Source organism: Aegilops tauschii, chromosome 6 (assembly GCF_002575655.3).
Source record: "Aegilops tauschii subsp. strangulata cultivar AL8/78 chromosome 6, Aet v6.0, whole genome shotgun sequence".
Lineage (NCBI taxonomy): Eukaryota > Viridiplantae > Streptophyta > Magnoliopsida > Poales > Poaceae > Aegilops > Aegilops tauschii.
In genome coordinates this window covers 313,461,716-313,516,139 of record NC_053040.3, presented here as the reverse complement: position 1 = coordinate 313,516,139, position 54,424 = coordinate 313,461,716, and the positions used below count along the sequence as shown (strand labels likewise).

At 44.8% G+C, this 54,424-nt stretch overlaps 1 protein-coding gene and 1 long non-coding RNA gene across 5 annotated transcripts; one reads left to right on the top strand and one right to left on the bottom strand.

The window, feature by feature from the left end:
- The first annotated feature begins 11,720 nt into the window (after positions 1 to 11,720).
- On the top strand, positions 11,721 to 14,057 carry LOC109736195 (uncharacterized). Of its 4 annotated transcripts, none has more exons than XR_012187827.1 (5): positions 11,721 to 12,225; positions 12,409 to 12,577; positions 13,199 to 13,349; positions 13,536 to 13,577; positions 13,657 to 14,057. It is a non-coding gene; the product is annotated as an uncharacterized lncRNA (long non-coding RNA). The 4 variants fall into 4 exon arrangements; XR_012187825.1 differs by having other exon boundaries at positions 12,409 to 12,632; XR_012187826.1 differs by lacking the exon at positions 13,199 to 13,349 and having other exon boundaries at positions 12,409 to 12,632.
- A 17,826-nt stretch (positions 14,058 to 31,883) lies between these two features.
- LOC109736196 (hydroxycinnamoyl-CoA:5-hydroxyanthranilate N-hydroxycinnamoyltransferase HHT1) lies at positions 31,884 to 37,767 on the bottom strand. The gene is made up of 2 exons (XM_020295409.4): positions 37,096 to 37,767; positions 31,884 to 33,018 (listed from the first exon to the last, which is right to left on the bottom strand). The coding sequence occupies exons 1-2, from the start codon at positions 37,519 to 37,521 to the stop codon at positions 32,116 to 32,118; spliced, it is 1,329 nt and encodes a 442-aa protein (XP_020150998.1). The 5' UTR covers positions 37,522 to 37,767; the 3' UTR covers positions 31,884 to 32,115.
- Between the last annotated feature and the right edge of the window lie 16,657 nt (positions 37,768 to 54,424).

Sequence of the window (54,424 nt, the reverse complement as noted above, 5' to 3'; positions counted from 1 at the left end):
GTTTTCTCATCTTTTCTAAACCCAGCAGATGCCTCCGAGATGCGACAATGGATTTGCTTTCCCACCGGAGCTCACTCAGTTGATCCAGCAGCAGAATGCATTGATGCAGTTACTAGTCCAGAATCAGAATCAGGGGAACAACAACAACCCACCACCACCACCACCAGTTGATCACTTAGCCCATTTTCTTAGGCTGAATCTGTCGGTGTTCTCCAGTAGCACCGAGCCGATTGTTGCAGATGATTGGCTCCGCAAGATTGAAAGGGAGTTGACTACTGCAGGATGCACAGATGTGGAGAGAGTGCGTTTTGCCGCACATCAGCTTGATGGACTCGCAGCATCATGGTGGGAGAATTTTATAGTCACTTACCCTATGGACATTGTGACATGGGACCAGTTCGAGCAGGCTTTTCGCACTGCCCATGTTTCAGCAGGAGCTATGGCCATGAAGAAGCGTGAGTTTCGCAACTTACGCCAAGGAGGACGCACTCTTGGCCAGTATGTGGATGAATTTAGTAAGCTAGCACGTTATGCCCCAGATGACGTCGCTACAAATGCAGCTAAGAAGGAGAAGTTTCTGGAAGGACTGAATGATGAGCTGAGCATGAAGTTGATGGTGGAAAATTTCAATAACCACCAGGAGTTGGTGGATAGAGCTCTCATGCTTGAAGGGAAGCAGCAGCAGATTGACAGCCGCAAGAGGAAGTATGGATAAGGGAAGTATAATTCTGGAGCCCGGCAGAGACCCCGTTACACCCCGAACTCGGGAGGACTTGTTCATAACCATGGAGGCCACACTCATAATGGAGGAAGTTCGCACAATCATAGTGGCTCCAAGAACGGTAATGGTAATGGAGGAAGTAGAGGACAGAACCGTTCCAACCCGGCAACACCCGCCAAGAAAGATCTAAGCCACGTTACTTGCTACAAGTGCCAGAAGACCGGACATTACGCTAATGAATGTCCTGAAGCTAAGAATGGAAACGGCAATGGAAGCTCTGGGAAGAAGCCCAACCCTTTTACCAGGGGACAAGTGAACCACGTTAACGTGGAGGAGGTTTAAGCCCAGCCAGATGCAGTAATAGGTAAGTTTTTGGTTAAGTCATTTACTGCAGTTGTTCTTTTCGATACTGGTGCATCGCATTCATGCATATCAAGGGGATTCGTGGATAAGTTTAAACTGCCAACCCAAGCCCTTAGGTCACCCATGTTAGTAACCTCGCCAGGAGCAGAGTATATGGCTAGCCTATGGTGTGATCGGTTACCATTAAGGATTGGTAACTACCTGTTTCCCTCGGACCTAATAGTATTGGAGTCACAAGGACTGGATGTGATATTAGGCATGGATTGGTTATCAAAGTATGGAGGGAACATTGACTGTGCCAGTAAGTCGATTTTGCTTACCACCCCAGAAGGAAGAAGGATCAAGTATGTATCCCGGCATGTGCCGAATAGGACTCAAGTAAATTCCTTATCAGGAGTTGTACAGGAGGAAGTACCAGTGGTGAAGGATTTTCTGGATGTATTTCGATAAGAGTTGCCAGGCATGCCACCGGATAGAGACATTGAGTTTTTTATTGAGCTTTGTCAGGCACAGGGCCAATATCTAAGAGACCGTACAGAATGCCCGCAAAGGATTTGGAGGAAATTAAGAAGCAGATTAAGGAGTTACTGGATAAAGGTTATATACGCCCAAGTTCTTCACCTTGGGGATCCCCAGTACTTCTAGTGGAGAAGTAGGATGGATCATTGAGGATGGTTGTTGATTATCGTGGATTGAATGAGGTGACGATCAAGAACAAGTACCCACTGCCGATGATCAATGATTTGTTTGACCAGCTGCAAGGAGCTAAGGTGTTTTCCAAGATTGATCTGCGATCAGGGTACCACCAGCTGAAGATTCGAGAGCAGGATATACCTAAGACAGCTTTTACCACGAGGTATGGGCTATATGAGTACACCGTTGTGTCATTTGGCCTGACTAACGCACCTGCCTATTTTATGAACATGATGAACAAGGTGTTTAAGGAGTTTTTGGATAAGTTCGTCGTGGTGTTCATTGATGATATTCTGGTCTACTCAAAGAATGAAGAAGAACATAAGGAGCACTTACGTTTGGTACTTGGGAAGCTCATAGAACATCAGTTATACGCCAAGTTCAGCAAGTGTGAGTTTTGGCTGAAGGAAGTTGGATTCCTTGGACATGTTATATCTGGAGAAGGAATAGCAGTAGATCCCACCAAGGTTGTCACTGTGACAAATTGGGAGTCACCCACGACAGTTGGAGAGATCCGGAGTTTTCTTGGACTCGCAGGATACTACCGGAGTTTCATTGAAAATTTCTCAAAGATTGCGAAGCCTATGACAGAGTCGTTGAAGAAGGACACCAAATTCAAATGGACTGAGGAATGTGAGGCCAGTTTTCAGGAGTTGAAGAGACGCTTGGTTACATCACCAGTGTTGATTCTGCCAGATCAACGCAAGGATTACGAAGTATATTGTGACGCTTCTCGTCGAGGACTTGGAGCCGTACTTATGCAGGAGGGAAGAGTTGTTTCATATGCTTCACGACAGTTAAACCCCATGAGTTAAACTATGCTACGCATGATTTGGAGTTAGCAGCTGTAGTACATGCGTTGAAGACTTGGAGACATTTTCTCATCGGAAACCATTATGAGGTATACACGGATCACAAGAGTTTGAAGTATATCTTCACGCAGAAGGAGTTGAATCTCAGGCAGAGGAGATGGTTGGAACTCATTAAGGACTATGATATGAGACTGCATTATCATCCTGGAAAGGCTAACGTAGTAGCCGATGCGTTGAGCCGAAAAAGTCATGTCAATACACTCATGACCGGAGAGTTACCCAAGGAGTTAGCAGATGACCTTCGCGAGCTATGTTTGGAGATAGTTCTGAGAGGTTATGTAGCAGCTTTGGAGATTCAGTCTACTTTGATGGATAAGATCAGAGAAGCTCAGAAGACGGACAAGGAGATTGCCGAAATAAAGGAAAGAATGAGTAAAGGAAAAGCTAAAGGATTTCGTGAGGATGAGCACGATACCTTATGGTTTGAGGACCGCGTATATGTGCCAAATGATCAGGAGATCAGGAAGTTGATTCTGCAAGAGGCCCATGATTCGCCATATTTGATTCACCCAGGAAATACCAAGATGTATCTGGATTTGAAGGATAGTTTCTGGTGGACCGGAATGAAGAAGGATATTGCAGAGTATGTAGCAGTTTGTGATGTATGTCAGAGAGTGAAGGCAGAGCATCAGAAGCCAGCAGGATTGCTACAACCATTGCCGATACCCGAATGGAAGTGGGATAAGTTAGGTATGGACTTTATCATGGGATTGCCCAGGACTCGTTCAGGCTATGACTCGATATGGGTTGTAGTCGATCGTTTGACGAAAGTAGCTCATTTCATCCCAGTAAAGACCACTTACACCAGTGCTAAGTTGGCAAAGATATACATGACCAGGATCGTATGTCTGCATGGAGTTCCGAGGACCATTGTATTAGATAGAGGAACCCAGTTCACCTCAAAGTTTTGGAATCAGTTGCATGAAACTTTGGGAACCAGTCTAGAGTTCAGCACAGCTTTTCACCCGCAAACAGATGGACATACGGAGAGAGTCAATCAGATTCTGGAGGATAGGTTAAGAGCTTGTGCACTAGATTATGGATCTAGTTGGGACGATAATTTGCCGTATGCAGAGTTCTCATATAACAACAGTTATCAAGCCAGTTTGAAGATGTCCCCTTTCGAAGCACTGTACGGAAGGAGGTGCAGGACACCGTTGTTGTGGGACGAAGTTGGAGACCGACAGTTGTTTGGACCATATTTGATTAAAGAGTCTGAAGAGAAGGTTAAGCTGATTCGCGATAGACTCAAGGTAGCCCAGTCCAGGCAGAAGAGCTATGCGGATTCTAAACGCAAGGACGCAATTTACGAAGTTGGAGACAGAGTGTATCTTCGTGTATCCCCACTTCGAGGAGTGAAGCGTTTTGGAGTTAAGAGAAAGTTAGCGCCATGATTTGTGGGACCATACAAAGTTTTGGAACGTATGGGAGAAGTTGCTTACAAGTTGGAATTATCTGAAGGATTGTCCGGAGTTCACGATGTGTTCCACGTTTCTCAGTTGAAGAAGTGCCACGCAGAGATGGCTGATATTCCTCTGAGAGATACAGTGCCGCTGGAAGCGATACAGTTGGATAGCGATTTGAAATATGAGGAGAAGCGAGTCAAGATACTCGAGTTTGCTAGCCGAGTTACACGGAACAAAGTAATCAAGTTCTGCAAAGTTCAGTGGAGTCACCATACTGAAGATGAAGCCACCTGGGAATGAGAGGAAGACCTACGGAAGGATCACTCTCACCTATTTTCTAGCCAACCCGAATCTCGAGGGCGAGATTCATCTTAAGGGGGGTAGGTTTGTAACATCCCAAATTTTCAATTTGGAATGTAATACATTAGATCATCATTGCATATCATATTTTATTGCATTTTGGTTTGATCCTAGAAATTCTACGCAACTCAAGGACCCACGGAGAGAGTTGGGGATTTCATTATTTTCATATTCGAGTTTTTCTTGAATTTTGAAAAGAGGATCGTTTGATTTTAATTATTTTTCTCCGAAATATTCCTTTTATTAAAATAAAAGAGACATGATAAAATGACTTCCTCAAAATAAAGAAATATCGGAGATTTAATATTAAAATCAAATAAGATTTTTATTTGGAGTTTTATCGCTATTTTATTTGAATTAGGAAAAATATGCATTTTTCAAAATTGCATTTTAGGCCCAAATAAATGTTCACCTTGTTCGGCTTATTTTTAGAAGACGGGGAAAATTTATTTTGGGATTTTTGGAGTCCGTTTAGTATTTTCTTTCTTTCTTTTTCTGCACGTCAGAATTATTTAAAAAAAAAGTCAAACCGACTCCGGGTCGTACCTGTTGGAAATATGCCCTAGAGGCAATAATAAAATGGTTATTATTATATTTCCTTGTTCATGATAATTGTCTATTGTTCATGCTATAATTGTGTTATCCGGAAATCGTAATACATGTGTGAATACATAGACCACAACATGTCCCTAGTGAGCCTCTAGTTGACTAGCTCGTTGATCAACAGATGGTCATGGTTTCCTGACTATGGACATTGGATGTCATTGATAACGGGATCACATCATTAGGAGAATGATGTGATGGACAAGACCCAATCCTAAGCATAGCATAAGATCGTGTAGTTCGTTTGCTAGAGCTTTTCCAAATGTCAAGTATCATTTCCTTAGACCATGAGATTGTGCAACTCCCGGATACCATAGGAGTGCTTTGGGTGTGCCAAACGTCACAACGTAACTGGGTGGCTATAAAGGTGCACTACGGGTATCTCCGAAAGTGTCTGTTGGGTTGGCACGAATCGAGACTGGGATTTGTCACTCCGTATGACGGAGAGGTATCTCTGGGCCCACTCGGTAATGCATCATCATAATGAGCTCAATGTGACCAAGTGTTTGGTCACGGGATCATGCATTACGGTACGAGTAAAGTGACTTGCCGGTAACGAGATTGAACAAGGTATTGGGATACCGACGATCGAATCTCGGGCAAGTAACGTACCGATTGACAAAGGGAATTGTATACGGGATTGATTGAATCCTCGACATCGTGGTTCATCCGATGAGATCATCGTGGAACATGTGGGAGCCAACATGGGTATCCAGATCCCGCTGTTGGTTATTGACCGGAGAGTCGTCTCGGTCATGTCTGCATGTCTCCCGAACCCGTAGGGTCTACACACTTAAGGTTCGGTGACGCTAGGGTTGTAGAGATACTAGTATGCGGTAACCCGAAAGTTGTTCGGAGTCCCGGATGAGATCCCGGACGTCACGAGGAGTTCCGGAATGGTCCGGAGGTGAAGAATTATATATAGGAAGTCCAGTTTCGGCCACCGGGAAAGTTTCGGGGGTCACCGGTATTGTACCGGGACCACCGGAAGGATCCCGGGGGTCCACCGGATGGGGCCACCTATCCCGGAGGGCCCCATGGGCTGAAGTGGGGAAGGGAACCAGCCCCTGGTGGGTTGGTGCGCCTCCCTTGGGCCTCCCCTGCGCCTAGGGTTGGAAACCCGAGGGGTGGGGGGCGCCCCACTTGACTTGGGGGGCAAGTCCCCCCTTGGCCGCCCCCCCCCCTTGAGATGGGATCTCTGGGGGCCGGCGCCCCCCCAGGGGCCCTATATAAAGAGGGGGAGGGAGGGCAGCCGCACCCAAGCCCCTGGCGCCTCCCTCTCCCTCCCGTGACACCTCTCCCTCTTGCTGAGCTTGGCGAAGCCCTGCCGAGATCCCCGCTGCTTCCACCACCACGCCGTCGTGCTGCTGGATCTCCATCAACCTCTCCCTTCCCCTTGCTGGATCAAGAAGGAGGAGACGTCTTCCCCAACCGTACGTGTGTTGAACGCGGAGCTGCCGTCCGTTCGGCGCTCGGTCATCGATGATTTGGATCACGACGAGTACGACTCCATCAACCCCGTTCACTTGAACGCTTCCGCTCGCGATCTACAAGGGTATGTAGATGCACTCTTTTCCCTCTCGTTGCTAGAAGACTCCATAGATTGTTCTTGGTGATGCGTAGAAATTTTTTAAGCGGGACTCCGCCCGGGGGGCCTTTATAAGCCGCCACCCCGAGCCGCCGAAGCCCACCAGCGCCGCCAGCCCGCCCCGCGCCCCGAAACCCTAGCCCGATGCCGCCGCCCCGCCGCCTCGCACCGCCGCCGCCGCGCCTCACCACCGCCGGAGCCGCCCCGCCGCCGACCCGCCGCCCCGCGCCGCCCTCGCCGGACTTGCCGGAGGTAGCCGCCCGCCGCCGCCGCCGGTTATCTTCGGAAAACCGAATGGTTTTTTTAAAAGACCCGTGGTTTATTTTTTTTAGATCGGTTTATTTTTTTTCGGTTTAGTTATTTAGTGAACGCCCGTTCGTTCGTTCGTTTTAAAGAACGGTTTTCACCGTTTAACCGCACACAGCGAACGTTCGTTCGTTAGCCTGTTCGTCAGTTTTTCTTTTTCTCGGATTTTCCGCGATTATTTTCGATCGCGATTTCTGATCCGATTTTCGTTTTTAGTGTAACTTTTCGCTCGTTTATCGGAATCAGGCGATTCAAGCACCTAGAGTTTCTTCTCGAAGCCCTCTTTCTGTTTAACCAACTTAAACAAGTTTTGCTACTGTAAAATTTAACTTTAGTCCAGATTAGTAAATGAAGCTTGTTTCTTTCGCCCGTTTGAGTTTTGTTGCTTCGTTTGATTTGATTCTTTTTGCAAACCGGAGTTCTTAAGTTGAACTTTCTGGTTAGATCTCTTATTTGAGTTTTACCCGTGCCCTTGCTTGATTGCTTATTGTATGCTTGTTTGTCTGGGATAGAGTACCCGGAGTGCGAAGCGTGCTACTACGAGTCTCTAGGTTTCGCGGACCATCAGCAAGGAAAGTAACACTTTGCAAGGAAAGTAACACTTTGATCATACTTCTTTCATACCCAGTTTTTATGCATTAGTATCACCCCTCAAACATTGCATGAGTAGGATTGATAACATGTGGGTATTGGGAAGTAGTTGATGAGGTAGGAACCTATTGCCCTGCATTCAAACCTTGGGAGTTACTATTACGTTATGATTATATTGCCATGCTATGCTCGTAGACGTGGTTTGGGTTTGAGAGTATTCATGACTGATGTGAGATTGTTAATTAATGGTTCAACTTAAGGTGGCAACTTAAATACACATCTGGGTGGGTTGAGGCACCTGGGGAATTCCAGTGATTGCCTGTATTTTTTTGGAAATCCCGGGGTACCGTGTGATTCTCCTATGGACTGCCACCTAGGCTCAAAGGGATCATAAGATTATTCATGCTAGAAACTTCCGTGTGCAGCCACGAGCTATTATGGGCTCTAGCATAGTTGATTAAGTCATGTGAACTCTTACAGTGGTAGACTAGCAGATGTAGGGGATGTAGGTGGTACTGTCTACCCATCTTAAGGTGCTAACACTTCTGAAAGACTGTGTCTCGGTCATCCGTTTCTCAAACACCATGTAGTGCGATCCAACGGAGGAGATCGAGTCTTGTGGGGAAAGGTGTGCAAACCTCTGCAGAGTGTATAAACTAATCATGGTTAGCCGTGTCCCCAGTTATGGGCATCTTGAGTATCTGGTTCTTGGATTATCATGTTGATCTCATCACTCTTAATTATAAAAAAAAAATTGGGTTGTTAATGATTACTTTTAATTGGGATTGAGAGGGGGTTTACCTTCTCAATATTTTTCAACAAACTTTGTAGTTAAATAAAATATATTCCTTTGCAGTAGGGAAAAATTGGCTTTTCGCAAAACATATTAACCATACAGCCTCCACCAGCCATATATGCATATAGTGATAGCATTATTCTGTTCATTACTCTCTTGTGTTACATTGCCAGCATATTCCATGTGCTGACCCGTTTTCGGGCTGCAACGTATCATGTTGCAGACTTTTCAGACGACGAGTAAGGAGCCTTAGGTCATGGTCTTTCACTCAGTGATGCCGTTGGAGTTGATGGACTCACTTTATCTTCCAAGCCTTCCGCTGTTATCGTATTAGATGGCCTTAAGTCATTTTTATTGTAATAAGTTCTCTTTTGAGACATTCGATGTAATAAGTGTGTGATTGCTACTCTGTTATAAATCCTTCAAGTACTGTGCATGTCAGCATTACCGATCCAGGGATGACACTTATGCACAGAGATCAGACTGTTTGAGGTCTGGTTGCTACAGGATCCATAAACTTTTTTCTTTTTGATTTGGAATAAACATGCAATTATACCAAGCAAACGAGCATACGAACCAAGTAAGACATAAAGGCAAACAAAAAGGGCAAATAAAAAAGGCAAATATTTTTGTGTTTTCTGAAAACATTTAGAAGTGGGGGAGATGAGAATGAGAGGCAAATGGCGAATAATGTAAATGCAAGAGATGCGAGTTTCTGATAGGTACATGGTAGGCTTGATGTAGAACCTCCCCGGCAACGGCGCAAAAAATTCTTCCTGCTACTTCTTGAGCTTGCGTTGGTTTTTTCCTTGAAGAGGAAAGGGTGATGAAGCAAGGTATCAATCCAGTAGGAGGAACACACAAGTCTCCAATGACAGCACCTGCACAAACAAACAAATACTTGCATCCAACACGATAAAGGGGTTGTCAATCCCTTCACGGTTACTTGCAAGGACGAGATCTGATAGAGATAGGTATTAAAAATAAATAAAAGTGCAAAACTAAATAAAAGTAAATAAATTGAAGCAAGGTATTTTTGGGTTTTTGGTTTTATAGATCTGAAAACAATATGATAAAAATAGACTCGGGGGCCATAGGTTTCACTAGAGGCTTCTCTCTTGAAGAAACCATACGGTGGGTAAACAAATTACTGTTGAGCAATTGATAGAAAAACGCATAGTTATGACAAAATCTAAGGCAATGATCATGAATATAGGCATCACATCCATGACAAGTAGACCAGCTCTTGCCTGCATCTACTACTATTACTGCACACATCGACCGCTATCCAGCATGCATCTAGTGTATTAAGTTAACAAGAACGGAGTAACGGCTTAAGCAAGATGACATGATGTAGAGGGATAGATACAAACAATATGGTAAAACCCCCCATATTTTTATCCTTAATGGCAACAATACAATACGTGCCTCGCTACGCCTTCTGTCACTGGGTGAGGACATCGCAAGATTGAACCCAAAAGAAAGCACCTCTCCCATTGCAAGAAATCTAGTTGGCCAAACCAAATCTATAGATCGGAGGAAATAAACAGCTATCTAATATGCATAAAAGAGTTCAGAGAAGACTCAAATAATATTCATAGATAATCTGATCATAAATCCACAATTCATCGGATCTCAACAAACACACAGCAAAAGAAGATTACATCGAATAGATCTCCAAGAAAATCGAAGAGAACATTGTATTGAAGATCAAAGAGAGAGAAGAAGTCATCTAGCTACTAGCTATGGACCCTTAGGTCCGTGGTAAACTACTCACACATCATCGGAAGGGCAGCAAGGTTGGTGTAGAGGCCCTCCATGATCGAATTCCCCTTCGACAGATTACCAAAAAAGGCCCCAAGATGGTATCTCACGAGAACAGAAGCTTACAGCGGTGAAAAGGTATTTTTGGTGTGTCCTCTGGTATACAGAGAATATTTGGGTATTTATAGAGCTGGAATTAGGGTTAGGGGAGTCCCGAGTCGCCCACAAGCCTGGGGGCGCCCCCTCCCCCTAGAGCGCGCCTCTAGGGCTTGTGGCCCTCTCGTGGCTCCTCTGGCCTCCTCCCGAAGCTTTGTGGTTGTCTTCTGGCCCAAGAAAAATCCTCAAAAAGTTTCGTTCCATCTGGACTCTATTTGTTATTGATTTTCTATAAAAGACAAAAACAAGGAAAAAACAACAACTGGCACTGGGCACTAGGTTAATAGGTTAGTCCCAAAAAATGATATAAAATAGCATATTAATGCATAAAAACATCCAAGGATAATATAATAGCATGGAACAATAAAAAATTATAGATACGTTGGAGACGTATCACTCTCTAAATAGATATAAGTGAAGCAAGAGAGTTTAAATCTTTCTATAAAACATGATGCTCAAATAAATATACGTGAAGCAAAAGAGGATTCTACAAATAACAGTTTTCCTATGTAGAGAAACAGGCATCCAAACTTCAGATGATATAAGTGATGCACATGAAGCATTCTATAAAGCCATACTCAAAAGATATAAGTGAAGTGCAAAGAGCATTCTATAAATCAACCAAGGACTATCTCATACCAGCATGGTGCATAAAAGAAAAGGAAAAAATAAACACAAAATACGCTCCAAGAATTTACGCATATCATGTGAACAAAACAAAACCCGAAACATATTGATACTTGTTGAAGAAAGATGGGATGCCTTCTGGGGCATCCCCAAGCTTAGACGCTCGAGTCTCCTTGAATATCCACTTGGGCTGCCTTGGGCATCCCCAAGCTTGAACTCTTGTGCCTCCTTATTGTCCTCATATCGATACTCCTCGATCTTCAAACACTTCATCCACACAAAACTTAACCAAAGTTTTTTATTAGCGGGGTTAGTGCATATAACATCAAATCCCATCATGTATTGTTGTAACATTATTGTATAATTATAATCAAACATTACCCATTGTATTCTATCACAATTCTATGTCCCAAGTCAAAGGGGGCTCAACAAGATTTCAAACATATGCAAATAATGAAACTATAACAACAACATGTGAAAACAGAACAATCTGTAAAGATGCAGATGGTAGATATACTTCTGTAACTCAAAAAATTCTGAAAAATTAGGACAAAATAAACAATTTACACAGCAGTACTATGTAAAAATTTCAGAATTTTACACTTCCCAATAAAAAATTTAAATTCACGCATTACAGAAAAAGTTTTTGTTTTTGCACCGCACATACCAAACAAGCAATCTAATCATCCTAAAGGCAAATCTTGGCACACTATTTTTATAATCTCTACTCCTATAAAAATACGAGTTGGTGATGATGGTGTGTCTGCCTTCGGATCATATGCACCGTCCGATCCTGAATCTAAGGTTGAGATTGAGCTAAGACGTGTTGTACCAAGGGCCAAAACAGAATAGTCTGGACGTTTCTCCTCCTCTCACGAAACAGATCTCTAGCGCCTCACGTGCTTCCACCCTATCTCTGGCCACCGAAGCCCATCCTCTCCCCCGCCGGTGGAACACTCCCACTGCCACAGCCGAACACGGTCCCAATCTCGACACCCAAATGAGCACACCAACGTGAGAGGCCGGATCGAGCCCATCCCCTCCGCCATGGTCAACGACCCGCCGCCCACGATGGCACTGACGCCCCCCAATTCCCCATGCCAACGCGTGCGAGACGGTGTCATTGGATCGATGGCGCGCGTGCTATATGCGTGTGCGCGTGTGCTTGAATGCTAGGGCGGCGTGCAGGAGCTCCCCCTTCTCCTCCCTTTTCCTCTCTCCCCCTGCACGCGGTGGAGCTTGAGCTGGGCGGGACGCTGAGCGGGAGTTCTTGGGGGCAGAGGAAGAAGACGTTCAGGTAGAAGGCGTGGACGTTGGGGAGTAGTTGCGTGGAACGGTGGAAGGAGGGTGTGAACGGTGGGATGGGCGCTGGCTGGCTGGTGAGTGCGTCAAGGTTGCTCTAATGTTGTTAATTTTGTTGCTCTGCCCTGATATACCACTATTTGAGCATATATAAAGAGATCATAGAGGAAAGCAGCAGTAGGGCTGCTACGATTTTGTTCATGGTGCTACTGGTTTTGTTAATGTTGGTATTTGCTTAATGATTACGACTGTTGCTACAGGTACTCGCTTTATGATATGAAGATATGTATGCTGCTGGTACGTACTCGTGAACATGGTGAAAAGAGATCGGTGCTGCAGCGGCAGGTGTCTGGTGGCTATGCAGTGGCATCCGCTACTTAGACACGTAGCCGACAACCGTGAGAAGACTTTGATCTTGATATATTAGATGTAAGCCCCATACACCATAGGAGGTCCTCCTTCTGGTGATATCAGTCGCCAGTCGGTGAGCTTTCTCCATCTTCACCCTCTAACACACATTGGTTCTGCATTATGTATATGTGGCTTAGATAAGGAAGGAATGTTTCTATCTGAATATTATCCAGTTATTCTTTCTTTGTCTAAATCGATTTAGGAGAAGAGATAGAGAGAAGCAAGTTACTGGTGTTGTTCATTTGGGAAATTCAGTACTTTGTTTATACTGCTTTGTTTTAGGGGATGAAGTAAATAGAAGAAGAAATTCCTGGGATGGATCTATATGTGCCCCTTATGCTGTCATGTAAATTCCACAACACATCTGTATGCGTGTATCCTTCTTATAGTTTCTATTACCCACTTATAGTCATGCTTGACAGCCTGAGGGCTGAGGCTAACAATTATTTTTGTCTCTGTGCCCCTTATTTCAGTGCATTGTGCTACTGTATACTACTGTTATAATGACATGTGCATTTAGTAAAATCCCTTAATAATGGCAGCATGTAAAAAATTAAATGTTTCCTGAGTGCGGACTATGGTATAGATTCGTGTAAGTTCTGAAACCTGCAAGTACTTAATTACATAATAATTCTGTAGGATGATAAAAAAGAAGATGATGATTCAGTTATCAAGAGGATGTGTGAACTCTGAACCTGAAGAACAGGAAATAAAACATGAGGAAGATAATGGAAGAGAAGAAGAAGCAGGCATTAGGATAATGAAAGAGAATGAGTAGATAATGAGAATGGTAATGAAAGAGAAGACGAGATGCACCTTGGCTAAGTAAAGAGCTAGACCTGAAATTGCCAATAAAGGGAATGAGGTCCCTTTCTCTATCGGTGCCATCTTAGCTGCCGGCGATTAGGTGCATATTTCGCGAGATAATCTCGTTCTAACATGTCTCTGATTTTGATTTTTTTTCTGCGGATTTCAGAATATAGAAGGCAGCTTCGCAGAGGGGTCACCGACGAGCAAGGTGAGGCCATTGCGTCTATTCTTGTGTTAGTTTATTTGAAAGAAATCACACTAATTTCTCTCAGTATATGTCTCTGCAGAGAAATACTGCTGTATGTTCATGAACAATTTTCTGTTGCTCTGACTGAAGGGATTGTCTTTGTAATTCTTGTCTGTTTGGGTGGTGCCCAGCTGCCAATAGAAGACAAGCTGTCTTCTTGCTGAACAACGCCACAATTGCATAGTTGTATGTTATTTAGGATTGTCTCTGTTGCATACCACCTGGAGTTACAAGAGGTCCGGTACTAATCTTGTGTATGTATCTGTTCTGTATACACCTGATTTCAAAGCATCTATTATAGTACATTTTGTTTCTTTGCTCGGTACAAGATGTATTGCAAGTGTTGCTCATTGTTTTCTTCCTTTTATGTAAATATATACTACAGACCCTCCACAGGCTCAGTTTTCTTCCTTTTGTCAGAATATATCAGACATTTATGTATGATGTCCTAGCAGTTGGATGAAAGCAAAAAACCACAGAACTAATATTGTTGGCACATATGTTTTGAGCAAACAACTAAAAGAAGACTATACTATGCTTGACAAATGATTCCATGGCCTCATAGACGCCTAAGGTATGTAACTAATTAAGTGGAACTAGCTGTGCGGGTTATGTTTGGGATATTGCTTCTCTTTATGGTGGCATTGTATCCAAATTCATTTTTCCTGTGCATATTTTGCAAAGCATTTAGTTAACCAATTGTTTGTCATGAAACCATATATAAGTGTGCTCAAGCTATAGTATGTGTGCTAATATATTGGTTCCTGACTATAACTTAAATTCACCTAATCTTATTTGATCCGTAGCGTAGCACGGGCATCTTGCTAGTACAATGGATTTATACAAGGGGATAATTATTTTTGTTGAATTTTTTTCTGTAGTTCAAGATATGCAAAGTTTCCAGGGGCATGATAAAGTTCAAGGAGCTCCCCCGCTCAACGGTGCTCGTCTTTCTTACTTTCACTTTCCTTTTTGAAAAGTTTCATGTTCCCCTATATATTTTTTGTTTTTTAACTTTTTGAAAGCACACAACAGAATAGAATGACTCTCTAAGACTTACGGGTTGCCTCCTTGGCAGCGCTTTCTTTAAATCCATTAAGCTAGGCATAAAGTGCTAAGTAATTGATCCACCCGGATCCCAAGGTATATCAAAGCCAATTTTAATTAACAATGATTTGTATTTTAGCATTGAGCACAAAGCAACATGTATCATGCAACAATAAAGTCTAACTCTCTTCCTTTGCATCGGCATGTCATAAAAGAACAATTCATTCACACATAATAAAGGCTGATACATAGCATAAACAATTTCTTGCAATTTCATCGTATTGGAAACATAGAAAGGTAGAGATGTGGTTCCTCTCACATAATAATTGCAATTAGGAGCACCAAGCACATGCATATTATATCTATCAAAATCATCATATGTAATGGTAAAATGCAACCCATCAATATAATACTTAATAAGCGCAAACTTCTCCGATATAGTGTAGTTGAGAGAATTCAAAATGTTAATAGGACTATCATGTGTGGGTGCAATAGCAACAATTTCTTTCATAACATAAGGAACTATAGCAAGTTCATCTCCATAAGCATAATTCATATTGGCATCATGGCTACCAGCATAGCAAGCATCAATTTCATCAAAAAGGGATATTTCAAATGAATCCAAGGGATCATAGCAATCATCATAGCATTCATCCTTCGGTAAGCACGAAGGAAAATTAAACAATGTATGAGTTGAAGAGTTACTTTCATTAGAAGGTGGGCACGGGTAGCTAATCCGCTCTTCCTCCTTGTGTTCTTCGCTCTCCTCGTCATCTTTTTCATCCAATGAGCTTATAGTGCCATTAATTTCTTCTTTCATAGATTCCTGTAAAATATTAGTCTCTTCTTGGACAGCAGAGACTTTCTCAATAAATTCATCAATATCGGCATTGTATTTACAATTCTCATAGCAATGTTTAAGTATAGCAAAATTTTCAGGTCTGTAAACAGCATCATCACAATCTTCATATTTTTCAAACAAAGATTCAATTTCATAAGCACCCTTAAAAGCAACAAATTTTTTTATTCGTTCCAGATCATAATAATCATATATACCATTAGCATAACAAGCCAAGGTTTCATTATCATTAAATTCACATGAAAAGGGAAGGTATGGAGCCTTCATCCTAGAGCAGCAAGTATAATCATATCTCAAGCATAGATCGCAAGCATACCAATGCAAAATTTCAATTTGATCCCATAAGAGTTTCCCTTTTTGAGTCAAGTGATAATCCCTGAAGTATTTACGTTCATCCACCGTGTCTCCCATTATCAAGTTGACTGAGTTTTTCTCAGAATTATCAAAGTAGTGTTTAACATTTTCCAGGTAACGAGCATTGAGGGTTTTAGGAGGTTCCCCATCTCCATGAGTAGCACGTACAACTATTTTTTGGTATTTTATCTTTCCTATCCATAACTAAAGATAGAAAACAAGAGTACAAAATAAAATAGTAAGTGATAAAGCAAACAAGCACACACGAGAATATTCACCCCATGCTATTGGTCACCAGCAACGGCGTCAAAAAAAAGTCTTGATAACCCACAAGTATAGGGGATCAATTGTAGGATTTCTCGGTAAATAAGAGTGTTGAACCCAACGAGGAGCTAAAGGTAGAATTTATATTCCCTTCAAGTTCTATCGACCACCGATACGACTCTACTCTACGCGCACTTAACATTCGCTTTACCTATAACAAGTATGAAACTATTTTGTAGGTGTGATAGGATAGGTTTGCAATAGCGAGAATAAAACTACGAGTAAATTGCAAGATAATAAAGTTATTTGTTTAGTAGAAAACTTTTGTAACACAAGAAATTTATTTATCCCTGGGCAATCGATAACTAGACCGATAATCATTATTGCAATTTTATATGAGGAAGAGGCATGAGCTAACATACTTTCTCTACTTGGATCATATGCACTTATAATTGGAACTCTAGCAAGCATTCGAAACTACTAAAGATCATTAAGGTAAAACCCAACCATAGCATTAAGTATCAAGTCCTCTTTACTCCCATACGCAACAACCCCCTTAATTGGGTATAAGTTTATGTCACTCTCGCCACCCACCATAAGCGAATCATGAACATATTGCAACACCCTATAGCGGGGATCCCTCACGCTTGCGCGACACGGAGAGCACCATAGGACATCACCAATAATAAAACATACAACTCAAACCCATCACGATCATCAATCAACCCATAGGACAAAACGGATCTACTCAAACATCATAGGATAGCCACATATCATTGGATAATAATATATAGCGTTGACCATCATGTTTAAGTAGAGATTACAGTGGGGAGAAGAGGTGTTACACCACTACATAGAGGGGGAGAAAGTTGGTGTTGACGGCAGCGTGATTGTTGGTGTAGATCGCCGTCACGATCCTTGCCCTGGCGACACTCCGGCACCACCGGGAGAGAGGGGGAGAGAGCCCCCTCCTTCTTCTTCTTCTTCCTTGACCTCCCCTCTAAATGGGAGGAGGGTTTCCCCTCTCGTCCATGGCCTCCATGGCGGCGGAGGGGCAAGAGCCCCTCCGAGATTGGATCTATCTCTCTGTTTCTCTTCTATTTCATGACCTCGTTTTCTAGCCTTTTATCGTTTCTTAAATATCCAGAGATCCGTAACTCCGTTTGGGCTGAAATTTTAATGCGATTTTTTTCCGGATATAAGCTTCTTCCTTGCGTCTGAAGGACACCTCCAACCAACCTACGGGGTGGCCACAAGTTTGCCAGGCGCGCCCTGGGTAGGGGGGCGCGCCCCTTGCTTGTGGGCCCCTCGGGCATCGTCTCGCGTTGATTTCGCTTCCCAAAAATGACATATATTCCAAAAAATCTTCATAAATTTTTATTGTGTTTGGAGTTTGTTTGATATGGATATTCTGCGAAACAAAAAATGCAACAAACAGGAACTGACATTGATCACTGAATCAATATGTTAGTCCCAAAAATAATATAAAATATTGCCAAAAGTATATGAAGTTGTAGAATATTGGTATGGAACAATTAAAAAATATAGATATGACGGAGACGTATCAGACAACTATGTTGGGTAGAGTGGAAGAACTAATTGATCTGCATTCTGGTCAATGGGATGAGGAGCTGGTACGATCGATCTTCTCACCGGTGTATGTGCATAGAATTTTGCAAATACCACTTCAAATAGAGGTGATGTACGATTTTATTGCGTGGTACCATACTCGGTCTAGCACATTCTTTGTAAGATTTGTGTATCACGTTGAATTTGAACACAAATTTGGTCACAATTGGAACCGGAATGACAGAACGGGCAGCCATCAAGAGAGGAAAGGTTAAACACTTCATGTGGAAAGTGCTTAGAGGGGTTTTGCCGTGCCTAGGTACATTAGCAGGTAGACATATCCCAACTTCTGCACAGTGTACTATTTGCCGCATTCGTTGTGAGGACTCGCATCATTGTTTATTTACATGTAAACGAGCATCAGATGTATGGACTGAACTTGGGTTGAAAGAAGAGATACAACGGTTAGTCCTGGAACATCGATCTAGTGCTATCGCCATGGATACTCTGATGAGGCAACAAACATTGATAGGCGAGATCCCCATGGAGGAGCCAATAGCAGTTGCGAGCTGGTATATTTGATGGCAGCGGCGTCAGGTTGTTAAGGGAGAATTATATGGCCACATGACTGTACTATAGTTTCTATCAAAGTTTTAGCAACAAACTTTATGTGCGCAGCTACCCCTAATCGACCACAACAGCAGTGTGATCACATGTGGAGAAAACCATCCAGGGGAGTGTAAAAATTAATGTAGATGCTTCGTTCTGTGATGTAACTATGAAAAGAGCTACAGGAGCAGTAGCTCAAGATGATCAGGGCAAGTTCATAGCTGGAGCTTCATGGTTCATATCACATGTACAGAATGCAGAAGCGAATAAGATAGCAGCGATCCGAAATGGTTTATATTTGGCTGCAAAAATCGGATGCAAGTAAGTCATAGTTGAATTTGATAGTCTGGACGCTGTTGAGCCAACCAACCAAGATGATTATCTAGGCCCGGAAGCAGCAATCATTTCTGAAAGTAATTCTCTCCGGATGTACCTATGAAATGCCGATGTAGTCCATTGTTTTCGGGAAGCCAACAGTGTAGCTGATAGTATTGCAAAACACTCGCTTAGCAACAAATCATGTGAGGTTTGGGAGATTTCCATCTCAGACTTTATTTCTCACTTGATTGTACAAGATCTTTCTATTATCCCAGAAATAAAGTTATTTACCCTAAAAAAGGAGGCTAGCGGCGAGGAGCAGGGGGTGGCGGGGCTCGGCTCCCTCGATCTAGATTGGGATTGAGCAGGGCTGGGAAACTCGGGTGGCATACGGGCGGTGGCTCAATCCGGGCCTGGGTGGGCCGGATCTGGGCTCCGCGGGTCTGCGCAGGAGGAGGGAGATAGGGGAGGTGGCGTCGGCTGGTGATTGGGGGTGCACGGAAAATGAAGCAATGGCTAAGGTTCCAGATAAGGAAGAGGTAGGCCTTCCTTATATAGGAGGGAGGTCTAGGTTTGGGGGGTTGGGGGTCCGGAGCCCTCCGATTGCGATCCGACAGTTCCAGATAGAGGGAAATGTTAGTTGGGGTAGGTGGGCTGTGTAGAGTGGTTGGGCCGAGACGACAGGGATGTTTGAGCAACTAGGCACAAGTTTGTTTTACGAATACGTTGGATTTAACCGGCTATAGTGCCACTATAGTTTAAAGGTTGGGGCATCAAACGGCCTCCGAATGTGACAAAATCTGGCAGGCGGTCTACCTAAAATGTAACAAGACCACATGCCAACTTTCAACCCATTCTGAGAACATTTTATTCCCACTTGGCAAACAATTATTTAACGATGTCGCAGGCGCGTGCAAGTGTGGTTGGTCTCGGAACGGTCTACGAAGACAGTGGGGAGAGGCGGCAACTATGAACGGATGCAAGTTTTGAAAAATGATGGCAACGGAGTGCCGATGCAGTGCGAATGATGCGATTGAATGCAACAAACAAATAACTAACACGGCCATCACGCAAAACATGGAAGGCATCTGGAGCGTCAGTCTCGGGCTGTTACAACTATCCCCCACTTACAAGAGATATCGCCTTGAGATCCTGGAATAAAATGAGACAAAGAGGTAAAACTAAGTTGTTTCTTGACAAACAAGCAAAATAAAAGAACCTTGGAAGTTGCAAATACGTGAATCAAGAGCTCAAGGAACAAGAAGAATTGAAACCACTTCAATTGAAACCAGATAGACAAGGAACAAGAAAGAAAGAATTTGGATAGCACTCCAGTTGAAAATGGAAGGAATTAGCATGAATTTGACAAGATGGGATGGTACTTGACGAGAGCAATAACACAATGCCTTTGGAAGATATGAAAGAATGGAATGGAAAGAACAGTGAAGAGAACAACCTCTTCTACAACCAAGAACTTGAAAGAGGAAGCTTACGAGGAATGCTAGAACAGAGTTGCTGCATAATCAACAATGAGAAGATATGATTCACGTGGGCTTATGGAAACCGTCTCAAGCTTTGAGGTGAAATTATGCCACTAACGGAAACAAATGATTGCTTGAGAGGAATGAAAAGACGTGAAACACCACCTTAAAAGACAATGGAGAATTAATTGGACTTAGAAATACAAGAAGAAGAATACTTGAGCTCCTCCAAAAAGAATCTTGGCAAACACTTCGAGAATGAATTAAATCTTTAATGAACCACCATGAAGAACCTCTTGGACGAACTCCAGAAATGCAAAGGATGCTAGAAAAGAAATGAAGGCTGAAAGAACAAGATTTGAAGCATTGCAATGATTTCCTTCGAACACCGATAAAGAAAAGAGAAGAAGCTCCGTGATGAGATAATCGATAAAACTTGGAACTCCGGAAAAGAGAAAATGAAAACACTTGGAATTGCGAATTCATTCACATGAACAAACTCCGAAAGAAAGAATTAAATCACCTCCATGAAACTAGAATAAGGACTATTGTCTATCCTTCATCAAATTAAACCGATGACAAGCAATGGATTTGGCATACTACTTGTTCTTCTTGAAAACGGATAGGAGAGAGATATAGCGCCAAATTGGGAAGGTCTTCAACAAACCAACTGTAGGATTGGAAAGAACGAATGGAATGATACAATAATAAAGGCATAGGAATGTTGAATGACCCACCATAAGAATAGAAAACAAGCGAAGAAAAGAGAAAGAATCACCGCGAAGAATTAGAAAACAAACAAAGATACTTGAGGGAAATGATATATGGGAGAACGAAGAGATCACAAGATGACTACAGAATACTTAGATGAAGCACTGAAATAATTTAGAGATGAATGAAGAAACAACAATTTAGGAGAATTAGTGAACGAGAGCTAAAAGCTGAGAAGGAATCAATATTCTGAGATAATGGCCTCCGGAAAATAAAACGAAAACACTCCTGAAATGCTTCGGATGGATGAAAAGAATTTCTCACGGTCGAAAGAATTTGAGAGGATAACATCAAGCTTGAACTATGAATCTTTGAGAGAAAGGATACAATTTACGAGAACTCTTCTTCGGTCTTCAAATGTTGAGAATGGTAACGAGAACCACCATGAAGAATTGTGAGGTACTCTGGAATAATGAAGAATAGAAAGGTTGAGCCAAAGATGAAAAGAATTTGAAAGCGATCTTGGAGAAGGCATATGACTGATAAAATTCATTCTTACATCAAACTTGAAAAGAATTTGAGAAAATCTCTGGGAAATTTAGAAGAGTCAAGTAAGATCCTGGTAATAGACATGTGGGTTATGGGGCCACTCAAAAGAAACACCGTTGGAAATGATTGCTTGAAAGGGAGATTGCACCGGTTGATTTAAATGGCTCAAATGAGGTAACAACCTCAAAATAGATTGAACGGATCTAGAATGGAAACACGAATCTTCTAAAATATCATCAGCACCCTGAAATAAATGAATAGCTAGAGGTGAATGATTAAGAGGTGCACCGACATAAGAAAGCATTTGAAACGAGGAAAGGGATATGATCAACACCGAAAGCTTGCATTTAGTCCATCGGAGAAGAAAATGAGAAAGAAGGATGATGAACTTAAAGATCCTGGGCATCTTCACGAGGAACTCACCAGATTGAGATATTGAACAAATGGATGAAGGGTCTTGAATAAGGACACTTGATTAAGAATTGTGGCTCCATGAAGAAAAAGGGTGGGAGGGTGGGATAAAGAAGACAACTTGGGATGAATAAATGAACATATCATTGAGAAAACTGATAATTGATCTTGCAATTTTAAAAAGGATTGAATTAACTTGAAGAGAAGCACATCGGTTGGAAAATAATTTCATGACAATCTCGAATGATCAAAAGAATTAGCATCACATAGAAATATGAGAACAACGCTTAGGAAAAGGTATGGAATCAACACTTGACATCGAAGCAACTCGAATACCATAACTCAAATAAAGGATTGGGCTTGCAAAATAAGCTAGAAACAAACATATGATAGAGATTTCGTCTGAAATTTTTGTGGTGAGGCCCCACAGGCTCTTTAAGACACAATGAGACCCATTGTAAAACCGATCATGACAAGCCAACCCCAAGATGTCAAACCCCAATTTCATATCATGCATCTATCGGAAAGAAATCCTAGGTAACTACTTTGATTCCCACCTAGGATGTCCCGAGATTTTCGGTTATGCAATCCGGTCCAACGAGTACAAGGAGCAAAAATTATTAGACAACTCCTAGCATAATACTACGCTCCAAATTTACCGCCCCCATCAACACATAACCAAGAACCTCGGAAACTCGTGTACCTCAGACCTTCAAAAAACAACAGTTATACTAGTCGTGGCAATACATCTGATCTCCCTCCCCGGTAATGCATGGGTGGCGCCAGACTCGTCGCACCACAAACAATATAGAAGCGTTTTCGATGTCGGCGTCCTGTGGTATTCAAGAACTAAAACGATATCAAATGTGACAAGAATCCCTTGGAGCTCAACTCCCCCAGACACAACCCATAGATAGGAGGCACCAAATACAGAATTTCGTCACACCGGCATCGCAACAATTCCAACAATACCCGCGTTATCTAAAAAAATGAGTGAGAAGAGTAGTAGAATCAAAACACCTATGTCACAATTCCTCACCAGAGCGACGACGGGGATGAGGAGTAAAAAGAGACTCTCTGATATATAACTAGACTCAAAATAGTTTTTTTTTCTAAACTCGACTACGACCAAGTTCGGTCAATCAAGGGGGCTCCTGTGGTCATTAAAGGCACTGAAACCAAGTTTTAGCACCCAATATGCAGTCCTATCCTCGTGAAACTTGGAAGTACCGCCAAGGATAGAAGCACATATCAGAGACGCTTCGCAAGGTGGATATCAATACAACATACCATGTACTGAATAGATGAGAATACCAGATAAAGGCTTACATTCACCACAAGCTACAACATGAATACATCAATACATAGCAATCATATATAGAAGAGGAGTACCCGACTATGGATGAAATCAAACGAAAAGGAAGAATGGCATCCACCGTGCGAATCCCAGGCTACCAACCGGGAACCCATCCTATGATTGATGATGAAGAATAAGAAGCAGAAGAAGAACTCCCAAAGCAAACATACATCGCTCTCATGTCAAAGCATTGCTTTACCTGTACTTGCACCTGTTGTTGTAGTAATATGTGAGCCACGGGGACTCCGCAATATCATTACCATGGGTATCAAAACTAGCAGCTTATTTGGTATGGAATGGTTAAGTGGTGAGGTTGCAGCAAGCACTAAGCATTTGAATGTGGCTAACTTACGAGTACAAGAATAGGAAGAGTAAACTACGCATAAACGGTCGTGATCTAGTAACGGTCAAGAAGTGATTCTGAAAACCTACTTATGAGTCATACATAACCCCCACCGTGTTCTCTTCCCGAACTCCCTTGAAAATATACGATCATGGTTACGCACGCGCTTGGTGCATTTTAATTAAATTTAGTGTTAAGTTCTCTACAACCGGATATTATAAATTTCCAAGTCGCCACATAACCGTGGGCACGGCTCTCCAAAATATTTAACCCTGCAGGGGTGACCCAACTTAGTCCTTCACAAACTCTCACGGTCAGCGTTGGAAAAAACTCAAACTCGAGATAGCTCGAAGTATCCTCGGAATCCTAGTGCACAAGACATTTCGACAATGTTAAAACAAAAGCAGCAAGACCTCCCAACGTGTCGATACCCCGATAGGATCCGCACGTATGTCGTAATCGGGCCACGACGGATGAGCTAAGCTTACAGTTGGCTGAGACCAAAGTTTCCAAGCGGGCACCGCAAGGTGCTCTTTTTTGGACCAACCGTCATGAGGAGCACTAACCCAGGTTGTTGATCAATTATCCACGAGGGCTAGCAGGTCCCTATGCAAGTTTTAGTTGTTATTAGGCAAATTCTAACACCAAAGTTGGGCCCTGCTGGAAGAGTTTTATTCAAAGTAAACTATCAAGGGGGGCTCATAAACCCCAACCGTGTCAGGAATGCTAATCAAGGAACATTACACCGGTATGACGGAAACTAGGGCGACATGAGTGGAACAAACAGGCAAAAGGTCGAGATTTCCACACACAACCAAGTATATAGATGCATTAATTAAATAAGAGATATTGTGATATCCCATGATATCCATGTACTAACATGGAACTACCTGCAACTAGCAATGCTATAAGAGGGGTTGAGCAAAGCGGTAACATAGCCAAACAACGGTTTGCTAGGAGGGTGGGGGATTAGAGGCTTATCATGGCATATTAGGAGGCTTGACAAACAAGTGGCAGGTAACGAGACATAGCGATGGCATTGAGACAACTAGCAAGCAAAGATAGTAGTGATATCCAAGGTAATGGTGTCATCTTGCCTGGAATCCTGCTAGGAAGAAGACCGAATCCATGAAGTAGTCGAACAACCGTAGTCGAACGAATCCTCACGCACTCGCAACGTTATCGGAAACTATCAAGAAGAAGCACAATCAGAAACATGGTACACACAAGCATAAGCATGGCATGGTGCACAATCAAGTATGATGCATGTCCGGTTTAAATAGGCATGGCATGGAAAAGTGCACAAAGAATCGTTACACATTAAGTGAAGCTCAATATGCAACAAGTTGCATATTGACGAACTCCACATTCGGTTATTTCTTTCACTCCCATTTATGTGCATGACAAGATTAAATGTTGTTACTCATGGCAAGAGGTGAAGCATAAATAACTACATTATCTAGGCATTTTAAATGAGGCCAGAAACAACACATAGCATTTCTGAAATGACCGCTTATGTAATTTTCGAATTTGCTGCTGTTCTACCTAAAACACAATTTTATTGTTCTTAAACGGGAAAATAAAGTGCACCATGTTGATCTACATATTTTCCTACTCCATTTACATATATATTTTATTTAATTCGGAGCTATGGTTATTTAGTTACGAAATTTCATTAATGCAAATTATGCAAATAGCATGTCATTGATCTACTCCATTTACATAAAGTGCATCATGTTGATCTACACATAGCATGTCATTGATGCAAATTAATGCAAATAGAATTTTTTTAAAATAACATGGATGAAAGTTGGATATTGTGAAAGTACATGGAATTCTACCCAAGTTAAATATATGACATTTTTATTACGATATTCAGTTATTAGCATTTTAAAACGGTGGCATTTTCTGCAATTAAGCATGTCCTGGATATTTGATAAATTCATAGAACGAAAAAAAAACATCTACGGGCTGAAACTGATGTTGGGTCGAAACAGGGAATGGGCACAGGGTAACAAAAGTGTGCACAATATTGTTTTTATGTCAATATTAAACTTTTATTTTTAATCTTATAGATCTGAATATTCATGTCACAATAAGAAAAATTACATTGATAAATATGCTAGGTAGCATTTCACATCAAAAATTCTGTTTTTATCATTTACCTACTCAAGGACAAGCAGGAATTAAGCTTGGGGATGCTTGCTAGGTCTCCAACGTATCTATAATTTTTTATTGTTCCATGCTATTATATTATCTATCTTCGATGTTTTATATGCATTAATATGCTATTTTATATCAGTTTTTTGGGACTAACCTATTAACCTAGTGCCTAGTGCCAATTGCTGTTTTTTTTCTTGTTTTTGTCTTTTACAGAAAATCAATACTAAACGGAACGAAACTTTTTGAGGATTTTTCTTAGACTAGAAGACAACCACGAAGCTTCAGGAGGAGGCCAAAAGAGCCATGAGGAGGCCACAAGCCTCTCGGCCGCGTCCTAGGGGCGCCCTTAGGACTTGTGGCCCCTCGTAGCCCTTCTAACCCTAATCTCAGCTCTATGAATTCCCAAATATTCCTCTTACGTTAGAGGGCACACCAAAAATACTTTTCCGCTACCGCAAGCTTCTGTTCTCATGAGATCCCATCTTGGGGCCTTTTCCGCCACTCTGTCCGGGGAGGATTCGATCACGGAGGACCTCTACACCAACCTTACCGCCCTTCCGATGATGTGTGAGTAGTTCACCACAGACCTACGGGTCCATAGCTAGTAGCTAGATGGCTTCTTCCCTCTCTTTGATCTTTAATACAATGTTCTCCTCGATGTTCTTGGAGATCTATTTGATGTAATCTTCTTTTGCGGTGCGTTTGTTGAGATCCGATGAATTGTGGATTTATGATCAGATTATCTATGAATATTATCTGAGTCTTTTCTGAACTCTTTTATGCATGATTAAGACAGCTTTGTATTTCTCTCCGATCTATCGATTTGGTTTGGCCAACTAGATTGGTTTTTCTTGCAATGGGAGAGGTGCTCTGTGATGGGTTCAATCTTGCGGTGTCCTCACCCAGTGATAGTTGGGATAGCGAGGCATGTATTGTATTCTTGCCATTAAGGATAAAAAGATGGGGGTTTTACCATATTGATTGGATCTATCCCTCTACATCATGTCATCTTGCTTAAGGCGTTACTCCGTTCTTTATGAACGTAATACTCTAGATGCATGTTGGATAGTGGTCGATGTGTGGAGTAATAGTAGTAGATGCAGGTAAGAGTCGGTCTACTTGTCACGGACATGATGCCTATATTCATGATCATTGCCTTAGATATCGTCATAACTTTGCGCTTTTCTATCAATTGCTCAACGGTAATTTGTTTACCCACCGTATGTTTTCTTTCAAGAGAGAAACCTCTAGTGAAAACTATGGCCCCCGGGTCTATTTCGCATCATATATTTTCAGATCTATAAAACCAAAAACCCAAAAATATCTTGCTGCAATTTATTTATATTTACTTTATTTTGCCTTTTACTTATCTTTTAAACCTATCTCTATTAGATCTCACTCTTGCTAGTGACCGTGAAGGGATTAACAACCCCTTTTTCGTGTTGTATGCAAGTGTTTGTTAGTTTGTGCATGTGCATCTATTGGGGACTTTCTTGTACCTCCTACTGGATTGATACCTTGGTTCTTAACTGAGGGAAATACTTATCTCTACTTTGCTGCATCACCCTTTCCTCTTCAAGGGAAAAATCAACGCAAGCTCAAGAAGTAGCGGGGGCTTCCTGTCCATGGCGCACACACAGGGAGAGGTTAGAGGAGAGGAAAAACAGGAGGGAAAAGGAAGGGGGAGGAGGGAAGAGGGGCAGCACGCACTGGTTCGATGGTGGAAGCGCGGCGCGAGGTCAGTAGCGAGGAGCAGACGGGGCGGTGGGGCTCGGCTCCCTCAATCTAGATCGGGATCGAGCGGGGCTAGGAGGCTCAGGCGGCGACGTACGGGTGGCGGCTCGATCCGGGCCCGAGCGGGCTGAATCTAGGCTCCACGGGCTCGCACGGGAGGAGGGAGACAAGGAAGGTGGCAGCGGCTGGTGATTGGGGGCACGCGGAAAACGAGGCAACGGCTGGGGTTCCAGATAAGGAAGGGGTAGGCCTTCCTTATATAGCAGGGAGGGCTAGGTTTGGGGGGTTTCAGAGTCCTCCGGTCGTGATCCGACAGTTCTGGATGGAGGGAAATATTAGCTGGGCTAGACGGGTTGTGCAGATTGGTCGGGCCGAGATGAGAGGGAAGTTTGAGCGAACCGACACAAGTTTGTTTTACGAAAATGTCCGACAATTTAACCGGCTATAGTGCCGCTATAGTTTAACGGTTGGAGCATCAAACGACTTCCAAATGCGACGAAATTTGGCAGGCGGTCTACCTTAAATGTAACAAGACCACACACCAACTTTTAACCCATTTCGAGAATGTTTTATGCCCACTTAGCAAACAATTATTTGACGATACCGCGGGCGCGTGCAAGTGTAGTTGGTCTCGGAACGGTCTATGATGACAACGGGGAAAAGCGGCCACTACAGACGGATGCAAGTTTTGAAAAATGACGGCAACGGAGTGCCGATGCAATGTGAATGTTGCGATGATGAGTGCAACAAACAATAATTAGCGCGGCTATCACGCAAAACATGGAAGGCATTTGGATCGTTGGTCTCGGGTTGTTACATCACCCTACCAAAAATGCGACATCCCGTGAGTTATTCATTTACTTATATTTTTAGGAATTTTAAAGATAGACATAACAGAGGTTGGGATGGCTTGAATACTAGACTTGAGAAGAACTTCCTTGCCTCCAATGGATAAAAGTTTTTCTTCCAACCACTAATTTTCAAAACAATGCGGTCAATCAGATATTGAAAACAATCAGTATTTTCTAAACCCACATTCGCTGGCAGACCCGGATACTTGTCATTGAGAGCCTCGGTCATGATATTCAAATTGAGCAAATTTGTTCTCTCCTGTCCCGACTAAAAAAATTTCACAAACCCCATAGGAGGGCAAGACCAGCCCCCCTCTTTCATAGAGGCCTTTGGAGATGATACAGTAACGAAGATTGCTGTAAGGGCTAGTATCACCATAGAAATCTGATACGCGTTCTGAGTTGTCTTCTTGTGCACCAATTTCCGTATTTCTCATCATAGATACCATTTGAGATAGCAACCATTTCATGCACATTGTGATGACCCATAATCCGCAATTCTTGGTATGGTAGAAGAAGTAAGTACTCCAACACCGCCTCTCCAACACGATCAACCTCACAAGCTTTATCAATAATATCATCTATCCCCAGCCTTTTCCAAACCTCCTTTGCTTTACTATAGAGAAAAAGCATGTGCTTCGTGCCTTCTAGACCCGCAGAGCAAGTAGGACAAGTGGATGATATTTTCATATGTATGTTTGCGAGCATAACACAATATGGAAGTGTGCCATGTAGCGTATGCCAGATAATTTTTTGACCTTTGCCAATAATTTAAATACCTTGGTCCAAATTGGGTTAACTGTGGTTCGTCCCATCCCATTGGAATGTCCAAGTTTACTTCCACACTGATGGTCCCACTCCACAAAGTAGGGAGACCGAACCGAAAACTACCATTTTCGTGCAACTCCAAGAAATGAAATCTGGCATATGATGTTGCGAGAGTGGGATTGAAAGAATCCGATGTACATCAATGGGCCACATAGTTTGTCTAATCAGGTCTTCATCCCAATTATTCAAAACATGATCAATCAAATCCCCCACCTTAGATAATAGTTCTCCCCCCTTCGACGTAATTTTTTCCTATGGCACAATTTGGAATCCAAGCGTCTTCCCAAATATTGATATTATGTCCATTCCTCACTCGCCAAATATAACCATGTTTTACATAATTCACGCCTTCCATAATACTTTGCCAGGTAAAAGAAGAGCCTTTCTTTAACTTAGTGTTCAACAAATCGCCATTAGGATAGTACTCGGCCCTCAGAATAATAGCACACAAAGAATTAGGATTCCCAAGAAGGAGCCACGCCTGTTTGGCAAGCATTGCCAAGTTGAAACAGTGAATATAATGAAATCCCATCCCTCTTTGATTTTTAGGGACGCGCATTTTCCACCAGGCCATCCAATGCATCTTCCTCTGGTTCTCCTCGTCTCCCCACCAGAAATGCGCCATCGCGTCAATGATTCCTTTAGATTTTTTTAGGAAGTTTGAAGACCGACATTACATAGGCGGGTATGGCTTGGACAATAGCCTTGAGCAAGATCTCCTTCCCTCTGGCAGACAATAATTTTTCTTTCCAACCACTAATTTTCTTAACAATTCGCTTAACAAGAAATTGGAAACAATCTGTTTTATCTAATCCCACATTTGCTGGCAAGCCCAAATATTTATCGTTGAGGGCCTCAGTCATTACATTCAGTGGGGTACACATTTGTTCTCTAATCTCCACCTTCATGTTAGGGCTGGAAAAAGCTAGAATTTTCAACACTACCAATTGTCCCGATGCCACACATATGAATCTAGCACTGATTTTAGAGCTTTCGCACTGTATTGGCTATCTTTCATAAGAATCAACGAGTCATCCGCAAAGAGAAGATTTGTAATCGTTGGGGCATCTCAATGGACTTTCACTCTTGAAATATTTTCATTTTCCTCTACATGTGTTAGTAAAGCATTCAATCCCTCCGTGCACAACAAGAATAGGTAAGGTGACAACGAGTCTCCCTGCCTCAACCCCCTTGTAGGCTTAAAACTCTCAGTTTCCTCTGCATTAATCCGAACTCGGTATTCAACAGTTGAGACACATTGCATAATAAAATTCACCAAATCTTGACGGAAACCTAATCCCGACATAATCTCCTTTAGAAAAGGCCACTCAACTCTGTCATAAGCTTGGTGCATATCAAGTTTTATAGCACACAAACCCTCTTTACCTTCCCTTATGTTCTTGATTGTGTGAAAACACTCATAAGCCACTAAAATGTTATCTGTGATCAATCTACCAGGCAGGAAGGCAATCTGAGTTGGGCTAATAATATCAGGTGGAAAACCTTCAAACGAGAGGCTCCTATTTTTGCAATTATTTTATATGCCACATTGCATAAGTTGATGGACCTAAATTGGGTTGCCTTTTCTGGTGTATTAACCTTAGGAATCATCACGATCGCGATATCGTTCCAACCAGATGGGCTAGTGCAGGTATTGATTGCTTGTAACACGTCCTCAATTAGGTCATCCCCTAACATGGGCCAAAATCTTTTATAGAAAATAGCGTGGAGTCTGTCTAGCCCTGGGGGTTTTAAGTCTCCAGTATCGAACAAAGCCTTATGAACATCTTCGGTAGTATAAGAGGCAAGGAGAGCGTTGTTCATTTCAGTAGACACTCTCCTCCGACAAGGGACAAAACTTCTTGATTCGGATGCGGAACTTCTGAAGTGAAGAGCTTAGAAAATAATCAGTGATGTGATCCTTCAATTCCTTATCTTTTCTCCAAATCTCAGAATCATCGAGAAGTTCTATTTCTTTATTTCCTGGTCGTGGCTGCATTATGGAAGAATGAAGTATTACGGTCCACATGCATCAACCAATTTGTTCGACTTCTTTGTAGCGAGAGAATTTCCTCTTGATCCAAAAGATTCTCCATGACCGTAACAATTTCCGTCTATCGGGAACGGGAGTCAGCATTCAACAGGCCATGCCTTAGTTTCTCTATAAATCTTTTCTTAACTTATTAATTCTCCGCTTCGGGCCCCTGAGAATTTCACGATCCCAAGAATGCAGATCGACATGCACTGTTCGTGTTCGATCAACAAGGGATGGACCAATACCTGCTAACTTGGCTTTTTCTCAAGATGCCTTAATAATTTCAGCGACGGTCTCTTCCTTTAGCCACCTAGCTTCAAATTGTTTCACACGCCTCTCTGGACGTTTGAAAATATTACCATCCAAATAATCCATGTCTAGGACCAACGGACGATGGTCAGAATGAATGTGTTATTCGTTCATCACGAGGCATCCACACCTACTAGCATGTTGAGACAGCAGTGCCCCGAATTCGACCTAACTCTCGTTCGTCCTCATCAGTCGTCACGCACCCACGTTTACCCTTAAGAGTCGCACCAAATTAAGTCCTTTGTCTGGTGGGCGCATAAAAAAAACGTGCTAGTTTGCACTTGTCGCTGGCTATCACTTGTGAGATCAAAATGAAATTTGCAGTTTTGTACTAGGCATTATTCGTACGGTTCACTTCAATCTATTTTTTCTTCCTGCAAACACAACTCACTTCAAACTGATCAGTCTGGGACCAGCCACCCTGATGAACATGTCGGTGGTCTACCTTATTTAGGCGCGCGCGCGAGAGCGTGAGTACATAAACAGGTATATTCTTCATATGTTTGCATGCATTGACTGTTCATTAAGTAGATACATTTGTCGGAAATTTGATAACGATGCACAAAATTCGTCCAGCCCAAAGTGGAAAGAGGGAAGGGAAAATGTGCAGGAACTACGTGTGTAATCAAAGAATCATTGCTGCATCCTACTATCGCTCCGGTGCTGCTTCTTTCTTTCTGCGTTGCGCGTGCGTCTTGTTGGTTTGATCAGAAGTCAAAGATCATCTTCCGGAACTTCTCCATATGCTCGGCCTGCAGCGAGATGGCCACCGACAGGCTGCCGTCGCGGCTGGCGCTGGGGAGCACGAACGCGAGGCCCTCGTACGCGATGCCGCCGGGGCCCATGAAGACGGGCCTGCCCCAGCCGAAATCGGCGTCGTGGATGGGCAGGCGCACCCAGCTGGTGAGCCCGAGGTTGGGGCACCGGAACGTGTGCGCACCGCGGACCAGCGCCGACAGGTCCGGCTGCATCTCCAGGTAGTCCAGCGCCGAGCGGCAGTACTCGTTGTCCATCACCTCCAACGCCGCCTGGATCGTGGTCGCGCCGTCCGCCAGCGAGCCGGTCACCTTGCCCGCCACCGCGAGCGGCGTGGCCGTGAAGATGACGTTGCCGAAGTAGCCCTCCGGGAGCGGCGGCTGCAGCCGCTGCCGCCCGTCCGTGGCGCAGTACAGCTTGGTGGGCTGCTCTGGGGACAGTCCACGGGCCAGGGACGCGCACCGCCAGACGTGCGCCCCGAGCACCGCGTAGGTGCTGAACCGCGGCGCGCCCTCGCCCGTGGGGAGCTGGGCGCGGAGGCGGCCGAGGTCGGCGCGGGACAGCTTGAAGATGTCCACGGCCGTGGGCGGCGCTTCCGGCTTGGCGGTGAGGGCCTGCGGCTCCTCCGAGTCCAGCATGGCGGGCGCTGGCTGGTACTCGATGTGCGGGTGGGACGGCGTCGGCGGGTCGCGTGCGCGGAGGAGGGTGCGGTCAATGAACGGCATGATGGCAATCGGCACGCCGCGGCAGAGGTCGGCCCATGAGTTGATGAAGTGCAGGCCGGAGAAGCCGTCGGCGACGTGGTGCTGCATACCTATGCCGAGGGCCACGCCTCCGCACTTGAAGTGGGTCACCTGCAGCAAAATCGTGCGAGTCAGGGTCCGCAACATGCAAATAAAATTAGCGGGTTTATCATACTAACACAACTGGAGCATGTGGCACCGATTTTAATGATTTTGTATCACACTCGACGCCTCACTATTCAAATTTGTTTACGGTCCATCGAGGCTTGCATATGGCAAATGACCCCTCAAGATAACACCAACACCTCTCAAGGCCGCGATCACTACTCGTGACGAGCTCTGAATGTCCCACAGCACCTTTGTGATCGCAAGAACTAAAGTCAGCCGCATAATGCACAATCAACTAAACAGCACGTAAGGCTCCACCACAAACGATAGCTACTACTCTACAACATTCAGACCGTGATAGAAAGATTAATCATAGGTTGCTTGCTTCCTAGCACAAGAAAAGTCACCGGCATTCCAGTTAGGCAATCACTTTCTCGCAACGATATGTAATGTGCGTCCGAAGCAAAGTACACTTGCAGCAAGCAACCAGATGGTTGTATATCATTTTGGTGCAGTTGCGTGTTTGCATTAAGATTATCATCTGTCAACCTCATCAGCGTATTAACTGCAAAAAACAATTAACTTCCCTGGGAGGGAGGTCCAGCGAACCACCTCACAGCCGTTTGATCGTGATCAAATGATAGCAACGTTCGGGAAAAAATGCCTTCACAAAATGAGAACTGCCAACCCCTACAACTAAAGTTGCCACCCCTCTACAACTAAAACTGCCATCAAAATTGTTCGTATGTGCCAACCCCTCCTCGAAACGTTTGTCAGTTATTGGGGTCCAAAACAAAATCCTTATCAACATATTGGCTTCTTCTGTGTTTGAAAGAACTCGGCGAATCATCGGATTCGAGCTGGTCACTCACACAACGCTCTCAGCATACTTATTTTTTACTCTTTTTTTGTGGAAGCATGATTCGTTTTCAAGGGAAGATGCCGTCAAAGTTAAAAAAAAATAGCTGTTGGATATGCCCTTTTTTCTCTTGTAAAAAGGCCAAAGGCCATATATTAAGTAGCACCACCAAAAACACTCCTGTACATAAATTAAAAAATAGATCCAAATTCTTGAGGGTGTCCAAGCCTTCTTCCTCCTGCATCAATCAGCTCCACGCCATGAGCAAAGCTCATTGCCGTCTTGGTAGTACATGACCATAACTACAAACACCAATATTAAGGTATGCTCGCGTGCATACCCCTTCACCTCCTAACGTGAGTGTACAAGTCATTAGGGTTTCTCGACATCCCTGGCGCCCCTGGTCCCGGTGGTCTTGGGGCCATAAAGGCGCGGTGAACCCTGGCCCTTGCTGTCACGAGGGTTGTTGCTCCGTCTTTTGGTGTTTATTTTTTGGTCGATTACAGTTTGTGTCTTGTTCAGGAAGGCGTGGCTGCAGCGTCTCGCTGAAGATGGAATAAGGTCCTCTTTGCCTACCCCGTCCCAATGGTGCGTCTAGCATCGTCGGAGGGTCGTGTGAAGGTTTGTTTCTGGCGGATCTCGTGGAATTCAGTCGGTTTTGGTATCCGATGGATCTCCGTGGATTCAGTCTTTGTTTGTGTTCGTTCGTGTGTCTACAAGTTGGATCCTTCCAATCTACGCTTCTATTTATCCGTTGTGATTGCTGTTCTGGTGTGTTGCTCCAACGGGGCCTTGGCACAACGACTTCCCAACCGTATACTAAAACTAGTTCTATCTTTGCTCCAGCGAGGGAGGGGCAATGTCAGCAACACATCTTTGGCTCGCTCTAGTGCTTTGTAGTCGTTGCTAGATGGTCTATGGACCTGGATATGTAATTTTTATTTTTATTTTGGTGTTCCTTATACTACCATGACAGACGATGAATAGATCGAAAGGTTTTTCCAAGAAAAAAACTAAAAGCACCAACACTAGAATTGAACTGCTTGATAATTCATGCACTGAAGGGGCCACATCGGCAAGTTATTTTGTAGGCATTTGCATAACAGGTATCCTCAATCATTTGCTGACATGCATTTTATTAGCTAATAAAGACCTACAAAAAGATAATTCCATCTACTAACTAATATGTTGCCGAATTGCAATGATATTAGTCACGAAATTGGAATGGTAAATCCAAACTAGTAATGTACGCAAGTTGAGATAAAATTCCACTAGTACAATTTCAATCTTCACATAAACAAGACCCATGCCGACAATTTCAAATAAACTGAACACGTAATTACGCAAACTGATCGATGATACTACTACATATTCTTATGAAGAACATGATGCTACCACTTTTGTAGTGGTATAAGGACAGAAAAATAAAGGAAGGTTCATTGCTGGCTTATTACTTGGAATGATAAAGGAAGGTTCATTGTTGGCGGAAATTGGAAGATTGATTGGTGTGCTGATGTTTTCACAGCAGAAGCGTTGGCTCTAAGATTTGGCTTATTACTTGCACAAAGAGCGGGACGCAATTGTCTTGTTATTAACTCCGACAATATGAAAGTTATTGACACAATGAAGAATGGATAACATTCCGCATGAGACGCGGCGGCAAGTGTTCGATGATTTTTTTTATTGCTTATGATTTCCCTTTTACTAGTTTTGAAAATTGTAATAGGGAAGCAAATAACGTTGCTCACAAACTTGCTAGAATAGCGAAAATTTCCGTGACAAGGGATTGGTTTGAGGAGCCTATGTTTGAAATTGTATCTTTTCTTATTGACGATGTAACTATTATTTCCAATTAATAAAGTTGACGTTTTATTTTACAATAAGGACAGAAAAATAAAGCCTCACGCGAGGTGCGAAATTGAGGGCGGCCTACCAATGAGGATTTTTTTTAGAGAGAGGGCGCTAAAAAGGTCCAGGGATGCTTTGAGAGAGAAGGGAGTATTATATAGAACTAGCAAAAGAGCCCGTGCGTTGCAACGGGAAAGAAAACATAACACACGCTCTTAACCCAACGACCATCACTCAAGACCATAATAGGTCCATCTCCTTTATTTTTGCGAGGCATCTTATTTGTGTTGCCACTTATCCTCCTTCTCACCCTCACCGGCGATGGCCTCGGTGTTCACACAAAACAAAACAAAAACTTGTTTGAATATGGTTAATCCTATGGCATGTGTAGTTATCGTTGTTTTCATTTCACTATATGGTTATAGTGGGGTGTTTATTTGCAAGCCGGATCACGCCGGTACAAAAAAAAGATCTTGCGCTATAAATTATAAGTTTGCTTCCAAAACAATATTTTAAAAATATTTAACAGGTAAAATTAACATCATATTTAGATTCCACACATTTTTCTAATAAAATTTCATATATAATATGTTAAAATCGAAGTTACGGTTTAAAAGATACAGATAATTTAGAAAATCATTTATTTGACTTAAATATATTTCAAAATAATATTTAAAAATACTTAACAGGTAAAATTAATCTCATATTCATATTCTACATATTTTTCTAATCAAATTTCATATATAACACGTTCAAATCAGAGTTACGATTTAAAAGATATGGATGATTTAAAAAAGCATTTGTTTGACTTAAATATGATCCCTGATCCGCGGATGAATTACCTAAAACATCAGGAGGTTTCGAAAAATGCAAAATAACGGTTCGTGTGTGACTTAAATCCGGACTGCGGGTTGATTTCAGAAAAACACAGGGACTTTTATGAAAAATGCCATGACGGCCGAAAGAAACCACATTTGCTTATTATTAGGTAAGATAAGATTTGAAAGATCTTAGCATTCCCAGTACGCGGGGCAAGATCGACCGAAAAAAAAAATGAGGGACCGACAGATAATTGCGAGGTGTGCCAACAAGGCCAAACAGAAGTCAGTGATCGAACCACACGCACACCTCGTCCCATTTCCTTGCAGGTCCACCTGACACGGTCCATTGCATGCGGACATGCGGCGCCGACGACCTAGACGAGTTGCTGAAAGCGACGCGTGACCGTCCGTTTCTACCGTACCCAGCGGTGGTGACATCCAGCGCCCCTCACGGGCACGCCTCTACCGCACGCGTTGTGCTCTGCTTCGTCGGCACGTCCTACTCTGTTCCTCGCGTGTGAGAAAAATCACGGAGTGGCATTCATGGTTTACCTGGACCACGAGGAGCGGGTAGGAGGAGATGCCCCCGGTGAAGTCGACGGCGGGGATAAGGCGCTTGAGGTCCATGGTGGGCGCGAAGTCGCCGAAGTCGTCGACGGTGCCGTCGGGCGCGTCGGCCTCCACGAAGAGCACCCCTTCCGCGTTGCAGTCGATCTCCACGCGCCCGTCCTCGTCGCGGGCCAGCCGCCCCGCCATCGGGTAGAAGGGCACCAGCGCCTCCGCCAGCGCCCGGCGCATCCGCTCCGCGTCGAAGTAGCGGCCCGCCTCCTCCCCCTCCCCCGCGCCGCGCCGGAAGAAGTAGACGCTCGGCGTGTGGAACCGCGGCACGACCAGGTCCGGGTTGGCGTTCCACAGCCGGAGCCGCGGCGTCTCCTCCGCCGGCACCACGACCGTCGATCCCCGCACCGTGATCTTCATCTCCGCGGATGCAGATCTGGCGGGCAGACTAGGCGGAAGAAAAGCGAGCGAAAGGTCGTCGGTACGTACGTGGAAGGCGCGTGGGAGCAGCGGCGATAATTAAAATTAAAGTAGGGCGTTTGGTAGCTCTTGGTGGAGAGCTGGTGAGCGAGCGGGGGGTGGCGCGGGTTTTATAGCCGGCGAGGCGGGATGGCGCGACTTGCCCTCGTTTGCCTCCAGTTTTTTTGCTCGATTGCTTCGTGGGAGGAGCTGGTGACGGGTGGGGAGTTGGTGGGATGGATGACCAGGCTCGGAAGCGGGACCCCTTTAATTCCTCGGTGGACGCGGTCCAACCTACCGGACCGTGGACGCGTTGCCGGTGATCCACATCAGCGTGATCTGTCCACCTCTATCCGCTGCATCAGCACTGACAGCAGCTTCCGATATTTATTTTTATTTTTATTTTTTTGCGGGGAAAGCTTCCGATTTTGGGAATTCATCAGCTGCCCCTAATTCCTACTTGGCGAAAAATGAAAATGCAGCGGCCAATGATCTTGGACGAGCATCATTGTTTGTTATATTTTTCCTGGTTTTGGAGGCTTTGTCACTCCGCTCACGTGAGAGTGTGACACAATGGCGGATTTTGAATTATATGCTACTTCCTCCGTTTCTAAATGTAAGTTCTTTTAGATATTTCAATATGAACAACACACGGAATAAAATGAGTGAATCTACATCCTAAAATATGTCTATATACATCTGTGCATAGTCCGTATTGAAATATCTAAAAGATCTTGTATTTAGAAACAGAAGGACTATGTCTCTCTTCTTAGCGGACGAGCTTGCTTCAAATCACGAGCCCCTAATTCCTATTTGGGCTTGGATTATGTCCAGAAACTCAGAATCTGAACCAAAATGATTTTGAATTTGAGAATGACACAAGATCGATTTTTTTAGAACACGCATGAGCTCTGTATGCCTATATATTAAGATAGAAAACAATATTTATGTTACAAGAACGGATCTCTAAAGCCGCATATAATCCATGGCAGTCTACACAAACCACCGGGGTTGACACAAGCATGACTAGCCTACTACTTGCTTTAGGCCCTGTTTGTTTGGGTTTTTGCTTTTGCTTTTGCATCTTTTTCATTTTGTCAAAAAGCCATAAAAGCTCCTAATTTTTATGACTTTTGATGAATCAATATAACATGTTTTAGCTCCAAAAGCCATAAAAGCTCCAAAAGCACCTATTTAGGAGCTTTTGTGGCTTTTTGGCCAAAATGGAAAAGCTGCAAAAGCACCTATTTAGGAGCTTTTGTGGCTTTTTGGCCAAAATGGAAAAGCTGCAAAAGCAAAAGCAAAAGCCCAAACAAACAGGGCCTTAGACTACCATCCCCACTTCTTCCGCTCGCGCAAAAGATCGTGGACCTTATTGACAACTGCCGAGGTGAGAAGGGATTTGTTCTTGAATATCCTCATGTTTCTCTCGAACCAAACGTGACGGAGAGTGCAGATAATGACTGAGTTTATCCCTTCTGCATCTTGGGAGATATCATCTGCTACCACGAGGACCACCATGGAAGAATTTGGTCACTCGATGAAGGAGCAAGGCGGACGAGGCTAGTCCAGTGGAGCACACTGAGCCAAACTTTGCGGGCTTAGATACACCAGATAAGGAGGTGTTCGATCGTTTCATCACACTAGTTGCAAAGGGGGGCAGGACGGCTGATGGAGGAGCCCTCATCTGGCAAGGCGATCAGAGGACCAACACCTGCTTTGTTGCACAAGCCACACAAAGAACTTGAATATCATGGGCGCCTAGGGTTTTCATACTAGAAGATTCCATCCACAAGAGATACGGCCAGCAAAGAAGGCCTGAAACATGGATTTGGAGGGGTGGCATCTAGTAGTCGTCCACTTGTAGCTCCATGAGTCAATGCCATGCGTCATTGGGGAGTCTGAAATTGTTGGCCACGTGGTAGGGAACTGCATGATCGCGGCGGTAGGAAGACAGCCACGAAGGTCACACACACAGGAGGATACATGAAGGCCTTCCTAAACCATTCGGCTGGCTAGGGAAGCATGCTTGACAACTGCAGCAACATCGATCGGGTACCAACTGAGGGATACTAGCTTTATCGATCTAGTGGTCCTGCAAAAATAGCACTAAAGCGTCATTTCTGGTCTCAATATGAGAAGATGCCTTGAAGATGGATGTGACATCAACTGAAAGGGAGAGCTCCAAGGACAACCAGGGGAGAACATCGGAAATTTTTGCTGCCAAAGCCATTTAGTTCTTAGAGCGTTGTTGAGAGCTTTGAGGTTGTGCAAACCGAGCCCTCCAAATTAAACATGAGTGAACACAACCGTCCAAGCGACCAAGCATTGGCATCATTTTGCACAATCCATGCCAGCCCATAGGAAATCCCACCTAATCTTGTCGGCCTCCATGAGAAACCATGGCGTCAGGTCCAAAGCAAGCATATAGTAGATGCCCATGGTCATGATCATGGTATATAGCAAGATGATATGGCCGATGGTGCGATCAAACTGGTTTTCCAAGAGGGTAGCTTGCTTGTGAATTGGTCCACCAGGGGCATGAGGTCGGCTTTTTTAAGCTGCGAGCGAGAGAGGGGAAGGCATAGGTATTTTTATCGGGAAGGACGAATCATGCAATGGGAATTTTTGGTGAGGCCTTGCAGATGCAGCTCATGGCACTGGATCGGGATGATATCGCTTTTTTATAGGTTTACCTTGAGCCTCAAAGTGCCTCGAAAAAGATAAAGGGTGGCCTTGCGATGACCCCCAAGTATAGGGGATCAATCGTAGTCTTTTTGATAATTAATGAAGGAAATATGCCCTAGAGGCAATAATAAAGTTATTATTTTTTCCTTATATCATGATAAATGTCTATTATTCATGCTAGAATTGTATTAACCAGAAACTTGATACATGTGTGAATACATAGACAAAACAAAATGTCCCTAGTATGCCTCTACTAGACTAGCTCGTTAATCAAAGATGGTTAAGTTTCCTGACCATAGACATGTGTTGTCATTTGATGAACGGGGTCACATCATTAGGAGAATGATGTGATGGACAAGACCCATCCGTTAGCTTAGCATAAATGATCGTTTAGTTTTATTGCTATTGCTTTCTTCATGACTTATACATGTTCCTCTGTGTAAGGGCATTTCCCTACTTTGCGTTTTGGATGATGATGACAACCCGTTGTTGGTCTAATCGTGTGCTAAGTGCTTCAGGCTCTCGGTGGTTAGGCTTTCATCGGATAACTATTCTCTCTGGAAGGAAAAGATCGAAGACAGAGTTTTCTACGCTTTTTATCTCTTTGGTCGTAGGGAACCCGTACTATCAAGAGGGAGTCCACTTTGGAAAGAGTTGGGGGAATCTTTTCACGTACACTTACCTCACCCCTCTCTTGCCTTCCTTAGTTGTGAGAGAGAGCTCTTCCCTTCTTATCCTACTGCTTTCTGTGGCTTCCCAGCGGTTGTACCGCTCTCTGGAGCGGTTGTACCGCTGGTTCTTGGCGCTTACCAGTTTTGATCGAGCGGTTGTACCGCTGCTTCCGGGTGGTGGTACCTCCACCATGCTCAGCAAATACTAGGGCGGTTGTTCCGGCCAAGTACCGCCCAAGTACCGGTCAGACTTCTGTTTTGATGCGGTACTCGGGCGGTGGTGGCCCGGTTGGTCCGGTCGTACCGGTACCACCAGTGTCCGGAGCGGTTCTACCGCTCAGGACTTAGCCGCCCCGAGCGCTCAAGGCCAAGCGGTTGCACCGGTCCTGTACCGCTCGACTACCGCACTCAGGGGTGACTCCCTACTGTTTCTGCGCGATAGTTGAGCGGTGGCTGGGTGGTTGGTCCGGTTGTTCTCTTAAACCGGTACTACCGCATGGTCGCCCGGTTGTACCGCCTGGTAGGGTTCTACACGTAAACCGCGAGTCACGGTTGTACCAGGACAAGGAGCGGTTGTACCGCTGTAGTATAGAAAACGCAGTAACGGTTGGATTTTTAGGGTTGCTATATAAGGGTGCTTCTTCCACCTACCACATTTACCTCTTACCTCTCTCACTCCACCATTAATGCTACTCAAGCTCTCTTTGCCCGATCTCTCTCTCTAGCCACTCAAACTTGTTGATTTGCTAGGGATTGAAGGAGGAGACCTAGATCTACACTTCCACCAAAGGATATTTGCTTCCCCCATACTTTCTTGTGTGGATTTTGTTACTCTTGGGTGTTTGAGCACCCTAGACGGTTGAGGTCACCTCGGAGCCACATTCCATTGTGGTGAAGCTTCGTGGTTTCGTTGGGAGCCTCCAATTAAGTTGTGGAGAGAGCCCCAACCTTGTTTGTAAAGGTCCGGTTGCCGCCTCCAAGGGCACCAATAGTGGAATCACGGCATCTCGCATTGTGTGAGGGCGTGAGGAGAATACGGTGGCCCTAGTGGCTTCTTGAGGAGCATTGTGCCTCCACACCGCTCCAACGGAGACGTACTTCCCTTCAAAAGGAAGGAACTTCGGTAACACATCCTCGTCTTCACCAGCTCCACTCTTGGTTATCTCACCCCTTTACTTGTGCAAGCTTATTTGTGTTATATACCTTGCTTTCTTGTGTGCTTGTTGTTGTTGCATCATATAGGCTGCCCACCTAGTTGCATATCTAGACAACCTACTTTGATGCAAAGTTTAATTTGGTAAAGAAAAGTTAAAAATTGTTAGTTGCCTATTCACCCCCCCCTCTAGTCAACTGTATCGATCCTTTCAATTGGTATCAGAGCCTCATCTCTTTTTAAGACTTTGCCGTCCAAAGAGTATGGTTGACGTCGTAGACGGTGCGGAGGAGCACTCCGGTGTGAATCCGGTCTCGTCTACGGGCGATGGGGGAACCGCGGTCTCTCGTGAGGAATTCAATGTGGCTTTGGACACATTGAAAACCTCCATGACGACCGAGGTTGAAAGCATGTTTAACAAGTTCATTGAAGGGCTTAAACTTTCCATCGCACTGTTGAAAGTGGGTGATCCCACTAACAAGGTGACGGATGCTAACTCCGACAAGGGGGAAGCTACTAGTGAAAAAGCTCCTTCTTCTAGTGGTAAGAATGGCACCGACATCTTTGCCCATGTGGAACCTCCACTTGTTTATGGTGGACCGATTCCTTCTACTCATTTGAATCATGCCGGTCCTCCCCCTAAGATTGTGAAAAATGAGGACTTTGATTCTTGGGTCTATCGGTTTAAGCATCATTTAAATCATGTGAATACTAATCTTTGGAGAATCATTGAAGAAGGTTTCTATCCGCATGACCGAAGCAACTTCACTCCTAGAGAAGCCGCGGATAATCAATTCAATGAGAATGCTCTCTTCATCATCCAAGATGCAATTCCACCCGAAGATCTTCCTCACCTCCGGCCCTACGCCATGGCCAAAGATGCATGGCACCAAGTTGTTTCCCTCTACCGGGGAAGCGCAAGCATTCAATGCTCCAACTATGAAGTGGTGCAGGATGAAGCCGACGAGTTTGCAATGAAAGAGGATGAAGAACCTCGTGAGCTTTATCGGAGAGTAACCAAACTCGCGGTTTCACCCCGAGATCATGGAAGCAAGGACACGGATGACAATTGGATAAATCGCAAATTCCTCAAGGCAATGATGCCTTACCACAAGGGAATGTCCTCCGTCATTCGTCAAAGGCCGGACTTCCACACTTTGTCCTCAAGTGAAGTGTTGGATGAGTTTGTGGCTATGAGCATCTTGGACAAGACCGCCGACAATGCGGTGCTACGCTCTCAAAGGGCAAAGAAGCCCAACCTTGCATTGAAGGCAAAGGTTTGTGTTGAAGAAGAAGAAGAAGAAGAGGAAGAAGAGGAAAGTAACCCCGAAGATACAAAGTATGCTTATCATGAACACATGGCTCTTGCTTCAAGGCAATTTTGGAGCAAGAAGAACACAAGGCCCAACTTCAACAAGAGCAACTCAAGTGGCACGAAGGTTAAGCAACGTGTGAGGACTTGCTATAACTGTGGCAATGTGAGCCATTTTGTTGTGGAATGCCCTTATGAGAAAAGGGAAGACAATGGTGGCAAGCTCATCCGAAAGGACAAGGCCAAGTCTTTCTCTAACAAGAGCAACTTCACCAAGAAGACTCCTCCCAAGGCGTTGGTGGTACAAGAAGAGTACAATGAGGATGATGATGATGATGAAGAAGATGGTGAGTCGGTTGCCATGGCCTTCGTTGCCATTGCAACAACCCCACGAGCTTCTCTCTTCGACTCACCTAATGAGAACTTCACCGCCAAGTGCCTCATGGCTAAAGCCACCAACAAGGTAACCCCCAACATCAAAACTAGCATCATTAATAATCCCTCTTTGACGGATTGCATTGATGAACGTGAGGGTTCTACTGTGGAGGGGAATGAGTTTGAGTCTTTCATGAACAAACTCAAAGGTAAATCCAAGAAGCACTTCGTTGCTCTCTTGGAACAACTTGGTGAAGCCAGTGACATGATCGAGGCTCACGAAGATACCATCTCTAAGATGGAGGGGCATAGTCGTGACTATGCCGATGAGATTTCGGATCTTTCCAATGCTCTTGAAGAAGAGCGTGGTCTTTGTTTGGCTCTTGAGGAGTCACACAACGATGATCATGCTAACATAAATAAAGATCTTGATCATGCTCTTGTTGTATCTCGTGTGCTAAATTCCGAGAAGGCCAAACTTGGGGTTGATCTTGCTAGACTCAAGGAGGAGTTTGATATACTTGACAAGGCTCACAAGGCCTTGAAAGGTATTCATGCTAGCCTCAAGGAGTCTCATGATCAACTCCAAGTGAAGCTAACCAAGGAGAAAGCCACCTTTCCTCATATGGTGTTAATTGATAATGCAAATGCTACTAACCCTTGTTGTGAGCATGTGCATCTTGTTGAGGAGAATGCTAAGTTGAAGGAGCAACTTGAGAAAGGCCTTGTGTCATGCATTCAAGGTGAGAAGAACCTCAACGACCTTTTGAGCAATCAAAAGGAAGTTGTGGCCAAGGAAGGGATTGGGTTCGCACCCATGCCCAAGAATAAGAAGAAGAATGACAAGACCAAATGACCTCCCCCTCTCAAGAAAACCTTTGTGAAGGAGGGAGAGGGTGCTTCCAAGGAGAAGAAGAACAATGTGAAGGGTAGTGGTGTCAAGAAAGGCAATGCCACCCCTTCCAACAAAGCCGGCGACTTTAACCCTTCTTATGTATTGTGTTGTGCTAGTGATGGGCATGTTTATGCCAAATTTGTTGGTTCTCCTCATGAGTATATTGAATGGTCTATTTGGGTTCCTAAGACTCTTGTCACTAACATCAAAGGACCCATTACAAAATGGATACCTAAAACCAAGCATTGATCTCTTGTAGGTGTGTGCTTCCAGTGGGGGATCATGGTTGCTCGATAGTGGAGCCACTAATCATATGACCGGAAGCAAGGACTTGGTGGCGGACGTTCACAACATTCCATCTATGCCCACCAATGTCGAGTGGGGTGATGCCTCGTCCTCTAAGGTATCGGGGCTTGGCAAGGTTGTCATTTCTCATGATCTCACGATCGAGAATGTCATGCTTGTTGAGTCCCTCGCATACAATTTACTTTCCGTTTGTCAACTTGCACTCATGGGCTTTGCCACTTTCTTTGATATTGATACCGTGGCCCTCTTGTGGAGCAAGACTCTTAAAGTAGCCTTTGTTGGGCATGCCGAGAACGGTCTATATGTGATTAACTTTTCGGAGCGACCCACTAAGACCGCGACATGCCTAATGGCTAAAGTTGACATGGGATGGCTTTGTATCGCCGTTTAGCCCATGTCAATATGAGATCTTTGCAAAGTCTTCTCAAGGGGGACCATGTCCGTGGACTAACAAATGTTAGTTTTGCTAAAGATCATGCTTGCAGTGCGTGTATCGAAGGAAAGCTTCATGAAAAGGCTCACCCTCCCACGACTATCATCTACTCGAAGAGGCCTTTGGAGCTCCTTCACTTGGATCTCTTTGGGCCTCCATCCTTTGATAGTCTTGGGGGTAGAAAGTATTGCTTGGTGATTGTGGATGACTATTCAAGATACACTTGGGTATATTTCTTCAAGAGGAAGAGCGAGACCCAACAAACCGTCATTGACTTTGCAAATGAAGCCCAACGTCAACACAATGCAAAGATCTTGACAATAAGAAGTGACAGCGGCACCGAGTTCAAGAACTACACCTTGGATGAATTTCTTAGTGGAGGGGATCAAGCATCAATATTCTGCACCTTACACCCCTCAGCAAAATGGTGTAGCGGAGAGGAAGAACCGGACGTTGATGGATGCGGCAAGGACCATGATGGCGGAGTTCAAGTCTCCTTACAACTTTTGGGCCGAAGCCATCAACACTGCGTGTCATGCATCAAATCGTCTCTATCTCCGCAAAGGCTTGAACAAGACTCCATATGAGATACTCACCGGTAACAAGCCCAACCTCAAGTACTTTCGGGTGTAAGTGCTTCATTCTCAAGAAAGGTGTTCGTTTGTCTAAATTTGAGGCTAGAGCTCATGAGGGCATATTTGTTGGTTATGCTACAAACTCTCATGCTTACCGTGTCCTCAATAAGTCCATAGGGCTTATTGAGGAGACGTGTAACGTGGAGTTTGATGAGAATAACGGCTCCCAAGTGGAGCAAAGTGGCACTTGTGATGTAGGTGATGAAATTCCTCCTCAAGCCACAAGAAGAATGGGTGTTCGTTTTATCCTACCCATTGAGGAACCCCTTGTGGCCGAAGGAGAAGGACAATGCTCCACTCAAGTGGAGCCATCACCAACCCAAGGCCCACACGCTTCCGAAGAACAAAGTGAAGGCCCTCAACCTCAAGAACAAGACCAAGGGCAAGATCAATCTCAAGATGGTGTTGTAACATCAAGTGATGCCCAAGGTCAAGTTCTCTCCCCCGAGCAAGTTCAAGATCAAGAGCTTCCTCGAGATCAAGAACAAGCTCAAGACGGCGCTCAAGATGATCAAGTGACCGCTCCTCGACTCACCCTCGAGGAGGAATTGGAGCGTCGTGCCGCCAAGATTGCTTCCAAGCTCTCCACTAAGGGTCATCTCATGAAGAATGTGCTTGGAAGCATTCAAAAGGGGGTAAGCACTCATAGACAATTGTCAAACTATTGTGAACATCACGCGTTTGTCTCTTGTGTTGAACCCCAAAAGGTATATGAGGCGCTTGAAGATCCGGGTTGGCTTAATTCCATGCATGAAGAACTCAACAACTTCGAGTACAACAAGGTGTGGAGATTGGTGCCAAGGCCAACGGGGAACCACAATGTAATTGGAACCAAGTGGATATTCAAGAACAAGCAAGATGCTCATGGGACCATCGTTCGCAACAAGGCAAGATTAGTGGCACAAGGCTACTCCCAAGTCGAGGGTATCGACTACGGTGAAACCTTTGCTCCCGTTGCTCGCCTTGAATCCATACGTTTGTTGATTGCTTATGCTTCTCATCACAACTTTAAGTTGCAACAAATGGACGTGAAAAGTGCTTTTCTTAATGGTCCTATTAATGAGTTGGTATATGTCAAGCAACCCCCCAGGTTCGAGGATCCCTACTTTCCCGATCATGTGTATCAACTCGATAAGGCACTATATGGCCTTAAACAAGCCCCACGTGCCTGGTATGACCACCTTACGGAGTTGTTACAAGACCGTGGATTTGAAGTTGGGCTAATCGACCCCACTCTTTTTACTAAGAAGGTCAAAGGGGAGTTGTTTGTGTGCCAACTATATGTTGATGATATTATCTTTGGTTCCCCTAACAAAGCTTTCAACGAGGAATTTGCCGCTCTCATGACCTCAAAGTTCAAGATGTCTTCCATGGGAGAGTTGAAGTTCTTTCTCGGGTTCGAAGTGAAGCAAAGAAGAGAAGGAACCTTCATCAACCAAGCCAAATACACTCAAGACATGCTCAAGAGATTCAAGCTAAGTGATGTCAAGCCGGCTTCCACTCCAATGCCCACCAAGTGCCAACTTGACATTGATCCCAATGGTAAAGCGGTGGATCAAAAGGTATATTGCTCCATGATTGGCTCCTTGCTTTACCTTTGTGCATCTAGATCGGATATCATGTTGAGTGTGGGAATTTGTGCATGGTTTCAAGCCGCACCTAAGGAAAGCCACTTTGTGGCAGTCAAGCGAATCTTTCGATATTTGGCTCATACCCCAAACTTTGGCTTATGGTACCCAAGAGGAGCAAACTTCAAGCTTGTAGGTTATTCAGACTTGGATTGGGCGGGAGACAAAGTGGATAGGAAGTCCACTTCCGGAGGGTGCCAATTCCTTGGTTGCTCTTTGGTAAGTTGGTCTTCTAAGAAGCAAAGTTGTGTGTCTCTCCCGTCCACCGAAGCGGAGTATATGGCGGCCGGTAGTTGTTATGCACAACTTCTATGGATGAGGCAAACTTTAAAGGATTACGGTGTCATTTGTGACAAAGTGCCTCTTTGGTGTGACAATGAAAGTGCCATCAAGATATCTCTCAACCCGGTGCAACACTTCAAGACGAAGCATATTGAGATTCGGTATCACTTCATCCGAGATCACATTAGGCGAGGGGAAATCGAGCTCAACTACGTCAAAACTCATGATAACCTTGCAGATATTTTCACGAAGCCCTTGGATGAAGCAAGATTTCGCGAGTTAAGGCATGAGCTAAATATCATTGATTCGAGCAATGTTGCTTGAACCCTTGCACACCCCACCATACTCAACTTGTTATCTTGTTTATATGTAGGCATGGACATAGGGGGAGTGTTGTTCTCTCAATGAACTCTCCCTCCCCCCATTATGCATAAATTGATCAACTCTTTCACATTAGCCATTGTTGATGGCACTAGTGCTTTAAAGATGAGTTTTGGTCATGGGCCCAAGGATAATTCTTCGCGGTGCCATACCAACTGACTCATACATAGGTGGCTACGGCCACCGACCCCCTTGGAAGAGCTTGTGCTTTGTGTTTGTCCTTCTTGCCCTTGCCTTAGTTTGTTCTCTTAGGCTCTAGGTGTTGGGGTCTCCAAGTGTGGTTTCTTTCGTGCTTTGCTTTTAGGCTCTTGGAGACCCTCCCTTTTTTTGGTGTCCTCTCTTTTCTAGCCTTCCCTTTCCTTGAACCATCTAGTCCAATTGCACACACTTGACCTTGGCTTAGGTGATGGTGACCGGGCGGTACAACCGGGGTCACAGGCGGTTCTACCGCTGGTGCACTCGGGCTATCCCGCCCCAGGCGGTCTCCCAGCGGTGCTTAAGCGGTTCCACCGCTCAACCACTGGGTGCCCGTCTGGCCGGTACTACCGGCTGGTTACGGCGGTACTACCGCTGCCTCTTGGCGACGGAAGTACCGCCCTCAACCACTGGCTCGTACCAGGCAGCGGTACAACCGCTTCCTTGAGCGGTTCAACCGCCACGCGACTTTGGGCCTATATATACCCGTCGGGGCTGGAGGGGATTTCTTTTTCCCTTCTTCCCCAACCCTTCCCATATTGTGCCCTAGCCGCCGGTCGCCATTGCCTCTGCCCCGGAGTGCTTCTCGCGCTTCGGATCCGTGGGGTCTCCGTGGATCCTCTGCAAGGAGGCCTCCTCCTTCCCGATTTCTTCCCATGGATGCCGGTAATGCCCCATTGTCCTTCGTTCTTCGTTCTAGGGTTTGTTCCCTACTTCTAGGGCATTACTTGACATTCCGCGTTTATTGTTTAAACTATTGGGTGGAAGAAATCTATATTTGCCTCCTGCTTAGATTGCACTTCTTCGAGATTAGAATATGGCTAGTGTGATTCATATTTCGCGGTTAGATCTATTCCCTACTGGTAGTACCATTGTTCAGCGGTTCTACCGCCTCTACGGGCGGTACAACCGCTGGAGCGGTACTACCGGTGGGAGAACCAGTACAACCGGGATATCTGCACCACGTGGCCCTGTTCTGTTCTCTATGTTTGTGCAAACTATCTATTCCTCTGTTTGTGTGTGAAATCCTCTCATCTTTGCTGGGTTTCTTGTGTTCTCCTCATGTGTGTGTACACGTGGCTCTAGTTCTCGCTTTGCTCCTCGCAAGACCAAAAAGAGGGCATGAAGGACCTTGCGCCCGGCTGCGTCTGATGATGAAGAAGAGGTTGTGATTCCCACCAAGCCCACTCGCCGTGAAAATTCCGCCGCTGCCAAGCAACGTGTGGTGTTGCCGTTGCACCGTTGGAAAGCCAAGGATTGGGAAGCCTTCCGCTCGAAGAATCCTTATGAGGTTCCCATTGCTCCTCGTTGGACCACCGTTCAGTTCCGGAATGAGATGCAGGTGCGGATTGTTCATGAACTCTTTGAGCACAACAAGAACAGGTATGCCAAGCAGTGGACCATTGATCTTGACCATTGGAGGAACAACTTGGAGTATTTTGGTGAGGCATTGGCTCTCTGTGAGGAGTTTGATCTTGTCAAGCTCATGTCAGTCAACTGTGACTTTGATGTTCAACTCGTCCATCAGTTCTATGCCACGGTTCACTTTGGAGAAGATGACGCGCGCACTCTCACTTTCATGTGTCGTGATGAGCTCTTTCAAGTTCCCTGGAGGGCTTTTTGCAATGCTATTGGGTATGATGATACCGGTCTGGAAGGAAGGGGTGGCATTCGTCCTCATGACCATCCTGAGTCCATGCCTAAGGAGAAGCCTGCCCCTCTGTACATTCGGGGCCGTGGTATTATTGGAGAATCTAAGGATTTGGTGAAGGTCTATGACATCATGCATCGCGTGTTTCGCAATGTGCTTCTGCCCAAGGTGGGGAATCAAGATGAAATCCATGGCTATCTTGTTGACTTGATGGTTGCAATGAAGACCAAGGTGGGCTTTGAGGAAACGTTTGATGTGTCCAACTGGCTATGGCACGAGATGTTCAACATGGTCATCTACAGGAAGGTCCCCATTTATGCTCCGTTTGTCATGTGCTTTCTGAACTCAGTTTGGGAGGTTCGCCATCCTGGAGAGGCTCTCACTTCTCCCGATAATCTCACTGTTCATGAGGTCAAGCTACTCAAGAAGAAGAAGCACGCCGAGCCTTGCTTCCCTGCTAATGCTCCTGAGGATGTCTATGCCACCTCGGACGATGAGGACTTTGAGATGGAGCCAGGGGTCAAGCCCTCTTGGGTGGACAAGCTCACTGCCAAGGTGAAGAAGACTTTCTGCCTCCAGTCTGACATCCAGAAGAAGATGTATGAGGCCCATGTCAATGAGAAGCTTGCCAGGCGTCGTCAGATTGCGATGATGAAGCACCTCAACATGCCTATCCAGAGTGGTTCTGAGAAGAGCATCACACCGGAGGAGCGATGGATCTCTGCACATAGCACGTGGTCTGATGATGAGGTTCCTCGCCAGCCTTCCACCTCCTTTGCTGCAGCTGATGATATCATGGAGGAATCCGATCACGACGATGATGACGAGTCTGCTGATGATGAGGATCCAGATGCTACCGAGGAGTCAGAGGAGGACGACTGAGCTTTGGGGCACTAGCTTCGCTCTTTTCCTTTGTGGTGTCTAGATGCCAAAGGGGGAGAGAGTTATATAGGGCTCGGGATTTGCATGGGTGTTTGTTGAGTCACTTGGGTTTGTGTTTCGCTTGGGTTTGTGTTTCCCTTGTGTTTGAACTTTAGCTTGTGAACTTTGTTGCTTATCTCTTCTTGCGTGGGGTAAGACATGCGCCTATCTAGCTATCTATCTCTTTTATCGGTGATATTGTTGTTTTATTCCGTTAGTATCGTTACCTTCATATTATGTGCTTCTATGCTTATCTTCGCATATCCTCTCTAGTAGGAGTGGCGAGTCTATAAAATCTAGGGGGAGTCTCGCCCTTAATGGGTGCCAAAATTGGGGCACACATCTAGGGGGAGTCCCGTCTACATTTTCTAGACTTCCCTCGTGCAAATCGTGTTGTTGTCATCATCGACCAAAAAGGGGGAGATTTTAAGGGCATTTCCCTACTTTGTGTTTTGGATGATGATGACAACCCGTTGTTGGTCTAATCGTGTGCTAAGTGCTTCAGGCTCTCGGTGGTTAGGCTTTCATCGGATAGCTATTCTCTCTGGAAGGAAAAGATCGAAGACGGAGTTTTCTACGCTTTTTATCTCTTTGGTCGTAGGGAACCCGTACTATCAAGAGGGAATCCACTTTGGAAAGAGTTGGGGGAATCTTTTCACGTACACTTACCTCACCCCTCTCTTGACTTTCTTAGTTGTGAGAGAGAGCTCTTCCCTTCTTATCCTACTGCTTTCTGTGGCTTCCCAGCGGTTGTACCGCTCTCTGGAGCGGTTGTACCGCTGGTTCTTGGCGCTTACTAGTTTTGATCGAGCGGTTGTACCGTTGCTTCCGGGCGGTGGTACCGCCACCATGCTCAGCAAAGACTAGGGCGGTTGTTCCGGCCAAGTACCGGCCAAGTACCGGTCAGACTTCTATTTTGATGCGGTACTCAGGCGGTGGTGGCCCGGTTGGTCCGGTCGTACCAGTACCACCGGTGTCCGGAGCGGTTCTACCGCTCAGGACTTAGCCGCCCCGAGCGCTCAAGGCCAAGCGGTTGCACCGGTCCTGTACCGCTCGACTACCGCACTCAGGGGTGACTCCCTACTGTTTCTATGTGGTAGTTGAGCGGTGGCTGGGCGGTTGGTCCGGTTGTTCTCTTAAACCGGTACTACCGCCTGGTCGCCCGATTGTACCGCCTGGTAGGGTTCTGCACGTAAACCGTGAGTCTCGGTTGTACCGGGACAAGGAGCGGTTGTACCGCTGCAGTACAGAAAACACAGTAACGGTTGGATTTTTAGGGTTGCTATATAAGGGTGCTTCTTCCACCTACCACATTTACCTCTTACCTCTCTCACTCCACCATTAATGCTACTCAAGCTCTCTTTGCCCGATCTCTCTCTCTAGCCACTCAAACTTGTTGATTTGCTAGGGATTGAAGGAGGAGACCTAGATCTACACTTCCACCAAAGGATATTTGCTTCCCCCATACTTTCTTGTGTGGATTTTGTTACTCTTGGGTGTTTGAGCACCCTAGACGGTTGAGGTCACCTCGGAGCCACATTCCATTGTGGTGAAGCTTCGTGGTTTCGTTGGGAGCCTCCAATTAAGTTGTGGAGAGAGCCCCAACCTTGTTTGTAAAGGTCTGGTTGCCGCCTCCAAGGGCACCAATAGTGGAATCACGGCATCTCGCATTGTGTGAGGGCGTGAGGAGAATACGGTGGCCCTAGTGGCTTCTTGGGGAGCATTGTGCATCCACACCGGTCCAACGGAGACGTACTTCCCTTCAAAAGGAAGGAACTTCGGTAACACATCCTCGTCTTCACCGGCTCCACTCTTGGTTATCTCATCCCTTTACTTGTGCAAGCTTATTTGTGTTATATACCTTGCTTTCTTGTGTGCTTGTTGTTGTTGTTGCATCATATAGGCTGCCCACCTAGTTGCATATCTAGACAACCTACTTTGATGCAAAGTTTAATTTGGTAAAGAAAAGTTAAATTGTTAGTTGCCTATTCACCCCCCCCCCCTCTAGTCAACTATATCGATCCTTTCACTCCGACTATGAGATTATGCAACTCCCGAATACCGGAGGAACACCTTGTGTGCTATCAAACGTCACAACATAACCGGGTGGTTATAAAGATGCTCTACAGTTGTCTCCGAAGGTGTTTGTTGGGTTGACATAGATCAAGATTAGGATTTGTCACTCCGTGTATCGGAGAGGTATCTCTGGGCCCTCTCGGTAATTCACATCACTATAAGCCTTGCAAGCAATGTGACTAATGAGTTAGTTACGTGATGATGCATTACGGAACGAGTAAAGAGACTTGCCGGTAACGAGGTTGAACTAGGCATGAGGATATCGATGATCGAATCTCGGGCAAGTAACATACCGATGACAAAGGGAACAACGTATGTTGTTATGCGGTTTGACCGATAAAGATCTTCGTAGAATGTTTAGGAGCCAATATGAGCATCCAGGTTCCACTATTGGTTATTGACTAGAGATGTGTCTCGGTCATGTTTACATAGTTCTCTAACCCGTAGGGTCCGCACGCTTAACGTTCAATGACGATTTGTATTATGAGTTATGTGATTTGATGACCGAAGTTCGTTCAGAATCCCGGATGAGATCACGGACATGACGAGGAGTCTCGAAATGGTCGAGAGGTAAAGATTCATATATTGGAAGGCTATATTCAGACATCGGAAAGGTTCCGAGTGATTCGGGTATTTTTCGGAGTACCGGGGAGTTACGGGAATTCACCGGGAGAAGTAATGGGCCTTATTGGGTTTTAGTGGAGAGAGGGGAGAAGGGCCAAGAGGTGGCGTGCGCCTCCCCCCTGCCCAAACCGAATTGGACAGGGGTGGGGGTGCCCCCCTTTCCTTCTCCCTCTCCCTCTCTTTCCTTCTCTCCTACTCCGAATAGGAAAGGGAATCCTACTAGGACCTCGGTTTGGGCAGGGGTCCTAGTAGGATTCCCTTTCCTATTCGGAGTAGGAGAGAAGGAAAGAGAGGGAGAGGGAGAAGGAAAGGGGGGCACCCCCACCCCTGTCCAATTCGATTTGGGCAGGGGGGAGGCGCGCGCCACCTCTTGGCGCGCCCCCTAGGCCAGCCGCCTCCTCCCTCCCTCCTTTATATACGGGGGAGGGGAGCACCCCAAAGGCACTCAAGATTTGTCTTAGCCGTGTGCGGTGCCCCCTCCACAGTTACACACCTCGGTCATATCGTCGTAGTGCTTAGGCGAAGCCCTGCGCCGGTAACTTCATCATCACGGTCACCACGCCGTCGTGCTGACGGAACTCTCCCTCGACCTCAGCTGGATCAAGAGTTCAAGGGACGTCACCGAGTTGAACGTGTGC

Coding starts and splice junctions, on each gene's coding strand:
- LOC109736196 (XM_020295409.4), bottom strand. CDS start 37,521: ATGAAGATCACGGTGCGGGGATCGACGGTCGTGGTGCCGGCGGAGGAG. Junction 33,019..37,095: donor ACCCGCTCCTCGTGGTCCAG/GTAAACCATGAA, acceptor ATTTTGCTGCAG/GTGACCCACTTCAAGTGCGG.